The sequence below is a fragment of the Saccopteryx leptura genome, chromosome 3, assembly GCF_036850995.1.
Source record: "Saccopteryx leptura isolate mSacLep1 chromosome 3, mSacLep1_pri_phased_curated, whole genome shotgun sequence".
Taxonomy (NCBI): Eukaryota; Metazoa; Chordata; class Mammalia; order Chiroptera; family Emballonuridae; genus Saccopteryx; species Saccopteryx leptura.
In genome coordinates this window covers 46,102,884-46,174,972 of record NC_089505.1, presented here as the reverse complement: position 1 = coordinate 46,174,972, position 72,089 = coordinate 46,102,884, and the positions used below count along the sequence as shown (strand labels likewise).

At 39.8% G+C, this 72,089-nt stretch overlaps 3 protein-coding genes across 3 annotated transcripts; 2 read left to right on the top strand and 1 right to left on the bottom strand.

Annotated features, from left to right (window-relative positions):
- Window positions 1–14,406: 14,406 nt before the first annotated feature.
- Window positions 14,407–61,655, bottom strand: TRAPPC3L (trafficking protein particle complex subunit 3L). The gene is made up of 5 exons (XM_066371807.1): window positions 61,614–61,655; window positions 58,145–58,242; window positions 55,354–55,453; window positions 18,448–18,633; window positions 14,407–14,526 (listed from the first exon to the last, which is right to left on the bottom strand). The coding sequence occupies exons 1-5, from the start codon at window positions 61,653–61,655 to the stop codon at window positions 14,407–14,409; spliced, it is 546 nt and encodes a 181-aa protein (XP_066227904.1).
- CALHM5 (calcium homeostasis modulator family member 5) lies at window positions 21,455–27,494 on the top strand. The gene is made up of 2 exons (XM_066371804.1): window positions 21,455–22,071; window positions 25,996–27,494. The coding sequence occupies exons 1-2, from the start codon at window positions 21,532–21,534 to the stop codon at window positions 26,383–26,385; spliced, it is 930 nt and encodes a 309-aa protein (XP_066227901.1). The 5' UTR covers window positions 21,455–21,531; the 3' UTR covers window positions 26,386–27,494.
- Window positions 61,656–66,678: 5,023 nt separating the features above from the next.
- On the top strand, window positions 66,679–71,730 carry CALHM4 (calcium homeostasis modulator family member 4). Its single transcript, XM_066371806.1, has 2 exons — window positions 66,679–67,236; window positions 71,344–71,730. Exons 1-2 carry the CDS (start codon window positions 66,679–66,681, stop codon window positions 71,728–71,730), a joined length of 945 nt encoding a protein of 314 aa, XP_066227903.1.
- The last annotated feature ends 359 nt before the right edge of the window (window positions 71,731–72,089 follow it).

Below are 72,089 nucleotides of genomic sequence, written 5' to 3'. Positions count from 1 at the left end.
TATTACTTTGTTTCTCAACACTATTATTATCAGTGGTTTCAGAAACCACAGGACATTTTTTAGTAAAGAAATCAAGATAAACTCATTTTCTTCTCTTTTTTTTAGTGCATGCATGCACGAGTTAGAAGAGAGAGATAGACAGGAAGGGAGAGAGATGAGAAGCATCAACTCGTATTTGCAGCAATTTAGTTTTTCATTGATTGCTTTCTCATACACACCTGGACTGGTGGGCCCCTTGTCCAAGCAGCAACCTTAGGCTCAAGCCAGCGACCTTAGGCTTTAAGTCAGTGCTCAAACCTGCTACCATGGGGTCGTGTCTATGATCCTAGCCTCAAGCTAGCAACCTCGGGGTTTCAAACCAGGGTGCTCAGAGTCCCTGGTTGATGCTCTACCCACTGTTCCACCACCTGGTTATTCTAGAGCAGAAACTCTTGAAAGAAAATACACATTCACATAGTTTCTTGCAGTCATCTTTAAGGGAGATGATTCTCAAATAGCATTCTCTGTAGCTTTCTTGAGAGCTCAGAATAATGATCTGGCACTGGTTAGAATACACGTGCTAGATTCTAGCAAAGTGTCAATATTGTCCCCTAGAGTCCCCTAGATAAGTAAAATCAAATGAAGGTTTGTATTTTTTAAGTATTTACCATGTGCAAGACAGAGCTTTATATGCCAAATTTAACAAATAAATTTAGAAAGTGTAACACTTTTAATCTTAAAGAATACTGTTCTGTGTGTTATAATTTGTAGATATATTGCTTAAGCTATATACTTGGGGGCCTCGGGTTACAACACAGATCTGTTCCTATGACAGTGACATAACCCAATTTTGGTGTAAGTAGAAACATACCCTACCCTATGTCACTTTCCTATCATAACACAGTTGTAAAATCATAATCTAGAACATAAAAACACAAATAAGGCACAGAAAAAGGAAAAAGACATAAAGATACTGGACTGTAATAAAAAAATGACAAAAAATGAGTGTAAAAAAATTCCTTATTTTTATTCCTCTGGTTGGCTTGCCCACTGGAAGGAACTAACTCCCTCACTCATATGCTATGTTACTATGTATTCTTCCACCACACACAACCAAACTACTTTGCCCGCATGGTCCAATTAAGTACAATGCTAATGGTGTAAGCTGAAATACTCACGTCTCAATATTTTTAAGTTTTTATGGGAGTGAGTGTTGTAAATTGGATACGTTGTATGTTGAGACTGTCATAACCGGAGGACCTCCTGTAATATATTTAGAAATATGGAAAATATTATTATCAATATATTAAGATTTTGGAATGTTTGTAAAAGCTTCTCTTATGGAGGCATAAACAGAAAGAAAGATCAGACCTTCACCTTGGCACAGAAGTGTCATTTGTTAAATGGCTATTCCATGACAATTCAAATGCCAACCTTGTGACAAACAATAGCTAAGTCTATCTAGAGAGAAACAAGGCAACACCCGGGAGATGATAGAGCCATGGAACTGGTTTCAGGCACAGCTGAAGGGCCACTTGGACACCCACTGCTACCCCTTTCATCAGAGTCACCAAGCCAAAGAGAGGGGGTGGCAGAGCTGTTGGCCTTGGTGGAGCAGGGACTCTCCTACAACCCCCTCCTGCCCTCCTTCCTGGCTGGCTCAGCCTGTTTACACAGCAGATGTCTGATATGGGATGCTCACCCTCCCCACTACATTTCCCATTTCTTCATTATCTTCCCATACCCGCACGTAACTGTATTACTAAAGGGAGAGGGATGTTTATTTAAGCTGTAAACAGCAACCAAAGGAAAATAATTGTTTTTCTATATTTTATTACATTTTTAAAAGAGGTTTCACTTTCTTTCTTAGAAGTAATGAACCAAATCTGAATAGGTTTTGTTGACACTGCGTCTCAGAGCTTCACTATCTGTGACTCATCTTTGGCGTTTGACCTCCTACAGTAGTGACAGGCATCTACAGTACTTACCTTATTAAATTAATTTAAATTGGCTATTAATGACACTCTCTGACTCTCTGCCTAACTCAATAACTATTCATCTAAGGCTTTTTCCCAGGCTTCTCTTCCTTCCAACCATTAATATTGATACTCACTAGAGTCCAATCCTTTCCATATACATGTCCTCTTGGAATCACTGCTGACCAGATATGTGACCTCGAGCATGCTAATTGGCCTTTCAGTGCCCCAATTCTCTCATACATAAAGTGAAAATATTATTACCGGCTTCATTAGGTTTTTGTGAGGATTAAATGAGTTGATACATATAACATTTTTAGAATAGTGCTTTAGCTCATAATAAATACTCAAAAAGTATTGTCCATTATCGTCATTCTTTCCTCCCATAACTTTGACAACCAACTGTGTGTCACCATTTCCAAATCTTCATCTCTAGCTCCTCCCTGTGCTAAGTTCTATAGACATTTCTGATAGCCTAGCTGCTATTTTCGCTTGTGTGTCCAGCAGTGACCTCAAACACAAAATTGAATTCATTGCCCCTTACAATGTATTTCTGCTCCAGAACTTTTAAGTCAGTAAGGATCTCAGTCTTTTAAACTAGAAAACTCAGGATCGCCTGTGGGTGCTGTTCTATTCTGTCTCAGACTGTCTTCTAGATGGAACCTCTCTCCCCACCCTCACTAAAAGTGGACTTGACTCAGTGGTGAGATTCAGCTGGTTTGCACCGGTTCAGCAGAACCAATACCTAATTTTTTGTTGAGTTCAGTGAACTGGTTGTTAAAATGGCACTTGTAATCTGTGTTCTCTGTAAGGTGGGTGCCTGGGCAGCCACCCAATGTGGAAATCGCACAGCCAACGATGCTCAGATAAAAGTAAAGAAAATTGCAAGTGAGGATGCCAATCAAGAGGCAATATGGAAATATCTTAAATAACAGTTTTATTGTTTTTTGTCAGGCATTATTTAATATTTTTCATTAATATTTTAAAACTCATAACATTTTCTAGTTTTGTGTACTTCTTTTATTGTTCTTATTTAAGTAATGAATGCATAAAATAATAAACAACTTTTGGTACATCTTTTTTTATACTTAAAATGGTCATTAGTGCAGAGAACCAGTTGTTAAATCATTTGAATCCCACCATTGACCAGACCCTTAGTACTTCACCCCTCTCTGCTATGCCACACAGTCTTATCACATTCAACTTCCATAAAAAGGAGTTTGAATATGTTCACAAATTGTTAGGCATGTGCGAACAGGATACAGAATACAAAAGTTCATAGCAATATTGTTTGCATTAGGCAAGAACTGATTTTTTTTTTTAAATCAAAGAACAAATATCCAATAAGAGCAAACAAAATAAACTGAAATATTTAAACTAGAGAATACAACAATGAAAATAAATAAATGCTGCTACAGCAATAAGCAATACATGAATGAGTCTTAAAAAGAAGGTTGAGTGATAGATATCTAACACAAGTATACATATATTCAATATGATTCTATTTGTAGGAAAGTCAGAAATAGTCTATACTTTATTTTCTGAGGATGTATACAAAAGTAATAAAACCACAAAGGAAAACAAAATAGTGATTAAGAATAACAAAGATGGTGGACTTGAATAGGATTATGATTGGGGTGGGGGGAGTAGTGGCTTGTTCAGTGTTATATTTTTATACAAGGGTAAGGGTAAGATTTATAGCTATGCTTTCTATGGTATATTTGTTTTAGTAGTTTTCTGCCTATATGTCATATTTCTCAACTTAAAAGTCTAGAAAACAAAGCTATCTAATTGCATTATTTTCCATTTGGAAACACTAAAGGCTCCTAATTGTCAAGAGGACAAGTTCCATACTCCCTTTGTTGGCACAGAAGTTCGTCCTAGTCTTGTTCCATTCATGCATCTCAGTTTCCAATATCACCGACCCCCTAACTGTACCTGAACTTACATATCATGGTCTTCCTCACTTCTATACCTTCTCACTCGCTCTTATTACTCACTGCCTTGAATGACATTTCTCTGTTCTTCACCTGGAAAACTACTTTTCCTTTAATACTTAGTCCTGTCATCTCTCCATTAAAGGCACTTTCCTTCAAAAACTCCAGGCAGCCTGACGAGGTGGTGGTGCAGTGGATAGAACTTTGGGCTGGGATGCGGAGGACCCTGGTTTGAAATCCCAAGGTCACCAGCTTGAGCGTGGGCTCATCTGGTTTGAGCAAGGCTCACCAGCTTGAGCTCAGGGTCGTTGGCTTAAGCAAGGGTCACTCGCTCTGCCGTAGCCCCCTCCCCCATAAAGGCACGTGTGAGAAAGCAATCAATGAACAACTGAGGTGCTATAACAAAGAATTGATGCTTCTCGTCTCTTTCCCTTCCTGTCTATCCCTATCTGTCCTTCTCTCTGTCTCTTTGACTCGGTCACAAGAACAAACAAACAAAGAAAAGAAACTCCAGGCAGAGTTAGTGTTCTGTTTTGTTGCTCCCACACCACTAAAGAAATAATAATGCTACAATAAGTTCTTAATGTGTTTATTGCCACATTCTTTTCCAGAGTTCTGTTTACCCTGCTAATCTGAGAGCTCCCAAAGAGCCAGGACTTCTTATCATTGCATTCCTCAATAAAGTCAGTCTCTCCCTGTCACAACTCTCTTCTCACACCTGAAGCAGTCCTCACCACATTGCATATGAGTTTTATCTCCTTAAAAAATTGTTTCAACAAGTGTCATACAATTTTTGTGAGAATTAAAGTGAGATAGTATTTAGAACCCAGCACAGTATTTCGAACATTTTCGTTTCAGTTACGTTTTTCTTTTTAAACCGCAGTGACCCAGACATGTGCTAGAGGGCGCTAATGCACCACCACACTATGCTATTGTGTTTGTGAACTGTTAACCCCTTGACTTGCTCACTCATCCAACCAGAAACCAAAGAAAGAATCAGATGTTTAGTAAACAAAATTATTCATCCATCTTTGTTCAATGAAATAAATTAATATTATTCAAACATTTAAATCTATAAGTTACTAGAAAATATTTTGGTAAAGAACAATCTAACAGCCAGATTGATGGCAACATGAACTTATTTTCATCCCTGTTTGTTTATTCCCCAACCTAGGGCTGGTCCAACTAGAAGTGGAAAAGTCAAACAAAGCGGGCCATGTTGATTTAGGTGATACCCTCTCCTGTCCTAAAGTGAATAAATGCCAAGCAAGGTGTTTCCTCAAATGTAAACGGGAGGGGTGCACTTAAGATGACCAACTATTATATTTTACAATGAAAAGGAGGACAAAAATAAATTGAAGAAAACAATATCATAAATAAAATAAACATTTTATTTATTGCAACAATAATACACTATAATGATAAATGCATAATAAAAACATTCATAGTATTTTATATTGTAATTATGCTTACATGCCTAGTAATTTTTAATAATAATTGTAAGAAAAAAGTACTCATTTAGATACAAATACATCACATCACATGCAATGGATCAACTCTGCATTGATCAAATATGGACATTTACAGATTAGTCTTCCAATATCAAAAAGGAGGACATGTAGGAGGACACTTTTCAAGGGAGGACAGAACTTACAGAATAAGGACTGTCCTCCCCAAAGGAGGACAATTGGTCTCCTTAGTACACTAGATCATCTTTGGGGTCCCTTTTACATCTATTATATACAATTCTAGTTCTACGAAAAAAAAGGCATGATCTCAAAAAATAGAGAGGTGTTGGGTACTAGAGCATGCCTGTGTCTCTATAAGAATAAGCAAATCCAGCCAGGCCAGGCAGTGGCGCAGTGGATAGAGCATCAGACTGGGACGCAGAGGACCCAGGTTCCAAACCCTGAGGTTGCTGGCTTGCACGTGAGCTCATCCGGCTTGAGAGGAGCCTCACCAGCTTGAGGGCAGAGTCACTGGCTTGAGCATAGGATCATAGACATGACCCCATGGTTGCTGTCTTGAGCCCAAAGTTTGCTGGTTTGAAGCCCAAGGTTGCTGACTTAAGCAAGGGATCACTTGCTCTGCTGTAGTCCCCTTCCCAAGGCATATATAAGAAAACAATCAATGCACAACTAAGGAGAATAAGGAACTGCAACAAAGAATTGATGCTTCTTATCTCCCTCCCTTCCTGCTTATCTGTCCCTCTCTCTCTGTCTCTGTAATAATAATAAAAAAAATCATTCCATATATTAATAATTATTTAATCAATTTTCTCTTCACTGGAGTCTTCCACATGACATCATTATTAACTTTTCCATTCTCAGTAACTTCATTAATTTACAAAGTAGGATACTTTAGATAAATTCCAAGACCAATTTTTGTCCTAAATGTTTATCTTTATAGCTTTTTCTACAGTCTGTCATCACAGAACTGGATAGGACTTTCAGAGTTTTTGCATGGTCTTCAAGACAAATTCAACAGAAATATTTCTACCTCTAAAAGAATTAACAGGCATATCACTGAGAATTTGTTCAGTTGCATTTAATTTAGAGAACAAATCTTTCCCAAGAGACAGCAGGCTGGTCTCTGCATAGAAATATCATGTTAATCAACTATTGGGTTGGAGTAGACGTTGAATTTTGGCAAAGACTTGCCCATTGAGCTGTCTAAATTTGATACTAAGTTTGGGGCTCCTTTCACCCCATGCATTTATTTTTATTTGACATCCTCATGAGGGGCTCCACCCACCAGGTGTTCAGAAAAGTTTAAAGGGTGATTTTTCAACTCTCAGGAGGGATGAAACGTACCCTCTTTAGACCTGGATCTCTTCCAGATTGTGTGAACTATCCTAGACAGCTACAGATACTCATAGATAACAGGTTTTAGGGACTGCTGACAGTGAGGCAGGAATTTTTCTATTTCTGTCAGTTTTTAAGTGTCTCTACAGAAATAAAAATTATGTCTGTGAACACGTTTACGGACTGAGACCACCTTTTGTGCTGCTTTTGCTGGGGTGGTTTTTCAAGAGTGAAATTTACTAGCTTTTCACAGGATTCTGTAAACTCTTGGAAAACCTTGCCCAATGGCGTGTAAAGCCATTTTATTTACATTTGGGGGGAAGTCTTAGCAATCCATTTTCTCAGTGGTCATTTCTATTGGTATCCCAGGAGCAGCTTCCAGATGCAGTAGTAGTTAGGGCAACTTGGTAGCCACAAACTTGCTCCATGCATGAGGAGCTCCATAGGATCTGCAACCAAATTTCCCTATTTCCCTTGGAGACTGTCGAAGTCCTACTTACCTCAATGTGGTCTCAGGTAAGTGCTCTGAGTCAGGATGTCATCCTGCTTGTGCTGGTTTGTTGAAGCACAGGGAAACTAAAGGTTATCTGTATTTTCTCCCCAGGCTTGTATATGAACTGTTTAACTTGAAAGCTGGGGTCTTTTCTATTTCCAGGGGAGCCGGCTGAGAGTATGAGCTGTGGGCCACAGTAGAAGGATCTCATCTACCCACCTCTATCTCCACCTATACCTTGAATCTTGCTTCACAGGGAAGATTGAGCCAACAGTCATGAGCTCTAGCAAGGCCTTCCCTAAACCTTTAATCCCATCCCTATCTGTGCCATTCTCCCCTTCATGGCTCTTGCCTTAGGGCAGTGGTTCTCAAAGTGTGTGCCAGGGTGCACTGGTGTGCCCTAAAAGATTTCCAGGTGCACTCTATGGTATTCCAGAGAAATATGTGCCTGTTGGGGACCAAAAAACCAACAGGGTTTTTGGAGTTTAGATTTGGGGGGACAGAGGTGTGGGGAATTGGCTGTAAGCTGACAGTCTGCCCAAACCCCCACCTGACTTGCCTGAATAGGCTGCAAAAGGCTGTTAGTCTGTGGTGCTGGATTGTTTACACTACCTCCCACATTCCCCAAAAAGACTGGAGGCAAGTTTCTTCTATCCTTTGTTTGGTGTAAAGTTAAGATGATATGTATGGTGGGGGTTTTCTGCACTCAACACAATTAAGAGTAAAAAGAGAGGAATTCTTCAAGGAAATGAGAGTTTGCCTTTCAAATATATGCCCAAACATTGAAGAAATTGCAAGGACACATCAGGCTCATGTTTCTCATAAACACAAGAATGAAAACACTTAACACATTTGTGCCGGAACCTGCCAAATTTACTAAATCTTACTAAGAATGTATATATAGCCTGACCAGGTGGTGGCGTCGGACTGGGATGCAGAAGACCCTGAGGTCACCAGCTTGAGCGTGGGTTCATCAGTTTGAGCAAAGCTCACCAGTTTGGACCCAAGGTCGCTGGCTTGAGCAAGGGGTTACTTGGTCTGCTGTAGCCCCCTGGTCAAGGCATATATAAGAAAGCAATCAATGAACTAAGGTGTCGCAATGAAAAACTGATGATTGATGCTTCTCATCTCTTTCCGTTCCTGTCTGTCTATCCCTATCTATCCCTCTCTCTGACTCTGTCTCTGTAAAAAAAAAAAAAAAAAAAAAAAAAAAAAGAAAGAAAGAAAGAAAGAAAGAAAGAATGTATACATATCCTTATATGTATACAAACTTTTTTGTCCTTTTTTATTTTTTAACCCCTCTTTTTTATGAATTCTAAAAAGCACAACTCCAAAAATATAGCATAAAAATGTTTTTTAATGTCAGAATAAATTTAATTTTGTCATATTTATTTCATTTAATTACCATAAAAGCATGCTTGGATTTTATACTTTTTACTTTAATATTTGACTTAATTATTATAATATATTTCTCAAAATTTGTATATAGTGAGCCTACCATTATTTGTAGGATTTTAAATGCGCCTCAACTTCAGAAAGTTTGAGAACCACTGCCTTAGGGGAGGGGAAGTCTTGATGCAGTTCGGAGCCAACTCTTTCTCTTCTGATCTGGATCCTCCCACCCACCTCCTCACGACCTTACTTCATCAGTCATTCCGTCTCTCCTGTATTTTCAAATGCCTGCATTCTTAAAAAGTAAAATGAGTCTAACTTTCCACTGAGTATCTTATGTCTGTTTCCTTTTATAGTCAAGTTCCAAAATTCATCTATACACAGAATCTCACTTCCTATTGACACTTCAGTCCATCACAGTGAGGCCTCTGCCTCCCTCTTGCCCTGAAATTGCTCTGGAGCCAAGACTTCCTGATCAAGTGACACATCCCCTTCTTGGCTTTTCTGTGTCTTGAACACCCCCAACCACTCTATTCTTTTGAAGCTCTCTTGGCTTCAGTGTCAGCAGTTTCTCCTGTCTATGTCTTTAACTGTAAGTTTAGCTTTACTTGTGCTCTTCTTTCTTTGCTGCCTTTTTAGTGGTAGGTTTTTTTCTAGATTCTATTGTTTGCTACTTATATTTTCTCAAGTCCATTTTCCCCCCAGGTGTTGCCTTCTACACCCACTGCCTTTACTGTCAGCCACATACTGATAACCTCTCTTCTGAGGTCCTGGTGCTGTTTAGATGTTTCAAAGCCACCTCAGTCCCCAAATATTCCAAACCTAGTAGTCTCTTTCCTACACTGGCTCTGTCTCCTGGGGGCCCTCACCCCACCACCCAAGGTGGACACTCAGGGACCGCTGCCAACTCCCTTTACTCACCAGCCCCCCATCATAATGCACTTAAAATACTAGCAAATTTAGCTCCTTTGTAATTTCCCATTCTAATGCCTCTTTCTTTGTTATCTAGAGCCTCACAGGTTGTAGTGAAAATTAAGTAACATACCACAAAATTAATGTGCCTAGTACCTGGTAAAAATCTCAGTTGAATTCAAAACCAAGAAAGCAGCATTTCCAGGTGCTTATATTGTTCAGAGTGTATAGAACATTGGGAATTAGAATTTCATCTTTTAGGTAATTGAAGTCTAGTGATTCACACACGACACTGAAATAGCAAGTCACTAAATGCAATCTGCAGCCTGGAAGATTCAGGCACTGGCTGGCTCTAGAAATCAGAGGACTGCATTGTCTTTGGAACCCTCAAGTGACTATTGTTTTTCTCAGGTGACTCTTAATGTAGTTTAAGTTTTCGTTGGAAATAGTTGAAGCAAGAACCTGAAATGCATGAAGTTCTTTTTGTTTTTTGTTTGTTTGTTTGTTTGTTTGTTTGTTTTTAACGGCCTTCCAGTGCACTGATATAAAATGCCTTCTCACTACGTAATCGCCCTTTTCCAGGACTTGTGTGCTGAGCAGATGCAAACTATAACTGCAACTGTCCATTTCCTCCCTTCTGAACCCTTTCCTCCCTGCGAGGAGAGGAGCCCTTGTAAACCCAAATTTTATTCTGTTGACTATAAAACTAGGTGAAAGTGTAGTAATGAAAGTTCTCTTTGATACTCTTTGATATGCTGCAAAATTATCTATCACATATTTATAATGCAATGAACTTTGTTGCATTACTCTAGCAGAAACCCAACTCTACCCTCTCAAAGACTACAGTAAATGTATTGGTTCCTGTAACAGCAGGCCTTTCTTTTCTTCAGCCCAGTTGTCCTTGTCCTTGTCCTTGTCCTTGTCCTCCCCACCCCCATGTCAGCAGCAATGATTGTGGTCTGGGGAATGCCATGACCTCACTGGCTTATATCCAGCTGTCCAGGGGGTAGTTTTAAACTGCAAATGAGCCACTGTGCCTGGGTGATGACTACCCCTGAAGCAGAGAGTTGCTAAATAAAATGGTAGGCACCTGAACAGAAAAGTCACTCTATTAAAAAGATATAGAATGCCAACAAATATCCATTATGCGACTCTGGCCCATTGGCTCAGTGGTAGAGTGTTGGCCCAGCGTGCAGATGTCCCTCGTTCAATTCCCGGTCAGGGCACACAGGAGAAATGATTATCTGCTTTTTCACCCTTCCCCCTCCCCCTTCTCTCTCCCTCTCTGTTTCTCTCAGTGGCTTGGTTGGTTCAAGTGCATCCCCAGGAGCTGAGAATAGCTAAGTGAGCCTGGGCCTCAGGTGCTAAAAATAGCTTTGTTGTAAGCCTGGCCCCAGATGGGCAGAGCATTGGCCCCAGACCAGGGTTACCAGGTGAATCCCAGTGAAGGTGCATGCGGGAGTCTGTCTGTCTCCCCTCCTCTCACTTGGAAAATAAGGGGGGGGGGGGAATCCATTACATAAAGCATAAGTAAAATAAAAGACGTGGAAGCAGGAATAGAGAAGGAAGGAAAGGAGTTGCAGAAAGACACTTGGTCCTTTATAAACAGGGAGAAGAAGGAACTTTCCACTTGTTCATAATAGTCCGTTCCAACTGCTAATGAGATCCAGGCTTCTAATAACTAATAGATGAACCAGGAGATCTGAGAAGAAAATCAATAAGTATACAGGCTGCTAAGGGAAGGGTTTGGGACTCCTGGCAATGTTCCCTCTGTAAAAGGCAGGCCTCCTCAGTGAACAGCTTGGGCAACAATCTGGTGATGCCACTGGAAAGCACTACACTGTCTCTCTACCCTAAACCTTTCCTTCTCTTGAGCTTTTCTAAGATATCAAATATCTCTGCATCAATGAGGTTTCTAGAGTTTACCCCTGGTCTTCTGTGGAACTGGATTGAAGGTGCTCCCATTGATGTCATAGCAGCCCCAGTGACCCTATTTATTCCTCAATACCTACCTCAACATCCCTCTGAAGAGACAGCTGCCTGGGCATGGAACAAACGATTTACCCATATTCTTCCAAAACCCCAAAATGTGGAATTTCAGTGATTACTGATGTCATTTATTCTTTGACATAATTTGGATATTTATCATGTTCTATCCTCTTAGTCAGAAAGAGAGAAACAGAGACAGAGTGGGGTGGAGAGATCATATACCTTAACCAAGATCAGCCACTAGTCAGCACCAGCTGAAGCCACTAGAAGCAGAACTAGGCCTTATTTTGAGACTCCTGAGTCCGGATCCCTCATAGCAGATTTAACCCACGGTACTATACTAATTGTAACTTTTATTTATAATTTGATTTCTCTGCAAATCTAGTAGATTCTGGACTGCCTTTGTATGCTGATGGTCTAGTAAAGATTATTGTTTATTTAATTCAGTACCTTTGGAATTTTAAATACATTCTGATCACCGACAAAATATACTTTGTAAGGTTTGTAGAGGATGAAAATGATAGTAAAAGTTCTAACTGAATAAGCTTTGAGGTAAGAAAGTATTCACAAAAGACATTTATTTACCTTTCATTTTAGTGATTTCCTGGCCTAACATTTCATGAGAAAAGGAAAATATTTGGTAAATGCCAGCTACTGTATTTCCCCATGTATAAGATGCTCCCATGTGTAAGATGCGCCTTAATTTTGGGGCCCGAAATTTTTTTAAAAAATGTATTACATAAAGTTATTGAACTCAAGTTTTATTCACCATAAAATGCAAACAACTCCTCATCACTGTCAAAACTCCCATCCATTAGCTTGTCCTCATCTGTGTCCTCATCACTGTCTTCATATATTGCCTCATCCTCAGTTCCACCTATGGCATTTGAAATGCCACACTTCTTAAATGACTTGACAACAACCTCAATCTTGATATTATCCCAGAATTTTTTCACCTAGCTACAAACATTTCCTACAGTTGGTTTCTTCACTCTTCCTGCTGGTGTCAAATTGTCCCCAGAAGACTTAATCCATGGGTTCCATTTGTCTCTAATGGCAGCTTTGAAGGGTTTGTTAATGCCAATATCAAGTGGTTGGAGCTGGGATGTCAATCCTCCAGGTATAATGGTAAGTTTTTTTTTGTGTGTGTATGTGTTTTTTGTGTTTTCTTTGCTCTGTAGCAATCTTCTTTGTGTTTTTGTTATGTGTGCTCTGAACTGATCAAGCATTAATAGGGCAGTTTTGCATAAGAGCCCACCTGGTCTCCTTCTCCAAACTTCTAAAAGCAGATCTTCATCCCATCCTGATCCATCCAACCCTTGTCATGAATATGCACAGTCATTCCTTGAGGAATGTCTTCTTTCAGCATTGTTCTGCATTTGAAAATCAGCTTGCTTCCGTTGGCACAAGCTAGAACCACTCGTCTTCACAGTTACAGTTTTCACCCCCTTATTATCAACAGTTCTGTTGTTACTTGGGACATCAAATTGAAGGGGGACTTTGTCCATATTTGCAATCTGACACAATTCAAACTGATGTGTCTTCCGACATTGAATGACAAAACGGTGAAATTCAAGGACCTTCTGCTCATAGCATTCCGGCATCTTTTGGGCAGGTCAAGTGCATGTATGCATGCTCAGTCCATTCTGTTTCATGAACCTGAAGCACCAATTGTTTCCTCCTTTGAAATCAGTAACTTCTTTTTCATCAGCAATTTTTCTTGCCTCATGCTGAACCATCTTTGTGGACATAGGAATTCCAATTGCCCTTTGCTCTTCAATCCGTATCTTCAATTCCCTCTCTAAATCAGGCCATTTTGTTGACTTGCCTCTCATGGGCTTCTTATGCTGTGGTGGTTTCAGTAGGGTTTCTTCTTCCCATAACCAGTCTCGGATTGATTTCTCAGTTGGAGTAGGACCAAACTTATGTTCAGCAGCACGATTTCCATTCACTTTTGCAAACTGGATCACTTTTAACTTGAATTCAGCACTGTACGATAATCTTTTCTGAGCCATTTCTGGGCAGAACGTGGCAAAACATAACTTACCATAATATATTGGTAACAATATATTGTGTGAAACAATGAGTGCAAAGACAACAAGCGTGAAAAAATTGGAAATGCAAATAAAAATATCTACAACAATGAGCACAAAAACAAGCACAAAAAAGCAGGAAATGCAAGAAAGAAAAACAAAAAACAAAACTATCACCACTGTATAGGCGCACCAAGTTATTAGACCCCAACTTTTTCTGAAAAAGCATGCGTCTTATACTTGAGGAAATATGGTATCTAAAAATTGAATAAATTAAATGCTATTTTTAAATGTCTCAGAATTAGCATCCAAATAATTAGCTTTGCTTTGTTAATTATAAATCAAGAGTAGCTTCAGGAGCCTGAAACTATAAGACAAACCAATATATGAAAAAAAAATTATATACACAGTTTTTCAAAAATATGAGATTGCTAGAAATGGAACTGCTTCTATAGAGAATGCAATGTACAGTATCTAGAAACTATACATAGTGAACTCTATACTGTATAATTTTATTCTTTTTTTTCAATGAGAAGAGATAAATGTACCAGCTATATTGGTGACATAGTGGTTTTTTCTTTCTGTTACCATAAATTGATGAAACAAATAGATCTCTTAGTCTGGACTATGTAATATGTGCAGTCCATGTTTTCTATCTTAAGAGGAGTTATTTGTATATGAAATCTTGACATGAGGTCAAAAGTGTGTGATTTATAAGCAAAATAAAAAAAACAGCTTTATATCCTAGTGTACTGCATTTCAAATTTCTGGCTGATTTATAATCCTTTTATAGCTCATGCTAGAAGGCGATTCAAAATTTCAATGGCTGTATATGTTTAGCTAATATTAATTCCTCATCTGGTCAGCCTGTGGCATTTGGCCTACTAGTCTTCATTTTTTCCGTCCATATTTTTTCTCATCTAGCTTTTTCAGGAATGTTATTCCTATTTCTGTCACACTGTCGCCTTTTAGTCTGTCTTGCAAGAATGTAACATCAGCAGCCAAATGAACCTAGGAAAGAAAAAAGGGCTTAAATAATTAAGGTTAAAAAAGAAAACTTACTACATTTTTCTGTCTCTTTTTCAGTTCTTTTTTACACTATAAAGACCTGCCTTTCCTTATAGAATGACAAAAAAGCCCTGGCCGGTTGGCTCAGCGGTAGAGCGTCGGCCTAGCGTGCGGAGGACCCGGGTTCGATTCCCGGCCAGGGCACATAGGAGAAGTGCCCATTTGCTTCTCCACCCCTCCGCCGCGCTTTCCTCTCTGTCTCTCTCTTCCCCTCCCGCAGCCAAGGCTCCATTGGAGCAAAGATGGCCCGGGTGCTGGGCATGGCTCTGTGGCCTCTGCCTCAGGCGCTAGAGTGGCTCTGGTCGCAATATGGCGACGCCCAGGATGGGCAGAGCATCGCCCCCTGGGGGGCAGAGCACCGCCCCTGGTGGGCGTGCCGGGTGGATCCCGGTCGGGCGCATGCGGGAGTCTGTCTGACTGTCTCTCCCTGTTTCCAGCTTCAGAAAAATGGAAAAAAAAAAAAAATAGAATGACAAAAAAGAGCCTGCTCTGTGGACAAAGGATCCCTCACTGTGTGTCTGTCCTTCAGAGATGGTCTAGTGCAGTGGTTCTCAACCTGTGGGTCGCGACCCTGGCGGGGTCACCTAAAGCCATCGGAAAATACATAATGCATATCAGGTATTTACATTCCGAATTGTAACTGTAGCAAAATTACAGTTATGAAGTAGCCACCAAAATTATTTTTTGCTTTGGGGTCACCACAACATGAGGAACTGTATTGCGGGGTCACGCATTAGAAAGGTTGAGAGCCACTGGTCTAGTGGTGTGTGAGCTCTGGAGTGTGTCTGCAAAGAGATGGGCGGTCCAGGCCAACCCAACTTGGATGAGTCTGGAGCAAGCCCAGAGACCTGGGCCCGAGCCTAGTTTGGCTCACAGAGGTGAATTATGAATCCATCTCAACAGGAACAGAGATTTCCAACTCAAAGATAGCCTTGACTCAATGTGCCTAGCAAGCAGAACTTCCGAGGAAAAATGAAGTCATAAACCATTCTTCTCCAACCGACTTGCCATAAATCATTCTGTCCTTGCTAAATAGCATAATCACCTATTCAAACAATACTTAGCAATTACTTATGGCTTTGAGAGTTTTGAAAAAATGTAGACTAAATAAGTTATGAGTATAAAATTAAAGGTTGAAATGACAGACATGAATATTTAATGCAGAGGCCTTCCTTTTCTTTCTAAATCATAGCCCATTTCCCAGACATTAAAGTAAGCCTTAGGGGCTAACTTTACTATTCATTAAAACATACTGACTTAAGAGCAGCATGATATTGCTGACCTACTCTCAATAGAATACCATTCAGCTATTTTAAGTCATTGGGATAAAGAAAACAAATAAGTGAAAGTACCTAATAAAAGCAAATAATAAGGGTGAAAGCTGAGGCTTATATTAATTATAACCTTACCTGACTCATCCCTCTCCCACTAAGAATGCTTTGGCCAACCAGCCTGGACTTGTTAAATCATAGACCTTGGTATCTCAAGTTGTTTGGCTCACAGAGGGTGCAAAAACCATGCATTTCTGATACCCACCACCCAAAAGAAGGATATAGATCACATTTTGACATACAGAAGATAAATTCACCTTCACTTTATTCCTTATTAGATCTTTCTTGTCTTTGTAAAAATTTAACAGAAAATCAATTAAAATAAAAAGGAAAATACACTGAGGCTATTTGGATATTTAGGCCACATGTGGTCTGATGCTCCATGAAGGATGGAGACTTCTTTATCCTATTTCCAACGTTGTTTTATGGTTCATCCCATAAACTCCCAGAACTCTTCCTTTCCCATTTCTTGATTTTCTGTTCTTTGATTGTAGGGCAAGTTTTAAAAAATGGTAAGGTAGAAGTGTGGAAGATCCGTGGGACTTCCACGGATCTCTACTGTTTTACTCTTCTGGGTTACATGCCATTATGTCTTTCCTCTAATTATCACAAATAATTAAAAATTATATGCATGCTTCATTACTGGGTAGGTCAGCACATGCCTTGCCTTGGGCTACTGTCTGTTCTCACTATTCTAAATAGCTAAGCTTCTGCAAATATAAGACTGTTGCTTATTACCTCTGCTTAAGTTGCCCTTGGCTCATCAGCCTCTGACAAATTGTCTTCTTCTCCCTCCACTTTCCCAAAGCAGCTTTTACCAAAGTCCTTCCTGACCTTTTGGTCCCTGAATGCTGTGACTATTTTTCAGGTCTTATTTTTCTTAGCCTCTCCTGTACTTGGTCTTGCTAATCGCTCCTTTTCCTGAGATATCCTCCTCCTTTGGTTGCTCCCTCTTGTTTTCCTTTACAGCCTTTGTATTCTCTGTTTAACTTACTTGTTATGTTTTGTTGTTTCCTAGGGTTCCATCTGTGACCCATTTTTTTTATTCTGTGCTCCCTCTACACACTGCTTGAGAGTCCCAGTGCCTCTTCGGTCATTTTGCTGTGACTTCCAGAGAGGTGTAACAACTGCTTAGCGATACCACTTGTATGTATAGACACCTCAATCCCAGCTGCTGCGTAAGTAACCCCCTCCCTTTTCTCTCCCATCCCCAAATGTACATCTCCTGCTTTTGCTCTCTTGGTTAGTAGCACAACTATCCCTATAGGTTTCTCACAAACCTAAAAATAATTCCTGAGTCTTTTTCTAAACCTTGTCCCTTTAGTCAACTAATTACCTAATCTTCAATCTGTTCTACCTCGGTAACGTTGTTGAAATTGGTCTTCTCTGCATTCCTATCATCAGGGCTTACCTGGTTTTTCTTGAGGCTACCTCGATCAACCTCCTAACTACGCTGTCCTCCTTCCAACATCGTCCTCGCCTATACACTTCCAGTTTGTTGACAAAGGAATGAAATTCCTAAAACACCAATTTCAAACTCTCATCCCTCTGTTTATAAACCTATAATGTGTCTCTGCTTTTTCAATACAAAAATCATATTCCTAACATGTCATATGAATCCCTTTTCTAAAATCAGGCCTCTCCTAATTTAAATAAAAAATTTAAATCTCTTGTCTCATGATAATCTCTCTTTCGATCTACACGTCAGTCATAGTAAATGAATTAAATTCCTTCTTCCTTGAACAAAACATTCTTTTTGTGCCCTAGGACATGCTGTTTCTCCCACCTGGAGCACTACTTCCCCTCCCCTCCTCTCCAAGGCCTTCACCTCCCCTAGTTCCTGTTTATTCTGCAAATGCCAGATCCAAGTTTTCTAGGAAGTCTTCCCTGACCTTCCATCCACCCCAGCCCAGGTCCTCCCATAGGCTCTAGTCACACATCTTCACACACCTGATTTCTCTACAGGGCAGAAGATTCTTGAAAGGCAGCAACTGTTTCATGGACCTATTATATTAGTAAGTCAGTGCCTGCCTCTTAGCAGATGCAAGTAATTGTCTTAGTTAAATCACTAAATAATTCAGATGTGGAAACCAGCCTCCCAAATGGCCTGCAATCATCCCTGCCTCCTGCTACTCACACCCTCAGGTAGTTAGTCCCTTCCCACTTTGCACAGGGTTGGCAGCACCTGTTGCGATTAGATCTACAGAGCGGTCTATTTGGCCAGGAACTTCGTGAAGCCTCTAGCCAACGGCCAGCAAGGCACCGAGGCCATGGGAGCGGGCTTCAGGGCAGAGCCTCTAGCCGCAGTCAAGGCTTCAGACACCATCGCCTTGACCAATAGCTTGACTGCAGCTGCAGTAAGCTGTGGAAGCTCTGAGCCACACACACCCTGCTAAACTGCTCCCAGACTTCTGACCTTAGAAACCGTGTCAGATGATAAACATTATTATTTTCAGCTGCTATGTTCTGGCGTAATTTGTTACCCAGCCCTAGATAACAAATGTGCCTGGAAAAAATGAAGCACAAGCTTTACCATTTCCAGGGCGCCTCTGATAATGCCGCAGAGTAAATTGCAGTAGCACAGGGACGACCGCCCCGCAGGGAGCTCCTCCACAAACTCCACCAGAGGATTCTTGTCCAGAATCAGGGAGAATTCATTTCTGCTTGAATTGTTACAGGTCACACTGGGTGTAATTCCCAAGTACATCTTGAAGGCAACCTAACAAAGAAGGGAAAAAATTACTAAACTTTGGTCTAGGACAAATGTTCATGAATAAGACAGCCAAATGCCCTGTCCAGGAGGGCTGTGGAATGGCGAAGCACGTGGAGTTTGCAGTCAGGAAGTCTGGGCTCACACTTAGCTTTGAAATGTACTGACCCTGTGACTACTGCAAGTCCATATCCTTTTGTTTTAGTGGAACATCTTAAGGAACTAGATCTCTGTGGAAACAACATGACTTTGTGAAAGAGTTAAGCATTATTTTCAAAATGGTTTTTTAAAAATAAATATCCTTGCCCTGAATGGACAGCTCATTTGGTTAGATCAGGGGTAGTCAACATTTTTATACCTACCGCCCACTTTTGTATCTCTGTTAGTAGTAAAATTTTCTAACCGCCCACCAGTTCTACAGTAATGGTGATTTATAAAGTAGGGAAGTCATTTTACTTTATAAAATTTATAAAGCAGAGTAACAGCAAGTTAAAGCATATAATAATAATTACTTACCAAGTACTTTATGTTGGATTTTCGCTGTTTGGCAGAATAAATCTTTATGAAACAACTCACTATAGTTAAATCTATCTTTTTATTTATACTTTAGTTGCTCCGCTAACGCCCACCATGAAAGCTGGAACGTCCACTAGTGGGCGGTAGGGATCAGGTTGACTAGCACTAGGTTAGAGCATCCTTCCGATGTGCAGAGGTTGTGGGTTCCGCCCTGGTCAGGGCACATACAAGAGCAGGAGGAGTTTTCTGTCTCCTCTTCTCTTCCTTCTTCTCTGTTTAAAATCAATAAATACTTCTGTTTTAATCAAAGATAAATATTTTTTAGGAAGGTGGATAATTAAAATATGACTAATCACCAACATACCAGTGTGATAATTGTCACACTCAGCCTAGTGAAAGATAAGAGCCCGAACTGGAAGGAGCATAGCTGCCATCTGGGAATGTGACGGAGCAAAGGACGCTACAGGAAGATTAGATTCAACAGTCTGTTTTGGGCCTGACCTCTGGTGGCACAGTGCATAAGGCATCAGCCTAGATTTTTGAGGCTGTTCAAGAAATAAAATCTTTTAAAAAAAATTTTTTAAAGAGAGTGTGTTTCGGGAAACAGGGAGTCATATCACTAAGGATGACCATCTCTGACAAGAAGCAAAGAAAGGCATGTAAATGAGTCATAAAGTCACTTCTCACAAAAGCCTCCTGTTTTCCAAGGTTTAAACATTTTTACATGATGGTAATGGAGAAAAACATGAAGATGATTTCTGTTTCATTCTCATTTTCACCATGACTGAACTGAGACTCAGAGAAGTGAAGTGCTCTGGCCAAGGCTGTACTATACCTTAGTTCTATAGATCCTAGTTCAAGGCCCTTTCTTTCCACAAAACAGACAGTCCTGGAATTTGCGGGTTATCCATGGGAAATGTGTCAGTTTGGTATGTTACTTTCAAGTGCCTTAATAAATTTAATTTTTAAATTAACACCAGTATAGAAAAGACATGGAAATAGTTTTCTCAAAGTCTCTCTAATTAAAAGTACTTCTCATTAAGGGTCCTTTATTCAATGAGCACAGCCTGTCTAGTACAGTGCCTGACACAGGGTGGAGTTCAGGAACTCTTTGAAAAACAAATTATTGATTGAGCATCTATCTGTTCTGTGTTTGACACCATGTTTAGACCCAGAACACGAGTTAATAAAATATAGTTCCTGTTTTATAAGAGCTGATAGTCAAAAAAGGGCTATAGATATTAACCAAATAACTGTAACAGTTTCATAAGTCCTGCAAGTATACATACATTATTCTATACACAGTGGGGCAAAGTAGCTTTACAGTTGTGACTACATAAAACAGAGAGTTTATTCTTGTATTAGCATTTATTAATGATTATATTATTTTCTATATGAATAACTATAAACCTACTTTTGCCCCAACCTGTGTTAGGAAACAATCCTGGAAATAATCACAGAAATAACTGCTACCTGGTCATGAATACTGAGTGACAGTCTGCCTGGTGAAAAAAGCATGTGTGGGGGGTGTGGGCTGGTGCTTTTCAGGTAGAAAGAACATATCATGGGCACAAAATACCATGATAAGGCTTGTGGGAAGCTGGCATTTATCAACTTGTGGACCGTGGGGAGGCCCAAAGCCACGAGTAAGCTAAAGCAGAATTAAATATCTGTTTTAGAGGGATCTCCTTTGTGTCAGTGTGGAGGGTGGATTTAGGAAGGATGGGTGGGGCATGCGGTCACAGGCAGACATAACAATCAAGAGATGACTATAATAGCCTAGGAGAGAAACGATGAGGGCTTTTCTCACTCTTTTATTTGAAACCCAAAGGCTCCCTAAACTTTTCCATATAAATTTCAAACAGCCCAATTCCTGACATTTGCTTCAAGTCTCAGACACCAGCCAGCTTAAAAGACTATAAAGGGAATCTTCCCGCTCTTACGTCAAGTAGCAAGAGAAAAAAAACCCAGCAGGAAATGTCAGGCTTGGGGACTGATTTGGCTCCTAACCAACTGGCTAAAATCCATTTCTGGTAATGTTGATGTCTCTGGATGGAAAATTTCTAGTCTATTATTTATATGAGTGAGAATTTCTTTCAGATTCTCAGTACATGAAAATAACAGAAACGCAAACTTCACACTTCCAACTGAAATCCTCAGTGTTTTGGCTCTACATTCAGGGCCCAATACCCGCCAGTAGGAGGCATTGTCTAAACACGATTGGGAAATATTCATTCCTCGGGAATGACATTGTTTCCTTAGCTGGCCAGCGCAGTTTGAGGAGGAGGACTGTTGTTTCCAAGGAAGGAAGAGCTCCAGCCTGGGCCACGGCCACAGCTGCTCTGCCAATAAATAAGGGCAAAGCATCTCCCCTCTTTATCTGTCTCCAAAATGGATGCTTTCAATGGGATTTTAAAATTCGTCCTTCACCAGAAAACGGTCATAGGCTACAGCTTCATGGCTCTGCTGACGCTGGGGAGTGAGCGCCTCTTCTCCCTCGTGGCGTTCAAGTGCCCCTGCAGCACTGAGAACGTGGTGTATGGGCTGGTTTTCCTTTTTGCTCCTGCCTGGGTTTTGCTGATCCTGGGATTCTTTCTAAACAACAGGTCGTGGAAACTCTTCACAGGCTGCTGCGTGAATCCCAGGAAAATTTTCCCCAGAGGCAACAGCTGCCACTTCTTCTATGTCCTGGGGCAGATCACTCTGAGCGCATTGGTGGCTCCCATAATGTGGCTGTCTGTGGCGTTGCTCAATGGGACGTTTTATGAATGTGCCATGAGCGGGACAAAGAGCTCAAGACTCCTGGGACTGATTTGCAAGGACAAGCCCAAAGAGTGTTGGGGAGAGCTTCACAAAGTATCATGTGGCAAAACCAGCATGACAGCCACCGACAGCGAAGAACTGAAGCTGTCCCTGCAAGCCCAGTCTCAGGTAAAAAGAAAAAAAGACAAACTTGCCTTTTTCTCCCAGCGTGACATAGTCTCTCAGTTCTCCTTCCAGCCGGGGCTGAGTCTGAATCCTATTAGAACGTTTCGCTACAAAATGGAAATTGGAACCTGATGCAGTGTTAAGAGAATCTCAGGAAAAGCTTTTTAGAGTTTGGATGGCTTGGTAAAATAGCTGATTGCATTGTCTTTTATATTTCCGAAAAGAGAATAGCCTCTGCTTCCGGTATGTAAATACTTCAGTACTTTACAACAATCTCTCTGGGTATGAGTTTATAAATAATGCGTTGATACGAACTCATAATTGAGTGTTAAGGCCAGAGCTGTAATTAGAAACTACTTCCTTCTATCAATTATTTATTTTCAAACTGGTTTCTCTGAAAGAAAAGAAATAATAATAACCACACACAAAGATGCATCTATTTAAAAATAGCTGAACCAAATGAGCTAATACTTTGCAAAGTTGCATATAAAATAATTACTATCGAGATCCCCTTGAATGATTTCTGGCAACTTCTATCTCTCTGTATAAATATCGTCAGGACTGAGAAGAGTTTCTCATATTGTAGCAAGAAATGGCACGCAAACAGGGTATAATAGGCACCCAGACAACTTAACAGAGGGAGAATTTATTAGTAGCCAATGGAGCACGTGAGACTAGTAGCACCAAAGCACGAGCTCCCCGAAGTTAGATTTCTTACATCTTATGTACCTTTCACAGTGTCCATGCAAGGGGCGCGCTACCTTTGTGTCAGGTCTTACGTGCACCTCGTGGCTCAAGGTGGTGTGCGGCAGTTTCAGCAGGGCAGAGGAAGGGGTTTCCAGACCCTGGCCCTTTCTATTTACACATCTTGTTTCTCTTGTAAGTATTGTAAGAGTCTCTAGATCAGTTAAAGATCTTTTGTGAGAGTTAAAGGTGTGGATAATCTTTAACTGGCTGAGCCAGTCATTCCTGCAGGTTCCTTCTCCTGCATTCTTCTGGTTTCTCCCCTCTAACATAACGTAGGAACTGGCAGTCTTCCGTGAAAAGCAATCAGAATCTCCAGGGAGCTGGCGTCCGAGGCTCTTCATGCTGTATAGCTCAGGAAGCCTTATGTTACTTTGGCAGCTCAAGATTTGGGGCATTGTTTTATTTAACAGAAGGAAATCATAGCTTTACCTAACTGACGTGGGGAAGTAGCTTGTCATCCTTCCAGACACATGAGCGCAAATCCAGATGGGAAGCGCTGTCTCGGCCTCAGGAAAAGACTGAACTCCTCTACTTGTGAGTGGAAGGAACCAAAACAAGCAGTAGGAGTAGACAAACTGATCCACAGCTGCTCAGCAATGCTACTCGTTTCAGAATAAATGCGCTGAAAATAGCATAATGTTCCCTTTTCATTGAGGACTTAGCTTACAACAACACATCAAGGCAAAGTCTGTTTTTAAAATCATGCATTCCAAAGCTGGTTGGTGGTACTGTCACATAGTTTTCATAAACTGATAAGCCCAAACATATCCCAAAGTCTTTTGTGTAATGCATAAAGCACATCTTAGATGAAAACATGCCAGGATCCCAGACACCTACCTTCTTTTGTTGAAGGAAGGTGCTAATTATGAATATGATGACACAGTGAGTGATTTATGATTTGTGTCCCCAGGCACCAGGTTCCATTCAGTTAGTGCCAGATCCAAACACTTAATCACTGTGTGAACCTTTCTTCTCCAAACAATAACACAAGGAAATCATGCGCATACTGCTTAGCCTGGGCCCACTGACCTGTTTACTTTCCAGCGGAATGAAAAGGACCTGGGGCTGATTCCTAGGGGAGGATGCATGAGGGGTGTGCACTAGTAGAACTTATCAACAGCAGGTGTTCACAGTAGTTTAGATAGGCAGGAGCAGCAAACAGTCCAGACTAATAGTTGGGCATGTGGGTGAGGGTGAGAAAAGTGTCCCCTCCATGGGTGGGGCAGAGAAATAAAAAATCCAGCTGGATGGTGCTCTTTTCTTAAGGAAGGTAGAGTGTAGTGGTAGAAAAAACTTGGCCTTGGAGTTGGCTAATCTTGGGTTTGAGTCCTGACTCTACCAGTTAGCAGCTATGTGACCTAGAGCTAGTGACCTGACCTCTCTGAGCCTGAGTCCTCTAGTGAGGGAATAACACCTACCTTGGAGGGCAGCTGGAAGGTATAGAGATAAGGGACATGAGTGGGCATAAAGCTGCTGGCACAGGGTAATCATTCTAAATTGATGAGGAAACTGCCAAGGATTGAGGGAGGAGACCCATGCAGAAGGGGACCCTATTGAAGACTGGGATGAAATCATTCCCCATGTCCAGGTTGATTCTGGATACCATGAATTGGGGAAGAACAAAAGGGCTCAGTGCTCAGTACTCAGGTGAGAGCAAGGCAATGCTAAGGGCATTTCCAGGGGGTGGGGGAGGAGAGGGGTAGTCTGAAACACTTTGAATAGTTTAAAACTCAAGCAGAATTGGCTCAGATATGGAGTTGAGATGGCTTACTGGCCCACAGGAGGCCTAGCTTTGGGGAAAGAGGAAGGTAGAGGATGAAGAAAAAAGGAAGTTCTGAAGTAGCCCACCACAAGTTATTAAAGGTGAATAGAACTTTCACACAATGATAGGCGGGTCTCATTCATTAGTCATAATGACAGAAAGATACCATGAGTTCAGTAATGCTTTTACATACAACATATGCATTTGAAAAATAAAAGCATGTGGTAATAGCTAACACTTACTGAATGCATTCGTATGTCTACATCATCTCATTTTAATTCCCAAAATTACCCTCTGAGGTAGGTAACCCCCATTATACGATTGAGAAAACTGAGGCAGAGAGAGGACAGCCACAGCAAGGGGAATGCTGAGATTTAAACCTAACTAAATCCATAGTTGGCATTCACATGGAATCTGAGTCCTTCACAATGACTCTATGGTCTAAGCCAGGATGTGAGAAGCTCTGATTTAAAGCATTGCAGTGTATTTGTAATTCTGTTATGGTCTGAATGGGTTCACTTGCAGATTTTTGTTTCTATTTTCAAACAGGCCCGTTCACTGAGAATTACTGAGAGTCATTTCATTGAAAGGTCAAGAGAAAATTTAAAAGAGCTCTGTTAGTTGTCAAACTATGAAATTAATTCCCATTCCAAAAAATATAATTAGAACACCAAAAAAAGTTTAGTAGACAAGTTGAACTTTTTAGAGTTCTGCTTTTAATATTCAGGGAGGAAAAACCCCCCAACTGAACCAGTCTGTATTCAGAGTGGGATTGGTTCTCTCGGATCATCAAAATTCAGAAATTCAGAACCACTAGTCCTGAAGGTTTCCAATGACTGCATTTTTTCTCTCAGCTTTTATGCAGACTTTCAATTCTTGCAGTTTCATTTTACTTATTGTATTATATCTGATCAGTTCATCATTGGATAATGCATAATGATATTTCTCTCAGAAAGGGTTGCTGCTCCCTGTAAGCAATAGAACATGGGAAAATCAGTCACTAGCCACATATATGCATTTATCAGTGCTGGTAAACATGTGGGTAAGAAACTGGTCATGTGGTCAGATGACCATATTTACCCATGCACAGAATTTCCCCCTCTGATAGCTAACACTATTTGAGGGCTTGGTTTACCTCATTCTTGAATAATCTATACCTTTTGCTTTTTTCTATTTGCCTGCCTTCTGGTTATTTCTTTGCAGACCAGCAATGGGTACGAAAGGTTGGATAGGATGGAGAATAATTAAATAAACTCAAACTTCAGTTTTACTGTTAAAAAATTATGATGAAGAATTTCAACTAAGCTGTGGCGCTGACTATGGTTTTAATTTAGCCATACACTTCCCAATAATATCACCCTAGCTCCCTGAGAAGTGGCTTTGCTTTTACATGTCTTCAACAATTTTTTCTTTCTAAGATTCTAGGTTGGTGCCTGATTTGTTCAGCATCTTTTTTCTCTCTGCTCACCACTTGTTATACTCGCTGCCGATCTAAAGTTAGCCACCTTCAGCTGAGTTTTTGGAAGACATATGCACAAAAGGAGAAGGAGCAGTTGGAAAATACATTCCTGGACTACGCCAACAGGCTGAGTGAAAGAAATCTGAAATGCTTCTTTGAAAACAGGAGGCCAGAGGTCTTCCCCATGCCTACTTTTGCTGCCTGGGAGGCTGCTTCAGCACTGCATTCTTTCCACCAAAGCCAGCAACACTACAGCACCCTCCACAAGGTGGTGGAGGATGGTCTGGAGTTTAGCCCTGACGAAGATGAGACCACAATGGTCCTTGTGGGTACTGCCCACAAAATGTAGCTCATCGGCCATCGCTGACTCATGATGTCCAAGGGTTCACATTTTTCTGACATTGTCTTATGGCATCAAAAGCAACCTGGGGATATCTGTGTTTTCTCACATTTCATGTTTCTCTATAAGGCAGTAATACTAAGGGAAGCAGCTTTGCAGCTCCCAAGTGCAGACAGTGTCAGGATGTGCTCAAACTGCTGAGTGACTTGTCAAGGAGGGAAACAAAGGTGCTCTTGCATTGGTTAGGGGTTGGGCTCAATGGCCCCAAGTTCCAAGGTGTTATGATTCAACAGCAAGCCTCACGTGAGTGGGTCAGCCACTTTATGTAAATATTGGTCATGGCATCTGGTGGTAGAAGTGGTGACTCATGACTAAGCCAGGTATTCTTAATGAATGACTGTACACAGTGGGATCTGCAGTAGTCAGCAGAAAACCTGTCCTATAAATCTATCCTACTGCTTTTCAAGGATGTACGAAATTCTACCATTTGAAATTTATTTCCTTATAATATGGAAACATTAGTTCTCAAAAATAACAGCAAAAGAATATAACGCCTAAAATTCAGACCTTTTCACATGTTTCCAACATACAATGAAAGTATTCTCCTGTAGGCAGGGCTGTGTTATGACTTTTGTGGACTCTAGGTACTTTTGTCTTCATGGATTCATTTCTACATTTAAAAAAATACACACACACACATTCATGACTATATTGATATAAAAACAAATATATGTATATTATGTATTAAAATATTTTTTAACCTAAAATTTCATTTATTTTCTTCAGATTTTAAAAGAAATTTAAAACAATTTTGTGGGCCCCTACAAGTATCATGGGCCCTAAGCACAGTGCCTACTGTGCTGAATGGGTCAGTCAGCCCTGACAGGAGATCTGGGGAAAATGCCCAAAGCAATGCTCATGGGAAAATTTTTTCAAGTTGCACTATCAGAGATAGTGCAAATTTTGCATTCTACAACATAATAAATCCACATTTTAAATCGGAACTCTGTAACCGAGTTCGTAAATCAGTCAACTAGTATATCAAACTGCTGATACTGGACCCATGCTCCAACACGCCAACTAGCGGCAGCTTCCCAAATCATGACTCATATCTCATAATTTCGCTCAGATCTTGAACAAAAATACAGACCGGGTCACAGCTTGTATCTTAAAAAAAATAATAATAATAAAAATAAATAAATAAAAATAAATAAATAAATTGTATGTTGGTCTGTTCGTATCTCAAGGTACCACTGTATGTATGTGTATATATATATACATATATATATTTGAAGTATTATTTGAGTTTCAAACAGTGGTATGATAAATGTTTAACAACAGCATTACAAAAAAAAAGCCTTGAGTTAAAGTGTTTACGTTTTTATAGTGTAATTTCAAGATACCAAGGCGGGGTCACTGAGTGCAGTATTTGAAAGTGATGCTACCATGGGCTCTCGTGAGCCAGTATGAACTTTCTAAGAAGGTTTTACTGCTAGCATTTTTTGCATTTACATTAACTCTACTCTAACCATCTTCTGTGTATCTTTGGTACATGTGGGTTATATTTTAATAAAACCTAACCATGGTGAACTAAATATAGATCAAGGACTCCAACTGAGAAATGGAGTCTTATTTTCCTGCCCTTGAATCTGGCCTCAACAAACCAATAGAATGTAGCAGAAGTGAAGCCAAACTGTAAAAGTGTTATAGCTTATGCCTTGGTCTCTTGCAATGCTCAGCCTGGTGGGAGCAAGCCACCATGTAAGAATTCCAATTACTCTAAGACCCCCTGCCAGCTCTGAAAGAGAGAGAGAGAGAGAGAGAGAGAGAGAAAGAGAGAGGAGTGAGGTTTGGCCCACCCAATCTGCTCCAGTCACCCTAGCTTAAAGTGCCAGACATGTGAGTGAAGAGCCATTTGGGACATTCCAGTAGACATGAAATGGAGAAGAACCAGGAAATCTAACTGACAGCCAGAACAAAGACCCCAGAACTCTGTTCCTAGTGAAGCCATTCCAGGCATCTAGACTTTGAGTTGCTCCATCCGGGGCTGCAGACATTACACAGCATTTCCCAAGTTCTCACTATGTCCTGTCTAAATCCTTGACCCAGGAAACAATGAGCTTTACTTTTGAGGCTCTATGAAGCAATAGACAGACTGAACAGTAACACATTAAAATGAGAATGTATTAAAAGAGAGCAATTTCTCTTTTTTAATAAATTGAATTTATATGTGGATTTATATAAAGATTCTCCTTATTCATAGGCTTTTTCTTAATATTTTTCCCCCTCTAGGTTCCAGTTAGCACTATATCCTCTGTGGTGGGATTCAAATAATTAAACAACCAGTTCTCTGCCCTAATGACCGTTTTAAGTATACAAAAATGATATACCGAAAGGTTCTTTATTATTTCATGAATTTAATATTTAAATAAGAACAATAAAGTAGTTACACAAAACTAGATTATGTTATAAGAAAGAGTTTTAAAATATTAATGAAAGGACATTAAATATTACCTGACAAAAGAACAATACAAGTTGTTACCCCTGGTTGTTTGGCACTTTTTCTCTTTACATGTTATATATTTTTTTACTCAAGTAAGAAACGTGAGGGAATAAAAATGTAGTATTTCATCAAAGGTATAATGAGTTTTATGAAATGAATAAATTAATATTACAAGCATAGTTTCATCAAATTTTTTTCAACTATGGACGGAATGAACGTTACTACAGGCACTTAGAATGCGCTGTTGCACAGATGAACGTTAAAGAAGAGTAAGGAATGTCAATTTGTGGTTTCCACATTGGGCGGCTGCCCAGGCGCCCACCTTAGAGAGAACCCTGATCACAAGTGGCAGTTTAACAACCAGGTCATCCAACTCAACAAAAACTTAGGTATCAGTTCTGCCAAACCAGTGCGAACCGGCTGGATCCCACCACAGCTTCTATGGCATGATTTGATAGATGCTGAAAAGGTACCTCTCTAAGACAGCTCCACCAAAGCCCAAGATTCATTTTAATTACTTCTGGTTAAAGTTGGTTTGAAATAAACACATTTCTGTGGGTTAAATTCTGTTTTAAATGAAACAACTGAGAGGAGTGACATTTTTTGTTATTAAAACCTAAGACAAAATGATAATAGAGGACATGGGATAGAGTGGCCTTCAGTAAGCTAGAAACAGATCGGTCATCTAGTGTTGCTCCTCAAAGTGTTGTCTTCAGGCCATCAGTATTAGCAACACAACGGAGCTAGTTAGAAATGCGGAATCAGACCCTATTCCTGACCTGGTGATTCAAGTCTGCAGTTTGACAAGATGTTAGGTGATTCCCATGCAACTTAAATTTGAGAAGCACCAGAGCAGTGATTCTCTAACTTTAGGTCAAGTCAAAATCATCTGGAGGGCTTGTTTAACACATAGTGCTGAGCCCCACCACTAGTGTGTCCTTTTTGGTAGGGCTGGGGTGTGGCAAGCAATTTGCATTTCTAACAAGTTCTCAGGTAATGGTGTTGCGCTGGCCCAGGGATCACATCTTGAGAACAACTGCTCTAAAGCAGAAAGTAGGTTATGCTGGGGAAGCAGGCCTGAAGAGAGTCGGAATATTGGGCTCCACCTTAGACCTACTGAATCAGACATCCACCTATCTAAGGACATGAGATGCTTTCCTCTTTATTTTCCCATTTATTCAAGGTAACTTTTGTCCTTTAGGAATATTTTAAAGTTCTTATCATGAAAGTTATGCAACTTCCATGTATTTTTTAAGTATTATTTACTGCTATTGTAAAAGGTTTATTTTTTTTCCATTATGGTTTCTAAGTGATGTTGAGTACATGAAAATACTAATGCTTTATGCATATCTTTACACCTTTCTACTTTACTGATTCTTACATTTTTTTTATTGTTTGTAGAGCTTTTCAGAATTAGAAAATAACCATGCAACCCCCAATGACATAATGGGTCTAGACAATAAATAGTGAGTTCTAAACTATTAGGTGAAAACAAGATGGGATGAGAACTGTGCAACTTGGAGCCACTCATCGATCTTGGCATCTCTAAAAATAAGACAACTGGAAATCATGTGTGTCCCAATGTGACGCAATGCCAGAGTAAGTCCACAGTACCACCTGTGCAATAGTTTTCTAAAAATAAAAAAAAAAAAAATTAAATAAGACTCTAATCAAGTATTTAGGCCTAACTACTAGTTTACAAGAAACATGGGCAAAAGAAAATAAGCTAATTCACACAATAAAGATGCAACCAAGTAAATCTAGAATATAGGACATTCTATTTGACATATGACTCAGTTTTCCACAGACTAATGACATTATAAAAAAGGAGAATAAAAGAGACATAAAAGGCAACAATCAAAAGCAACCTGTGGGCCTAATTTGTGTCTTGTTTCAAACCACCAACTGTAACAAGGTATCTTTGAGATATTTAGGAAAATATGAATGGGTATTAAATAGGTTTTAGATGATTTTAAGGAATTATTCATTTTGTTATATATGATAGTAGCATAATGGTTTATATTTTTTAACAAAGTCTTAACCAGATAGGCATGCATATTGAAATATTTATATGTGAATTGACATAATATAGAATTGTCTTAAAATGTGTCAGCACAAAAGAAAGGGTGAAAGCTGATAGATGAAACAAGGTAGGCAAAATAATGATACTCAGTGAAACTGAATAGTACAGGGGTCGGGAACCTATGGCTCCCAAGCCAGATGTGGCTCTTTTGATGGCTGCATCTGGCTCACAGACAAATCTTTAATAAAAAAAATAACGTTAAAAATATAAAATATTCTCATGTATTACAATCCATTCATTTTCTACCACTCATGTTCATGATTGTGGGTGGCTGGAGCCAATCACAGCTGTCCTCTGGGACAACACCAAATTTTTATTGGATAATGCGTAATGTACATGGGTTGTTGTATGGCTCTCACGGAATTACATTTTAAAATATGTGGCATTCATGGCTCTCTCAGCCAAAAAGTTCCCGACCCCTGAAATAGTAGTAGGTACATGGAATTTATTACATATTCTTTTTATATTTGTGTATGCTTGAAATTTTTTGTAATAGTTATGCAATAAAATAAAGTATACAATTGCTTCAGTTATTTTGCTAAGGTTTGGCAATCAGCTCCTGCTTGCCTGAAAATTATCCTCCAGTATCATTCTCAGTAAAGGTTCTCAAACTACTATTCCCACCTGACCTGTGGTGGCACAGTGGATAAAGCGTTGACCTAGAATTGCCTTGTCAAGGCGTATGGGAGTTGATGCTTCCTGCTCCTCCCCCCTTCTCTCTCTCTTTCTCTCTCTCTCTCTGTGTTTCTCTCTCCTCTTTCTAAAAATGAATAAATAAAATCTAAAAGGAAATAAAAAGTGAAAAAAAAATGAATGCTATTCCCTGAATTCTTACATATTCCAATTCTTGGCTTGTTCTATATTTGTAGGACAGCTTAGTTGTTTCATACTTTCTCTACTTGAATATATTTTAAGGGTTCCTCTAGTGTCTCTTTCAATTGAAAGTTGCTAAGGAAAAACTGAATGCCAATGCCATCCTGATTTATTACTAACACAATGTTTTTGCCTATATTCTCACAGGATTCTTTATCTTTAAATTACAAACATTTTCTTTTGCTTCAAGAAAAGAGAGTTTGTTAATTTCTCCTTTTTTGTTGTTGTTGCTCTGTATGATTTTCTTTCTTTTCTTTCTTTCTTTCTTCCTTCCTTCCTTCCTTCCTTCCTTCCTTCCTTCCTTTCTCTCTCTCTCTCTTTCCCTTCCTTTCTTTTTCTTTCTTTCTTTCTTTCTTTCTTTCTTTCTTTCTTTCTTTCTTTCTTTCTTTCTTTCTTTCTTTCTTCTTTCTTTCTTCTAATTCAATGAGAGAAGAGAAGGCAGAGAGCCAGACTCACTACCTGTGCCCAGACCAGGATCCATGGGGCAAGCCCTAGGGGGTGATGCTTTGTCCATGTGGGGCCATTGCTCCATTGCTCAGCAGTGGAGCCATTTTTTTTAGCACCTGAGGCAAAGGTTACAGAGCCATCCTTGGCGCCCAAGTCCAACTCACTGGAACCAATTGAGCCATAGCTGTAGGAGGGGAAGAGAGAGAGAGGAGGGAGTGGGACAAAGAAGCAGATGGTCACTTCTCCTGTGTGCCCTGACTGGGAATTGAACCCAGGACATCCACACTCCTGGCCAACACTCTACCACTGAGCCAACTGGCCAGGGCTGATGTATGACTTTCAAGAATCCTCACAGTTTTGGATTCAGAACTAAGCCACTGCTATCTTCCTATTGGAACCTCGCTAATAATAATTTTTAAAAACTCAGTTAATTTTGTGGTAATTCTTGTTCCACCTATTCCTACACTCTCCTTTCCTTTTTCTCTCCAATGCAACCAAAACAGAGTCAGTTAATCCCTGATTTTTTTATATTTGCAGCCTCTCAGCCATGAGAGAAGTAATGAGGAGCAGTAGGTCTGTATATGCACCTCGCATGCGAAAGCTGCAAGAATAACGATTGTTCCCTTTGTGTGGTTGCTGCCTTGATGGGTATATATTCAAGGCAATTCCATCATTGCCCAGCATTCCCATGGGAGCCAGGCTGCCTTGAGAAGCCAACAGCAGGCATTTCTAGCAGTGGCTTCTGGCTAAGCCTTAGCAAACCCCAAAATGTGTCCTGAACCATAATGAAATTTTAGGAGAAGCGAAAGGGCAAGCTGAGCTGCTGAGGCTGAGCTTAAGCACTGAGAGTAACCCGAGAAGGAGGCCACATTACTGGTAAGTGAGGCAAGTGCCAGTGGCTTTGGAGTTATTCCTTTAGGAGTAGGATTTGGGGTGTGTTTTGTTTTTTTGTTTTTTGTTTTTTGTACTTTTCTGAAGTTAGAAGCAGGGAGGCAGCCAGACAGACTCCTGCATGCTTCCAATGGGAATCCACCAGGCATGCCCACCAAGAGGCGTCGCTCTGTTGCCACGGGAGCCATTCTAGTGCCTGAGGCAGAGGCCACAGAGCCATCCTCAGCGCCCGGGCCAACTTTTGCTCCAATGGAGCCTTGGCTGCGGGAGGGGAAGAGAGAGATAGAGAGAAAGGAGAGGGGGAGGGGTGGAGAAGCAGATGGGCACTTCTTCTGTATGCCCTGACTGGGAATCAAACCTGGGACTTCCACACACCCGGCCGACACTATACCACTGAGCAAACTGGCCAGGACCAGGAGTAGGGTTTTGTTTTTTTTTAATATTTTATTTATTCATTTCAGAGAGGGGAGAGAGAGGAAGGGGGGAGGAGCAGGAAGTCTCGACTCCCATATGTACCTTGACCAGGCAAGTCCATGGTTTTGAACCAGTGACCTCAGCATTCCAAGTCAACACTTTATCCACTGTGCCACCACAGGTCAGGCAGGAGTAGGGTTTTGATTGAAAGCATTAGGTTAGTTTAATCCATTTTGTGGGTTGGAACATACTTAATACAAATATAAAATGTCATATTTGAAACTGGAAGGAAATCTGCTTAATGTTTATTTATTTGTTAAAATTGAGCTATGAAAAAAAAACACTTGTCTAGCTGTAGAAGAGATCATATTCTAAATTTTACTTTTCCCCTGAAGAAAAGAAGAATTAATGTTTATGACAATCTATTACATGCTTGATACTTTACATCTGACTTATATTTAAAACTCACAAGTATACTGGAAAGGAGATATTACTCTTTTTTATTTTTATAAATAACACTAAAGTTCAAAAAGGTTAAGGTTGCCTGTCCAGGTGGTGGCACAGTGGATAGAAGTCAGACTGGGATGCGGAGGACCCAGGTTCGAAACCCCAAGTTTGCCTTGCTTGAGCATGGGCTCATCCAGCTTGACCATGGGATCATAGACATGACCTCGTGGTCGCTGGCTTGAGCCAAAAGGTTGCTGGCTTGAAGCCCAAGGTTGCTGGCTTGAGCAAGGGGTCACTTGCTTTGCTGTAGCCCCTGCTCTTGGTCAAGACACTTTTGAAGAAGCAATCAATGAACAACTAAGAAGCTGCAATGAAGATGTGATGCTTCTCATCTCTCTCCCTTCCTGTCTGTCCTCTATCTGTCCTTTCTCTATCTCTCTCTCTGATTCTGTCACACACACAAAAAAAAAAAAAGGAAAAAAAAAGGTTAAGGTTAAGCCACAGGTAAAAGATAGTGACTAAATTTGCACCTGAATTTATCTGATTCAATTTCTACCACATAAAATGTTGCATGATGTTGGTGTATTCTCAAATATTCACTTAACCATAAAAAAACATGTTTTCTCATTTTTAAAATCAGCGTGGTGAATTAGTACATCTCAGAGATTTCTTCAACTGTTGTCCTGAATCTTATAGCAAATAGCACATGAATTATCAGTCAACTGGCTTCCTGCTGTACTTCTGGGAAGCGATGTCTGTCTCCAACCAAGTTCCCGGGCCTCTGTCTGGGCCCCTGAGCTCTTTCCCGTCCCACACAGCTTTTTCACCTTGGATTTCTAGATTTTGGGGACAGTTATGCTCAAAGTATACTTCTAGTTCATTAATCAATTTTATTTCTTTATTTTATTTATTTATTTTTGTTTGTTTGTATTTTTCTGAAGTTGGAAATGGGGAGGCAGACAGACTCCCGCACGCGCCCGACTGGGATCCACCTGGCATGCCCACCAGGGGGCGATACTCTGCCCAACTGGGGCATTGCTCTGTTGAGACCAGGACCATTCTAGTGCCTGAGGCAGAGGCCATGGAGCCATCCTCAGCGCCTGGGCCAACTTTGCTCCAATGGAGCCTTGGCTGCGGGAGGGGAAGAGAGAGACAGAGAGGAAGGAGAGGCGGAGGGGTGGAGAAGCAGACGGGTGCTTCTCCTGTGTGTCCTGGCCGGGAATTGAACCCAAGACTCCTGCGTGCCAGGCCGATGCTCTACCACTGAGCCAACCAGCCAGGGCCTTATTTTATTTTTTATTATTTTATTTCCTGAGATAAAAATGATAGTGATGAAGAAGGAATTTTCAGCAATAGAAAGTTTATCAACTATTTATACTAGCCCCCAAACTTTAATTTTTGTATCTTTCAGTGCCCACATTTTCATCTGTCCATATGACTAGCTATCATTCCTAATTTCAGATGCCCTAATCCTGCAGCCACACCAATGCTCAAGAAAAATCTTTAAAACTTTTAAATTGTAGTGAAAACTGAGATTAAAATGAATTAATTAATTTACCCAATCACATTCTCTGGATCATTCCAAGGGATAGAATAAGAAAAGTCTAAATGCAGGTGACATTAAGTAATTATGTTTAAGAACAATACTTCAAAATATATGCATCCTTTGGTAGAATACCTAACCTATAAAATAGTTATTAACTGCATTGTGACAACATGGAACTCCTACTCGGAATGGACTTCTATAATAACGATGGTTGCTGATGGAATCAGCACGAGATTATTTCTCCCTGGGGTTTTGTTGGTACTGTATTCGTGTCATGGAGGGAATATGAGGGATAGTAATAAACATCTTTAAAAGGTTTGTTTCCTTAAATAATTGGCTAACTGTGGGTGGATCTCACTGACCCTGGATATGAAGTCAAGCAGTTCAAGACATACGCAGTTACTAACGAGTGTTTAATCAGTATTTATCTTCTTTGGAGAGAATGTTCTGGCAGACAAGCACAGCTTCGCTCCCTACCCCTGCTCCAGAGCTGAGCTCATCATCCCAGCCGCTGGTGGGGTAGGCTCAGTTTCAATCAAGACTATTCTTTACTATATCTCTCTAGTGTTTTCTACTTTTTTTCAATGACATTTTATTTTCCTGGAGACACTGGAAAGAGGTAAAATGAGCGGTAACTCTGGGGAGCCTGGACTGAGGCCTGGAGGAGTGGCGGCCCTCGCGTGCCGCATGACCTCCACAGTGATCATCCCGCAGCGCCAGGGAGTGCAGTTTGAAGCCCTCTGCTGTAGAACAATGGCTACCCATTAAGACCACTTGGGGAGCATTTGGAAAGTTCTTGCGGTGGACCTTATCCTCAGAGACCGTGATTTAATTGGTTAAAAGTAGGATCTGGGCACCAGGACTTTGTGGGGGAAACCTTCAGGTTATTGTATGGCACAGAATTAATAACCATTATCCCAGACAGTGACTATGAGGTCAGGGAAAGTCTGGACAAATCTCACTTCTGACACAAACTGAGAATGAGGATGACCCACAAGCAGGATGACCCAGAGTTTGGCTGGCCTTTCCAAGGTGTCTCTGAACCCTTAGGCCCAGACAGATTTTGCTTCTGAATCCTTTGGGGTTTTATTTCCCAGAATATTTCCTCAATAGTTTTCATCTCCTCGTAAGAAATTTATTATAAAAAGTTACAGTAGCCTGACCTGTGGTGGCGCAGTGGATCAAGCATTGACCTGGAACGCTGAGGTCACCAGTTCAAAACCCTGGGCCTGCCTGGTCAAGGCACATATGGGAATGATGCTTCCTGCTCCTCCCCCCCTTCTCTCTCTCTCTCTCTCTGTCTCTCTTCTCTAAAATGAATAAATAAATAAAATAATTTTTAAAAAATAAGCAATTAAACAACCACAAAAAATATTTTAAAAAGTTACAGTAATAAAATGCTCCCAGAGTTATTGCTATTTTAAATCTATAAATGAAAAGGGGGTTATATAATAAAACTGCCATGGGGGCCACATGGCAGGCCTGACAAGCTCAATGGCAGAAAGAAAGTACACAAGTTGTTCTGAAGACAAACTCCTAACAGGGCAGGCCACACGGTCGTCCCATCCAGGCCTGTAGCTTCCATAGCACAGGTCAGTCTTGACTTTACGTGAGCTCTCACCACTGATCTTATGCATCTAGGGTAAGGTGCCTTTGAAATGTCAGTCATTTTCTTTTCCCACAACGGCAGGCCCCAGAGCTCGAGAACACAGAACCTCTCATTGTTATCTTGTTCCCACATACCATCTCCATGTGCTGACAATGTTAATCATTAACTATCCTGTACCCACCAATGTAAAAAAAGTATGTGTTACTCCATTTTGGTTTTTGTCCAATTCTAGATATTTCCCCAATTTGCTTTCCTCCCATCTTCTTAATTTACCACCAATGAATTCCATGTAACCCTCGTTATGCCTCCTTCTTTGAGTCTAATGTATAAAATCATCTGCAAAACTCCCATCCTCAAAAAAAAAAAAAAAAACAAACAAAAAAACTCCCATCCTCTAGAGCATTTTCTCAGTCTGTTGAGTTTTGCTTCTGGGTGGGCATAGCCTCAAAATTTGGCTCAAATAAACTCTTGTAAGACTTTACTATAGGCTGGACATTCTTTTGTCAACAAATCCACTTAGATTTATTTTTAAGTCAGTATCTCATGAGTTTCTTTCTTTTTTGTATTTTTTTGAAGTTGGAAACGGGGAGGCAGTCAGACAGACTCCCGCATGCACCCAACCGGGATCCACCCGGCATGCCCACCAGGGGGCGACGCTCTGCCCATCTGGGACGTCGCTCTGTTGCAACCAGAGCCATTCCAGCACCTGAGGCAGAGGCCACAGAGCCTTGGCTGCGGGAGGGGAAGAGAAAGACAGAGAGAAAGGAGAGGGGGAGGGGTGGAGAAGCAGATGGGTGCTTCTCCTGTGTTCCCTGGCTGGGAATTGAACCCGGGACTCCTGCACGCCAGGCCAACGCTCTACCACTGAGCCAACCGGCCATGACAAGATGAGTTTCATACAAAAAAGAAATTAAGCAATAGGAACAAAATTTCTCCTGGAACATCATAGTGCCAAGAAGACAAGACACCTCCTTGCCTGACCAAGTGGTGGCGCAGTGGATAGAGCATCAGACTGGGATGTGGAGGACCCAGGTTCGAGACCCCGAGGTCACTGGCATGAGTCAGGCTCATCTCCAAGGCTCACCAGCTTGAGCCCAAGGTCACTGGCTTGAATAAGGGGTCACTCGGTCTGCTGTAGCCCTCAGGTCAAGGCACACATGAGAAAGCAATCAATGAACAACTAAGCTGCCGCAATGAAGAATTGATGCTTCTCATCTCTCTCCCTCCTCTCTCTCTCTCTCTCTCTCTCTCTCACACACACACACACACACACACACACACACACACACACACACACACTGAAAAGACATCTCCTTGAAGTCAGACTTTCTCTAAATCCCAATCATAAGAAGTGCAAAATGAACATAAGGAAAGGTGACTTGAACCTTTGGAGATACTTTTCTGTGGCAAGAGGAACAATGATGTTATACAAATGTAGTCATAATAAAAGTTTAAGGGTAATTTTCCTGCACATGCCTTTTCTTCATAGTGGAACTCTGCCGTAAGTAATTGATGTGACATTCCCAGGCCCTGTGGCTAAGCATACACACTTTTCCACAAAAGAAAACTTCCTACGCTTTCCTCTCTCTGTCCCAGAGGCACCAGGGGGAATGGTTCAAGTGTGTGGGTGTTTATATAAGGCAGTTCTCGCCTGCTCAGAAGAGAGAATTAAACCTAAATGGTTGTTTGTTTAAATGAGTTTCTTATTTTTAATAATCTATCTGGCATAATTTTAGCCCAAATGGTAAGAATTCTCAAAATATTATATAAATTGTTTTTGCTGTTAATAGTCATCATTTCTTAAATATTGAGAATTTTATAAGTATAAAGGATGATTTTTTCCTTTTAATTCTGCCACTCTCTTATTACCCGCTTCAAAAAAACAAATGCTACTAAGTAGGAAACTAGCTTGCCATTCAGCCAGCTGTGAGGCCAACGCCTTGGAATGCTGTGTGGTGTTGTGCTGTGACTTCTGTGGAATTCAATCCCTGCTTACCAAGGGCTCCCACTTATTTTGATATCATATGTTGGGAAACATGGAAACAGTTCAGGAGGCTTCTATCACTAAATTGTGAGTTAACCTTTGGAAAACGCTAATGAATAGCAAAGAGAAATGTTCTATGTTAGGCTTTATCTGATTAGTATCCATTGTTCATTGAGGGATTAAAGGAAGCAGTCATCCTAAGAAGGTGTTGAGAATAAGGCACGGATAGTGCTTTAACCCTGGCATCTACCCCTGCCTCCTTTGTGCTGAGAACTGCTCTCTGTGACCTGGTCCCAGTTGCTATTCTCTTGGTTGTGAATTTGTATTCACAGGTCTGCCGGGACCCTTTGCTATTCTCTTGGTTGTGAATTTGTCCCAGTTGCTGTTCTCTTGGTTGTGAATTTGTATTCACAGATCTGCCGGGACCCTTCAGACGAATGGCTGAGCCTTTTCCTTGGCTTCTTCCCACCCCTTCAGCTCCTTGTGAGAGTCACATGGCTAGGAGTGCCTGGCTCCCAAATCCAACCTAGATTTTGAGGACTCTACCATTTTAGGACCTCAGTTTCCTGCTTTCATCTCTGGGTGAGGGTGGGAAGCATATACAATAATGGCTAAATCCTCAAACATCTATTTGCAAATAATTTTCCTACAAGAGAGTGACAAGATAGGAAATATTTTAGGACTGAGGGATCTTTGTAACTAACCCAGTCACACTATTGACTGACTAGGTGAAGTAAGTGGTGGTCACCCTAACCCCTCTCCCCACTCCCCACCCTGCTCTGTAAGGATTTCCTAGCAGATATCTTGGGTACAGCACTGAGCTGCCTGAGGTGGAGTGATTTGGACTAAGTGGAAGTCGTCCTCCATTAGTATCTGTGGGGGCGCACAGAACCTCCTCTCGGGGTCCCAGAAGGTGAAGGAAGACACATGGTCATCTGCAGGTGCTGACAGCGAGGCTTGGCATGACAAGTTTCCAGCTCTAATGCACTGAAAGCAGCACGAATGAGTCACGTGTTGAGAGGATCTTCAGCAAAAGCCGGTTTTGCACAGTAGAGAGAATTTAACACAGGGCAGAAATTGCCCAGTGGTGAACAGGGTCCAGGTGTCCCTCTATTTTTTGACATTCAGGCTGCATTTCTTAGTCTATCCCTTAAAGTAAGTTGTGTTTCAGAGGGAAGGGTGTGTGTGTGTCTCTGTGTGTGCGTGGAGGAGGGGGGGGGGGAGCAGATGATGGTCAATTTTAAAACTGAGATTTAAATTTTTGTCTGGGAAAAGAAGGATCATTAAATGGACAAAAACAAAACGAAACAAAAAAAAACTGCTCCCGTTTTGTGTATAGAATTATGCTGTCAATATAACCCAAGTGCTGTGCATTGTACTGGGTGCATTACATTTAGGTTAATACTCAAAATTGTGAAATATAATGATTTTTAGGGAAAGTATTTCTTTTTAAAATGTACAGGTTTAGAAAATGAAAAAAGCCAAATATAATTAGAAGAAAAAAAAAGAAATGGGAAGGGGGACAAACTACAGAATTATAAGGAGCAGAACTGTTTGTTTTGTTCTTAAGAGAAAGAGAAAGACCTCAGACAGTCTGGTGTCTCTGACTGGAATGACCTGGGCAGCTTTCCTGTTCACGTGTCAAATCAAGTCCTGGACTGAAAAAGACTTAGAAAAGGAGAAACAAAAGCAAAAGCCTCATAGGATTGGAGGAGCAGAGCAAATTTTTCTGATTGATTTCTTTATAAGAAATTCAAAAGAAAATCTAATACTGTCTACCACGGTACATTTTTCCTAGGAAAATTTGGTTATCTCCTTTCCACCAAAGTGTCTGTCTGAGTTTACTGTTCTGAGAAATGTCTGTCCCACTCTCGCTCATGCTATAAAATATGTGGTTTCCCTTAGAATGCTTCCTATGGGAAACATGTGTTTGAAAGATTTGCTTTCTTGATTATTAGCTGCAAAATGCAAAGAAAATTCTTTCTACTTTAATGCCTTACAGTTAGCATGTAAAATGGATCCTGCTACACTAGTCCATACAGGAATTCTAGCCTCTGGGGTCAAGGAAAACAAATAACCAGCATCAATAAGATGAATACTGTGAGCAGAAGGCTCGTAGGGAAAGTAAGACTCATAAATTACTGTTACTAATTTTCTAGACAGATAGAACAAGGCCTGTAACAATTATTTTGCCCTGTTTTAGAAAATCTCAGAACGTCTGTCATCCCCAAATCTCCTATGTGAAGGGTTTCTTACGATAGTCACGTTCCATGTCTTGTTACCCTGCTGTTCCGGCCACAGCTGATGAACTAGAAGGGGCGCCTGAGAGCCCCGGCAATCAGTCCGTAAGTTGGCTACAGGCCTTGAGCCGGCGTAGCATGAAAACTCTGTCCCATGGAGAGCTACTGATTGACTGGACAGGTTAGACAGAGACTCTCTTTTTGGAAATTTACATATGAGACACAGAGAGCGTCACAGTTTGGATGATGGGACAGAGGACAAAAATACGTGGAGAAAAGAAAGCAAGCAGAAGCCACAAGGCAGAGAAACTGAGGCAGCTGAAGAGCTGAGGTGGAGAAAAGAAAAAGGACAGAAAGGGGAAGGGATTAAGTGTACAAACTGCCAGTGATAAAAACAGTCACCGGGATATAAAGTACAGCACTGAGAATACAGTCAATGATATTCTAATAACTACGAACGGTCTGGTGTCAGATGGTACCAGACTTACTGGGATGATCCCTTCATTAGGTATATCAACGTCTAACCACTATGTTCTTTACCTAAAACGAATATATTATATGTCAACTGTAATTGAACAATTTAAAAAAATTATTAAAGAATATATTAGCAAGTAGTTGCATAAGCAAAATAAGCAGAGAATAGCCAAGTCACCAAAATGATGAAGGATTGAAGTAGGTAGGGGACCGCAAATGCTGCCCCTGAGATGACTAGATACACTGAAGGATTTCCTAATTTCTCTTCTTCCATGAAGCCTTGTGTAAGGCCAGTGGCCACCACCATGGCCACGCAGCTTCTCATTGGATTCAGGCAGATGGTAAAGAACAGTGGAGCCAGAAAACGGTGGGCCATTCTGTTCATTAAAGTCCCTTAATAGTGGACGAGCAAACATGCAGGGAAAACCACTTCCTTCTAGCTCAGGGCTCCCAAGCCCGGACCCCGTCTCCAGTTCCACAACCCAGACTCCCTCTCTAGACTCACCCTTTGGACTGACAGGACCCCCACCAACCTCAGCACTCCCCAGCCAAACAGGCAGGGCCAAAATCTCAGGGCTCCCAAGCCCCTCAGCATTCCTTCTCTCTCTAGACTGTCCCGAAAAACAGGTTGGGGAAAACAACCTTTCTCCAGCGAACACTAGCAGACAACGGCCCCTCCCAAGCAGGAAGGCAACCCGCAACTTGCAATCTGCTACCCTGAGGGCAAGCACCACAGCCTTCTGTAGACCACACACACATGGTGCTGCCCCCACGCCAGTGCAAAATAAAAGTGAGCAAACCTAAACACAGATGTTTACCCAACACCTTGCTTCCAAAAATACCTTTACAATAAACCCCTATGACCTGACATAACCCAAAGACCAGCAGCCTAAAGGAGTTTAGCTAATGTAATTTGGCTTCAGGATAAATTTCATAATATATTTCATATATTAATTATAATAAATGGAAAAGTTTAATTTGATCTCTAATTAACTTCTCTTAATAAAACAGTTATTATAAATGTGTTTGGAAACCATGAAATACAGTTCTGTGTAACTAAAAAAACTTTTTTAGATCTTAGATCAGAAAGAGGTATAATTGTATTTTCTATTCACCCTTGTAATAAACTGGAAGAGATATATGCCTATTAGGTTAAGGGAAATATGATATCTAATAATGTGGTTCCTGTTTAATGCTTATATTTTATAATCACAGTTGACTTCAGTGTAGTAAGAATGAATCTTCCTCCTCTCTTGAGACTTTCTACAATCATATAAATACTGGAAAAAATAGGCCTTGACCAGTTGGCTTAGCAGTAGAGCATCGGTCTGCATGTAGATGTGTGTGTGTCAGGGCACACAGGAGAAGTGAACATCTGCTTCTCCACCCTCTCCCCCTTCTCGCCCACTCTTTTCCTCTCCCACAGCCATGGCTCGAAAAGCTTGAGCAAGTTGGCCCTAGAAACTGAGGATGACTCCATGGCCTCACCTCATACACTAGGATAGCTTGGTTGCTGAGCAACAGAGCTGTGGTCCCAGATGGGTAAAGCATTGCCCTGTAGGGGTCTTGCCAGGTGGATGTAGGTTGGGATACATGTGAGAGTCTGTCTGTCTTCCTACCTCTCATTTAATAAAGAAAGAAAAAAAATAGTGGAAAAATAAAGGGTTTCAATAAAATTATCAAGATGAATTCGCTGTTATTTAATAAGAATCAGATATTTTCCTGTTCAGAGTTCTACTGCAGTCCAACTCTTGTTATTGCGCATTTGTTACTGTGAACAAGTGGACACGTTTGGACGTTTAATGTAGTAAGTACTGCTTGAAATAAGAGTGCTGCAGGTGGTGGGAGTTAAAGTGGGAAGGAAAAAGTAGGAATCTTTAATCTGGAGATGAATGTGGACTACTGTCCTCTTCTGGAAATAATAGGAAAAGCAACAGTGTGTAGATGGATAAATCTTCAAACATTTTCAAAATTCACTTCAATAACATGTAACATATGTCCACAATGTTCTGGTTTGCCATGGCACAGTGAGCCAAACCATAAGAATGCCTGGAATTATTCTCCTTTTGAAAAGTTGACAGATGTGATGGGAAAATAAAATTTCCCAGAAATGAGATACTTTTACTGGATAATACTATAGAGTATTAAATAAAAGTTGTGTGTATTTCCATGGCTCAAAAAAACTATGCATTATTCCCATTATTTGTAAAAAAACAGTTTTGCTCTAGTTAGATGGGGATAGAAATAGATACAGAATTCTTTTAGTATAGTCCAAAGTTGGTCTTACAAGATGACTGTTCTCAAAATTAAGTTGTAATTCACTTTGGTTCTGGGAGGTGGGAGTTGGAATGTCTGCCTACTCTGTGGCCATCTTACATACCTCAACATGATAAATGCCATCTATGACAAACCCACAGCCAACATCATATTCAATGGGCAAAAATTAAAAGCAATCCCCTTAAGATCAGGAACAAGGCAGGGATGACCCCTTTCACCAGTCTTATTAAACATAGTTCTGGAAGTCCTAGCCACAGCAATCAGACAAGAAGAAGAAATAAAAGGCATCCAAATTGGAAAAGAAGAAGTAAAATTATCATTATTTGCTGATGATACGATACTATACATAGAAAACCCTAAAGTCCCAGTCAAAAAACTACTGGACCTGATAAATAAGTTCAGCAAGGTGGCAGGATATAACATTAATATTCAGATATCAGGGGCATTTTTATACATCAACAATGAACTGTCTGAAAGAAAAATTAAGAAAATAATCCCCTTCAGTATTGCAACAAAAAATAAAGTACCTGGGGAGTAAATTTAACCAAGGAGGTTAAAGACTTGTACTTGAAAAATTATAAAACATTGATAAAAAAAATCAAGGAAGATACAAACAAGTGGAAGCATATACAGTGTTCATGGATAGAAAGAATACACATCATTAAAATGTCCATATTACCCAAAGCAATCTATAAATTCAATGCAATTCTTATTAAAATACCAATGGCATACTTCAAAGATATAGAACAAATATTCCAAAAATATATGTGGAACCAAAAAAGAACATGAATAGCCTCAGCAATCTTGAAAAAGAAGAATAAAGTGGGTGGTATCACACTTCCTGATATCAAGTTATACCACAAGGCCATTGTAGTCAAAACAGCTTGGTACTGGCATAAGAACAGGCAATAGATCAATGAAACAGAACAGAGAACCCAGAAATAAACCCACACCTTTATGGACTATTAATATTTGACAAAGGAGGTAAGAGCATACAATGGAGTAAAGACAGTCTCTTTCACAAATGGTGTTGGGAAAATTGGACAGCTACCTGCAAAAAAATGAAACTAGACCACCAACTTACACCATTCACAAAAATAAACTCACAATGGCTAAAAGACTTAAATGTAAGCTGTGAAACCATAAGTATCTTAGAAGAAAACATAGTCAGTAAGCTCTCCGACATCTCTCACAGCAATATATTTGCTGATTTATCTCCATGCGTGAGGGAAATAAAGGACAGAATAAACAAATGGGACTATATCAAACTAATAAGGTTTTGCACAGCTAAAGACAATATGAACAAAATAAAAGGACATACCACACAATGGGAGAACATATTCAACAATACATCTGATAAGGGATTAATAACCAAAATATATAAAATATAAAGAACTTGTAAAACTCAACACTAGCAAGATAAACAATCCAATCAAAAATGGGCAAAAGAAATGAATTGACACTTCTCCAAAGAGGACATATGATGGCCAATAGGCAGGTAAAAAAGTGTTCAATCATTAGAGAAATGCAAATTAAAACCACAATGAGATATCACGTCACACCAGTCAGAATAGCACTCATGAACAAAACAGCACATAATAAGTGCTGGAGAGGGTGCGGAGAAAAGGGAACCCTCCTGCACTGCTGGTGGGAATGCAGACTGGTGCAGCCACTGTGGAAAACAGTATGGAGATTCCTCAAAAAGTTAAAAATGGAACTGCCTTCTGACCCACCATCCCACTTTTAGGAATATATCCTAAGAAGACCAAATCACTGATTTAAAAGAAGAAATGCACCCCCATGTTTATTGCAGCATTGTTCACAATAGCCAAGATCTGGAAACAGCCCAAGTGTCCGTCAGTGGACAAGTGGATTAAAAAGCAGTGGTTCATATACACAATGGAATAGTATGTGGCCATGAAAAAGAAGGAAATCTTACCTTTTGCAACAACATGGATGGACCTGGAAACTATCAGGCTAAGTGAAATAAGCCAGGCAGAGAAAGAAAAATATCATATGACCTCACTCATTTGAAGAATCTAATGAACAATGTGAACTGAGGAACAGAATAGAGGCAGAGGTGGGATCAAAGGGACCAGAGGGAAAGTGGATGAGAGGATGGGATCAGAGAAGGGAAAGAGATTGGTGAAATTATATATACATAACACAGCGTTATAGAGAGCAGGAAAGCAAATCCTGGAGGGAAGGGGGGAGGGCGTTGTGGGGAGTGGAGCAAGGGGGATGTTGAGGGAAACACAGGGGTCGGGGTGGTGTATTCGGCGGGACACTTGAATCTATGTAAACACAATAAATTAAAATCAATTAAAAAAATTATTACCAAAAAAAGAAATAGATACAGAAAAAGATGGTCACCAGCAAATTTTTGGAAGATCAATAGGCACAAAGCATAATAAAATTGTATTTTACAGACTGATTAAAACATTAACACCAGGTAGGATTCAAATACTGTACTTTTAACAACTGATTCTCTGCCCTAATGATCGTTTTAAGTATAAAAAAATGACATAGGAAAAAGTAGTTTATTATTTCATGCATTTAATACTTAAATAAGAACAATAAAAGAGGTACACAAAACTAGATTGTTATAAGAAAGTTTTAAAATATTAATGAAAAAATATTAAATAGTACCTGACAAAAAACAATAAAACTGTTATTTAAGATATTTTTATATTGCTTCTTGATTGGTGTCCTCACTGGCAATTTTTTTCACCTATGGACAGAATGACCATTAGTACGGGTATTTAGAATACGCTGTTGGGCAGATGAACTTTAAAAAAGAGTAAGGAAGGTAAATTTGTAATTTCCACATTCGGCAGCTGCCCAGGCACCCACCTTAGAGAGAACTCAGATTACAAGTGTCATTTAAACAACCAGTTCACCAAACTCAACAAAAATTAGGTATCGGGCCTGACCAGGCGGCGGTGCAGTGGATAGAGCGTCGGACTGCGATGCAGAGGACCCGGGTTCAGGACCCTGAGGTCACCAGCTTGAGTGCGGGCTCATCTGGTTTGAGGGAAAAACCCACCAGCTTGAACCCAGGGTCGATGGCTCCAGCAAGGGGTTACTCAGTTTGCTGAAGGCCTGCGGTCAAGGCACATGTGAGAGAGCAATCAATGAACAACTAAGGTGTTGCAACGCGCAATGAAAAACTAATGATTGATGCTTCTCATCTCTCTCCGTTCCTGTTTGTCCCTGTCTATCCCTCTCTCTGACTAACTCTCTGTCTCTGTAAAAAATAAATAAATAAATAAAAATTTAAAAAAAAAAGAGGTATCGGTTCTGCTGAACTGATGCGAACTAGCCAAATCCCGTCACTGCATTAAAACCTAAAATGCAGTCTAAGGTTGGTCTATCATCATAATAAAGATTTTCTCCCATCCAGGTACTAACCAGGCCTGACCCTGCTTAGCTTCTGAGATCAGACGAGATCGGGCGTGTTCAGGGTAGTATGGCTGTAGACAATAAAGATTTTCTAAGGAAGGTTAATCGTGAGCTCCCTTACCTTTCCAAGGTTGTCCTTTCATGTTCACTTGGGCATCTCGACACTGAAATTTCTGTCTCTTACAATGCAAACTAAGTTTCACATTAAGACCGATGAACATTTCAGAAAGTGGACCTCATCAGTGTAAAACCTGTAAGACCACTGCACAGGCTATAAGACTGAGCTCAGGCTCTCAGTTCACCTTTCACTGGGCGGTAGCTTAAGTGCCAATGTGCAGTTTGCCTTGCACCTCACTTCCTTGGAATTCTAAATTGCACTTAGAGGTGAGATTAGTTCCTGTGTAGGCAAGCAGTTTAGATAGGGTCAAACACAAGGCCACCAAAATACAAAACGGCCATAGAAATGTACAAAAATCAGGACAGCTCAGGCCTCTGAGTTGATTGGTGGGTTATTGCCTATCAGCTCCAAACTCCAAACATTGCCTTGCTTCGAACACTGAAGCTAGATCTTGCAAATGTTTCTCCCTTGCCGTTAGAAGTCTCCATAGAGCTAGAGCAGAAGGAAGGTGCTTCTTTTCCTGGCTCTAGAGCGACTTTTCTTGATTTACTCCTGCTGGAAATGGCTGGCAGTGCATAGGATACCCCGTGGAACTTACTGCTCAGCTGGCCAGCTCCAATCCATGGTTCCCTCTCCGCCAGCCTCAGCCACGTACACTCAGAGGCGGATTTAACCGCGGGCGAACCAGATGGGCGCACTGGACCTGCGCCCTGGGCCCCGACTTCTGAAGGGCACCACAAAACCTCGACCTGACACTTTTTTCTAATAACACCTAGTTTGGTCTCATATGTGCAGTTTTAATATTAATAGTATCTAATATTTTTTATGTATTTAAAAATATGGTTAACATGTATTTTTCTTTTTCCCTATCTCTCTCTTTTTTTTAAGGGGCCCAATATTGTTGTGTGTCCGGGGCCTCAACCGACCTTAATCTGCCTCTGCTTACACTCTAGTGAGGGTTTCCTGCTTATTCGTTTTGATCCATAATTCCCTGCCCGTCAGTCTTAGTCTGGGAACCAAGAGGCCTTTTCCACCTTCCGCAGGCTACAAGCATACCTTCTTCAGAGACATTAGAACACCAGCATTGGATAAGGAACCCTGCAAAATGTGTTCCTTCTTTGGGTACTGTCTCTCGGCACTAGGGTATTCTTTAAACACTTTTTTCTTTCTTAGTAGCTAATCCCCCATAATTTTTTGATATTAAACCTTGCTTGTTAAAATGATTGTGTGGTTTCTGTCTTCTGACCGGACGCTCACTGATTCTCAAAGGAGGCAGCACACCCCTCTGAAAATGTCTCATAAAATCAGATTGGAATGACCAGGGTGAGGCATTAAAACAGCACTTCTGAGTACGAACCTGTATGGAGCTTGCAAGTCTATGGCCATGGAGCTGCCAATCCTTTAAAGTGGCTTGGGGGTTTTAGGCTTCAATATATTTGAATCACTTCTATTAAATTCAGCTATGGCAGTTTTGTACATTCAGATTAGAATTAGGACAAAAGAAATATGACCAGTATAATTTGCTGGAATCCTTCTTTATATGTGGGAGAAGGGCTGTGGGCTGGCAAAGTCATTATAGCCTAAGGCTTAGTTTTAACACTAAGCCTTTCCCACCCTTTTAATACTAAGATCTTTTCAACACTAAGCTTTTCTCCACACCCTTGACTGTTGCATGATGTAGGGTGGTGCACTCTTAGGAGGAATCCAATTTATGCCTCAGATAAGTGGCTTTGTATTCAGAGACTTCCCTATTTGTATATTGGATTAAAGGTTTTAATTGTTTATGCTATACAGTGGTACCTTGAGATACGAATTTAATTCGTTCTGTAACTGAGCTTGTAAGTCAGTCAACTCGTATATCAAACTGCCGATACTGGACCAGTGCGCCAATGCACCAACTAGCCACAGCTTCCCGAATCACAACTTGTATCTTGGAATTTTGCTCGGATCTTGAACAAAAATACGGACTAAGTCGCAGCTCGTATCTTAAAAAAATTCATATGTTGGTCTGTTCATATCTCAAGGTACCACTGTATAATAAAGCAAAGACCAGGGGCTCACTCTCTCTGATATTGCCATCAGCACTGAAGAGACAATCCTCTTTTCTCCATGAGTCTATTTTCTCAATTCCGCACCGTTCTCCCTCAGGACCCAGAATTACTAGCCGCGCTGGTCCGTGGCATTTATAGACTTAACTCTGATCTTAAATGGAGCACTTTATAAATAAGAATGATTCCCCCAGTTTTAAGAAATTCCTCTGTCACTTAGATTCCTCCCTGGATTATATCCCTCAGTCCTTTGCTCCAGAGTCCACGCTTACAACATTCACCATTTAGGTTTCCTTTCCTGCTTTAAGCGTTTTCACTTCTTTGCCTTTTTTAAACATTTCCTTTGAATTATTTTATTGATTTTATATCACTCACCAAAATAGGCATTGATTGTAGTATCAATTAAGCTAAAGTTTTAATTTATACTGTCAAAAAAAATCTCATTTTTGCTTTCCAGAATTTCCAATATGTACAATATATTGTTTTCCAACTGGTTAACCTAAAGAACAAAATTTCAAGTTTTAAAAGTACTTTTATATTTTAAATATACTTTATATGATATTTTTCTCTATCTTAAAATTTCATTCTACTGTAAAAATACCAATGATGTGATGTTTATACTGAAATATTATAAAGCCCTCAATACCACTCCGAACAACCGTCATAATGACATCGGCCTGCCTAGAAGGAGCTTTCCCAGCTTTGATGAAGAGTCCGTGTTCGGCTGACCAGTTGTTAACACTGTCAGTAACTGGAACGTCTGAAAGTTTTGAACAAGACTTTGGAAGCTACAACCAGGTGACTCAACTATTTATAATTATAGTTCAGTGTCCAGAGTTGAGCAATAAAAAGCAATACCTGAAATTCAGGAGAACTTCAGCAGAAAGAGGTGTCATCTGACAAATATGGAAAGTGAGATTCAGTCAGGTTCAATGACTTTTTCAAGGTCACACAGGGGGAATGTGGCTGAGCAGGAAGGATGTAGACTGTTATCTTTTCATCTCTACCACATTGAATTTGGTTAGACTACTGCTCTGAAGCTGATGAGGATCAGAGTTCCTTGTGATAAAATTACTTTTAAAAGGCAACATTTTAAAGGTCCTCGTCAAACCTAAACTTTATGATCATTTTGATTATTTTATTATTTATTTATTTTTTAGTTAGCAAGAAAGAAACAGGAATGGAGAGAGATGAAAAGCATCAACTCATAGTTGCGTCACTTTAGCTGTTCATTGATTGCTTCTCATATGTGCCCTGACCATGGGGGGGGGGCTCCAGCTGAGCCAGTGAACCCTTGCTCAAGCCAGTGACCATAGGGTCATGTCTATGATCCCACGCTCAAGCTGGTGACTCTACTGCAAATTCTACATTTACATTTCTCTCAAAACAATGACCATTATAGAAGAAAATCTTCAAAAGTATATTTTAAATAATAATTATTATTATTATATATTTTTAAAAAGCACTGGAATCATGTCAGAAGAAAAAAATCTAAGCTTGCTTTTCTAATGTTTCTATGGTGATGTCATCAAAGTCTCAATTATATCATCAGTAAAAGCCACCTAATAAAATACGGTCTTTTGTGAAGAAAAAAGAGATAATATGTGGGAATTACTTTGAGCTTTTCTTCAGAAAATCACTATAGTACTAACATTTTTTTTTTTTTGTACTTTTCTGAAGCTGGAAACTGGGAGAGACAGACAGACTCCCACATGTGCCCGACTGGGATCCACCCGGCACGCCCACCAGGGGCGACGCTCTGCCCACCAGGGGGCGAAGCTCTGCCCCTCCAGGGCGTCGCTCTGCCGTGACCAGAGCCACTCTAGCGCCTGGGGCAGAGGCCAAGGAGCCATCCCCAGCGCCCGGGCCATCTTTGCTCCAATGGAGCCTTGGCTGCAGGAGGGGAAGAGAGAGACAGAGAGGAAGGAGGGGCGGGGGTGGAGAAGCAAATGGGTGCTTCTCCTATGTGCCCTGGCTGGGAATCGAACCCGGGTCCCCCACACGCCAGGCCGACGCTCTACCGCTGAGCCAACCGGCCAGGGCAGTACTAAGATTTTTAATATGTCATAGTGCTAGCAATTTAAGTTATATGTCTTATTTAAAATTTGTTATGTTTTGAGGTAATCACCACAAAAAGTAGACTTGTATATGATAAAAATCACAATTTAGTAATAAATACCTTTTTGCCAGGTGGGTACTTGAAATATTGGGGGCACTTTGTAAAGTATATGATTATCTAACCACTATGTTGTATACCTGAAACTAAAAGAAAATAATATTAAATGTAAACGGTAATTCAAAAATAAAATAAATTAAAAATGGATACTTTTTCATGTTGCAGGAATATGACTTTAGAATTAGCTTATCATCTCTTTTTTGTATAAAACGTTGTTTTTTTGACGAATGATTTGGCCTTTGTCATGGAATTTATTTTCAAACCACTAGATGGCGCAATTTGAGGTCTAAAGCCAGTGGGGAAAAATGGTCAGCGGCTTGGTGACAGAGTTACCTTCTCTTTAGCAAAAAGAAAATTGAGGGAAAACATGAGAGGCGAATGTTATTACAATACTATGTGAATTTACAGAATGTCCTCCTCCAGAGGCAGAGGAGTGGAGAGCAGAGTATGAGGTCAGGAGACATTCCTAGGTGCAGTCCTTCACTAACTAGCTCTTAGACAACTCACTTCACTCATCCGAACATGGGTTTCTTCTTCTTACTCTAATTCCTCCCTCTCTTCCCTTCTCTGGAACCAGGACAGAGATCATGGTTCTGTGGAAGCCACAGGATATAGATACGAAGCACTCAAGAAGGAAGATGATAGTGTTCAGTGTAAGTGCTTGGTCTGAGAGGGCTGCCAGTCAACAGTCACAAACATTAATTACTATTCCTGACTCTGCTATGTTCCACAGCAGGATGTGACCACAGTAAACTTCCTCTGCCCGTGGCCCCTTCTCTATGAAATCGACTCTTAAAATTTGACACCTGCCTCCTCTACAGGATTAATGAGCTAATGCTGCCAAAGGCCAGATCTTTTCATGAAAGCTGCTAATTACAAGCTAAGCATCAGTGGGTGAAGGCATAACTAAAGCCTGCCCTTTTATCTGTATTAAAATCCTGTGTTGGGTGATATCATTGCCACATGTTAAAGAACATTTTTCTGGAGAAGTGAAAATTATTAAGAGGGAGGAAATTAGGCTTTTGAAGGAAAGTGTAAAACCAGGAGACAACCCCCCTGCACAGAGAAGGGTGAGGCTGACAGAATAGCCTCTTCCTTGATAAGAAGAAAAATTGTGTAAGAGTGGAAGTTTTGGATCCATTTTGAGTTGATTTTTGTGTATATTGTAATATAAAAAATGTTTCAATTCCATTCTTTTATTTGTGGGTGTCCAGTTTCCCCAGATCCATTTGTTAAAGAGACCGTCCTTTCTCCAATGCTATATTCAATGCTGAAAAAACGGAAAGCTTCACTCCTCACTACAGTGCTGGGAGTGCTAGCCAGATCACCTAGGCAGGAAAAGGAAACAAAAGGTGCCCATACCAGAAAGAAAGATGTAAAATTATATCTTTTGGCAGATGATATCATCTTAGATGTAGAAAACCCTAAAGACTACACACACACACACACACACACACACACACACACACACACACACTGTTAAAACTAAGAAACGATTTCAGAAAAGTTGTAGGATACAAAATCAAGAAACAAAAATCAGTTGTGCCCTACACACTAACAAAAAACTATCCCAAAAAAATTTTTTTAAAGGAAACAACATAAAATACCTAGGAATAAATTTAAGGAAGTAAAAGATTTGTACACTGAAAATTATGAAACACTGATGGAAGAAATTAGACACAAACGGGATATCCTGAGTTCATGGATTTAGTAACAATATTTTTAAAATTTCCACATTACCAAAAACAATCTATAGAGATTCAACACAATCCTCATCAAAATCTGAATGGCGTTTTTTACAGAAATAGGACACAGCCATCTACATTTATATTTTTTAATATTTACTTTCCATTAAAATAGTGAATACTCTTATAGAATTACCCATAGGATAGATTCAGTGAAAAACTATTTCATTTTTCAAATTATTGCTTCAAGATCTTAGTTATAGTCTGAAAATACGAAAAGAGAAAAAAATTTTAACTTGTTTAGTAGTGTGGTAAACTCACTACATTACGACTAGAAAACCTAGATCTTATTTCAAACCACATGATTCACTAGCCATGAAATAATAAAAGTAAGAATAACAATAAGTAAGAAAATCTTTCATTTGGATTTTTTTTTTTTTTTTACAGAGACAGAGAGTGAGAGAGAGGGACAGACAGACAGACAGACAGGAACAGAGAGAGATGAGAAGCGTCAATCATTAGTTTTTCATTGCGCGTTGCAACACCTTAGTTGTTCATTGATTGCTTTCTCATATGTGCCTTGACTGCGGGCCTTCAGCAGACCGAGTAACCCCCTGCTGGGGGCCAGCGACCCTGGGCTCAAGCTGGTGAGCTTTTTGCTCAAAACAGATGAGCCCGCACTCAAGCTGGTGACCTCGGGGTCTCGAACCTGGGTCCTCTGCATCCCAGTCTGATGTTCTATCCACTGCGCCACCGCCTGGTCAGGCTGGATTTTTTTAATGTACAATTTTCCCACATCTACTAGTATTTATTTTTATCATATTCTTTCTGGAAGTCAGTTTTCTTATCTAGAAAATGGGGATAAGAACCCCAACTTCAGCATCTGCACAGGAATACTGTAAAGATGGAACAAAAAACATGTAAACCTGCATTTAAAATCACAAACTGCTATGTAGAACTATTATTGCTACTAATGCGAAGAACCAGTATGGCAATGTATAACAGCATTAAGGGTCACTAGAAGAAAGAAGACTGAGTCTAACTAAATCGGTCGGCTGTGAGAACCTGGAGGCAGCATACCTGGACCTCATAAATATCTCATACTCTCGCATACCTCCTACGTCTCTCACAAATGAACAACACTTAGTTAACAACCATAGGCCTGCGGATGAAAGGAATTCTGGCTAAAGATGCATTTTCCAGTCTCATCTTATATCAGAAATTTGAGCTAGTCCCAGATGATGATTCCAAGTTGTCTCTTGGATATTTGGGCTGTGAGAGTTCTTAGAGTACATACATTTATAAGAATTTTTCTATTGGGAAACCTTTGCTCCTGAAATGAAATGGCTACAACAACAATATTCTCTTAGACAGCCAAAGATTATCTTCTTCCATGTGCTAAAAATGAGTTACATTAAGTAATTGTTTGGGGGCATGTATGTTACAAGGTTGCCCTACTATATATACTTCCCTTCTGTTTACCTTCTCAAAACAATTTTCCCCAGTGTGGGACATACACTCCACACATACCATCTGGTCAGAAAAATCAATAGATGCTTAAATGCCTGGAAGCATTTCTCTCTGTTCACAATAGCTTTATTATCTCTGTGTTGAAATAAAATGCTTTTTTGATCAGAATCCTCTTTCTTAGCACGTAACAATAGATAGATGGAAGCTTTTCGATCAGAGCAGAAAACCACCACACTCAGGATGAATCAAAGATTTACGAAACACATTGACAGAGCTAAAAATGTCCTTACCTGGGCAATTATGTCTGTAATTTCCGAATAACTGCGGCATCGTCTCACACAAGATCGAGCCAAAAAGTCTTCCACCAGCCGTGTCCCAATGCCATATCCCCTGTGGGCGAAGAAAAGAGTGTGGTCTGGAAATAACATTTAAACAACAACATATCCAGGGAATAGTAACTAGTCTACAAACAAAGGAATTGGAGGAGTCAAGGCTGAGCCAAACTTGATAGTGCACACTAAATGTAAAGAAGTTTGGTTGGTGTTTGTGACCCAATAATTCTCATTAGCAAGAAACTTCCTCATTATTAGCTGTTGACAGAAACAGAATGAGGATGTAGCTAACTTGTCTGCTACAGGTGTCTGGATGCTCCTTTTCTCTTAGCAGAGTTACCATGGTAGGAGGGCAGGCACATCTGGGATGGTCTCCAGGAGGAGAGGATGAGGGGAATAGAGAAATCATTTTTTGTTGCCAGTGTAGATGCTAATAGTTAGAACTCTGAATTTTAGTGAAAAGAAAAAAGAGCCAAATTTAGAAAATTCACTTTTCATTTCAGGGAAACTGAATCTATGGGACTTGGGAGAAAGCATCTGTATCAGCTCTACCTTACAACAAATAGTGTGAGTAGTACTTGAAGCATAACTGTGAAAACACTTTATTGAGATGTGACCTGAGTCTGTGGCTAAGATGGCTGAGCGAACACCCTCAACAAGATCAACCGAAGAACTTTCAATCTAGTTGAGAAAGTATGAACTTAATGGTGGAAATAAAAAAGAATAAGCCTGGCCCTGGTCGGTTGGCTCAGCAGTAGAGCGTCGGCCAGGCGTGCGGGGGGACCCAGGTTCGATTCCCGGCTAGGGCACATAGGAGAAGCACCCATTTGCTTCTCCACCCCCCACTCCTTTCTCTCTGTCTCTCTCTTCCCCTCCTGCAGCCAAGGCTCCATTGGAGCAAAGATGGCCCAGGCGCTGGGGATGGCTCCTTGGCCTCTGCCCCAGGCGCTAGAGTGGCTCTGGTCGCGGCAGAGCAACACCCTGGAGGGGCAGAGCGTCGCCCCCTGGTGGGCGTGCCAGGTGGATCCCGGTCTGGTGCATGCAGGAGTCTGTCTGACTGTCTCTCCCCGTTTCCAGCTTCAGAAAAAATACAAAAATAAAAATAAAAATAAAAATAAAAAGAATAAGCCTGCCTTTGCCAGACCGCTAACACTAAATTGGTCTTTTCATTTCACAGCAACATGTAAGTAGACAAGTGAAACAATTTGAATGGAACAACAGATGACCCAACAAGATAAACACACCACAGTTTGTAGAGGCAATGTTTACTCCACAGGGTCTAAAAGCTTGGGGGAGGGGGTAATTTGGAGACTGGGAGGTTGTGGGGAGACAAATTTGATGTTGGAGTGCTCATTTACTCATTAAGCAGTGAGATATTCTACTTATACTTCTGAGTGGATAGTAACATTCAATTTAGCTTACTTGTCTTTCAGGAAAAATGTTTTGTGATTCTAAACAGAAAGTTCACACAGAATGGACTTAAAAAAATAAATACATACTTTACAGAAATAGTTATACCAGCATTAAAAAAACATTTTCTTGTGTTTTCTAATTTTTATACATATACACAGGCTTGGCCACTGGGAACAGTGATGGGAAGCCAGAATATTATGGTCAGTGTTTTGCTCAAATATATATTGCTTTGGTCAAAGGGTATGCTCCTGCAAAGTAGATATTTTGTTTATTTATATATCAAATTAAAAATGTAAGATGCTCTCAACAGAAGCTATTAAAGATAGCCAAATGTGAATTATTGTTTTTCTTAAGGCAAGTCATTTCGGCAGCCTCTCAAATTTTATTCTTTAACTAATATTTCATTTATATTTGTTAAAATGTGTGCTCAAATAGTAGCTAAGCAGAAGTATTTTTTTTAGTCAAATGAGTGAATTACTTCATTTTGTACAGATGTTCTAGAGTGCAAATTTAACATAAGCTAAATAAAATGGTGTAACTTCTGGAAATGCTAAAGACATGTTTAAGTATGACCTAAGTGTAAAATAGTTTAAGCAGCTCTTACTTTTACAGACAATTTAGCTGAGGATGTGCCCCTGACTAATAAGAAGAAATAAAGGAAATAAAAAACAAATAAACATGGATCAAAATAAATACAGGACAATTAAAAAGAACTTTCTAATAGAAGAATAAACAGGTAGACAGGGAGAAAACCAAGGGTTAAAAAAACACACAACAACTTTAGGCCCTGCCTGGTGGCTCAGTGGATAGAGCGTTGGCCCAGGGTATGAATGTCCCAAGTTCAATTCCAGGTCAGGGCAGACAGGAGAAGTGACCATCTGCTTCTCTCCCCCTCCCTCTTCTCCTGCAGCAGCCAGTGGCTCGATTGGTTCGAGCATGGGTCCGGGTGCTGAGGTTAGCTCAGTTGGTCTGAGCACGTTAGCCTTAGGCACTGAAAATAGCTCGGTACTTCAGCATCGGTCCCTGATGGGTTGTTGGGTGAATCCTGGTCAGGGTGCATGTGAAAGTCTGCCTCACTATCTCCCCCCATCACCTAAAAAACAAAATTTTAATATTTATTTTATGTTTCTTTCTGCATTCCAAATGAAAATACAATGAACCCTTTTAAAAAGCTCTAAAATGCTCAACTCAGAAATTATGTCTTTTCTTTAAGATGTTATTTATTAAAATAGAAGTACTGGTGAAATGGAGCAAGAGAAATCATTAGAGGTGGACAATGTACAAAGGATGTTAAGAAACAATTCTCATTCCACAGGAATGAAAGACTTCTACTTACATTTTATCCAAATATGTATTCACATCTTCATCTTTTTCATAATCCTTACACAGTTGGGCAACCAGAGCTCCATAGGTGAGGACAAAGAGATCTTTATTCTGGACAAAAAATGGATAGATCACGTTATAGGCAGTTACAAACAATAGACTACTCTATCTTTTAGTCGGATGCAGCTTTCCAGATCACGTGTTACTTTTCCACCCTCCATTGAACTCACATTTGAATACCTTACTGGAAGGGTGGGGAAGAGCTATGAAATCTAATTTCTTAACACGAGAACCTCTTTCTATGCATTCATTTGTGTTATATAACTTCCAGCATATTTTCATGGAGGAAGTTTCTAAAGAAATATTAATTGCTAATATAAATTCTTATTGTTCTGGAGTGGCCTTTGGTATATGCTGCCCATGCTTTCAGTTGGAAGAAACGGCTGGTGAGACTTCTCATGAGTCTGCATACTCCCTAACGGGTTCCAGATCTGCCAGGAGGACCATTGGGATAAATCCAACTGTAGCAGCAGATTTATGATTTTTTTCTTTATATTTAGAAAAAAAAACAACAGAAGAACTTGCACTTTCCTTACAGAGATCCAAAATATGTCTTGTTTTCAGAGTAAATTAAAAATTAAAACTAAAACTGAGGATAATTAAGAGTTGGCTTCACATAAATATGTATGTTGAACTATAGGAAACAGAAAACACAAAGTGCAATCAATCCATTTTAAAAAGTCTCTGTTTTGCATCTATCATTGAATACTATCTAAGAAAGGACCGGAGACATTAGAGATAATTTATCCCAATGTTCTCAGTCTTGCAGAAGAGGAAATGGGGCCTCAGGAGGAAGGAGTGAGTTGCCCAGCGAGCCAGCAGGTGGAAGAGCCTGGGACTGTAGGTTCCCCTTAGACAGCAGTCACCGCTGAGTGCACAGAAGAAGGCACGTTTGCAGTAGAGGTGGGTCGGACAGGGAGGTAGGAAGGATTGTCACTGTTGAAAATTATCTTATTCTATGCATAATCTTGTATTTTTATGGAAAGTCAAATGTGGATTCCAGGTTAGAAGGGGTGCCCTTACCTCTATGCTTAGGTATCTTGGATAGCCTGACATATACAGAAAAACAAAGCCTGATGATATGTACTTAATATCTTTTTTTTTTTTTTTTTGGTATTTTTCTGAAGCTGGAAACCGGGAGAGACAGTCAGACAGACTCCCGCATGCGCCCGACCGGGATCCACCCAGCACGCCCACCAGGGGCGAAGCTCTGCCCACCAGGGGGTGATGCTCTGCCCTTCCGGGGTGTTGCTCTGTCCCGACCAGAGCCACTCTACCGCCTGGGGCAGAGGCCAAGGAGCCATTCCCAACGCCCAGGCCATCTTTGCTCCAATGGAGCCTCGGCTGCGGGAGGGGAAGAGAGAGACAGAGAAGGAGAGGGGCAGGGGTGGAGAAGCTTCTCCTGTGTGCCCTGGCCAGGAATCGAACCCGGGACTTCTGCACACCAGGCCGACGCTCTACCACTGAGCCAACCGGCCAGGTCCAATATCTTTTTTTAATCATGAGCAGAAAGGGTCAACAAACCAATAAAATTATTTATTATTTATTTAACAAAGGGACATTTATAAAATGTTATATAATTTTGATCCAAATACTTCCAAAATTGGTCTAATACCACCAGAGTCCTCGCTATTATGTATGGGTCTATAGCATGACAATTTTTTAATCAAATAGAATATTTATGTATATTATCACTAAATAAGTTTTAAATGAATAGATTCTAAATATTATATAACACATATAGACATAATCTATGTTGAAAAATATAAATCAAAATGTCATAAATGTATATAGAATATACATCATATGTATTAATTGATATTACATTAAGGACACTATTATATATAATTCAGTTATAAGAAAGTAACAAATGCATTAGTATTTCTACCAGGAAACGAAGAGTCTAAAGGAAGTGATTTAAATAAAAATATTGTTAAACAAATCATGGAAGGGTCATCATGTGTTGAATTTTAGTTTTGTTCTTATTTCAGTTTTCCAAGAACTTAATCATAAATATATGAATGCCTATATATGAAATATCTGCCTAATATATAAGGAGCCACAGCAGAAAATAAATTACTGCTACGTGCCAATACCACAACATAGAAATAAGCAAAGGTGAAGGAGAGAGAGAGAGAGAGAGGTGATGATGATAACACGGTGTTATCACTAGCAATAAAACAAAAGAATTTAAAAGGAGATAAAATTATATGCTATCTATATGCCACAGCCCCAGCACTACGTCCATATATAATTAAGGTCCAGCTGAAATGATGGAATTTTCTTTTCTCTCTCTCTCTCATTTTGATGGGTTAATACTAACTATATTTCACTTCCAGGTGACTTTTTAGTTCAATATACCCATAAAGGCCAATTTTTTCCATTCTGCTTCATGGCCAAAGGATGTACCTTGAACTACTGGTCCAGTAAGGACTCAAGTTCATACAACTTATTACAAGAAAGGTCAAAATAACTTTATCAATTTTTAAAACAAGTATTTTCATGTATGAAAAACAAAACACCATTAACTAGTTCAGGAGTTTTTGGCTATATCAAGATAAATATGCATTTTTATCAAGTGACTTAGATATAATATAAACTATGTACAGTTTTTATTTTTAGCATTTGAGAGACCTGCTTAAAAATAAATCAAGATCCTAGCATGCCAGAGGGGCATCTGTAGGCATATCCAACTGGAGTGTGAATGGGTTAGTCATACAACTTTTAGTACCCACGGCTGAAATTACTAAATTTTATGCAAGGCTTATTAGTCTTCTGAAATAATTAACAGAGCTTTAAACTTAATAATGAGCTTTTACATATGTATCTTCTGAAAGCCTAAAACTATAATAAGAGAGGATTAAAGAAGAATATCCCAATCTAATCTGTAAATAATTGAGTTTATTTAAACAAATAACTCTGTACTGTAAATATATAGAAAATATAATAGCACATACCAAATTACAATAATAACCCCTTACACTTAAGACTAAGGAATATATTTTTGAGGCAATCTTTTAATACTGAGTTTTGTATGATATATTTCTATTTACTTTAATATATAATCAACTATTTTCTATGCTTTTCATTTTCCATTTCATGAAGTATGAAATGCAACAAATTACATGTGGAAAATACAAAGAATTGCTTAATCTTTTCATATTTTCTGTCCGAGACAAGAAAAATTTGACACTTCTGTAGCTATAACCAGTCAGCAAAGAAGACCGTGGAATATGGATAAAGAAATGATTATTCTGTTATAGTGAGTAAGAGGTTGTAACTATTCCCAGAGGTGTCATTTAGGATTCATTTCACTAAGCACTCCCTTGAGCCACTGAAAAACTCTACTTACAGCATTACCTTTCAAAATAAATCAGGAATCACTTAAAACACTTGAGAACATGTTTATAAAAAGATCTTACTATTTTCTGGTATTCTGGTCTTCTGTGTGCAGGGCGAGACATAGTGCTTGATAGAAGAATGAAATTTTCGCTTTCTTTCCCTTGGCTTTGTTTTGTGTTTGCAAGCTTTGAGACACCAGTGCAACTTGTGCACTCCACTGCTTTTGCTCTTTGCTAAACTGAAGAGGACAGTCAGAACCAGGACTGTGCTGTAGCCACGTACCTCGCGCCGCAGAGCAAGTAAGTACTGCTTTCTTTATGAAGATGAGCTGTAATCTAGAGGCATAAAAGCTGAGAGTGGGAAGTCAGACGGAAGCACCATCTACTGAAAATTCTTTAGCCCAAGGGAGTACAAGAGTGGTGTTTTGCTCTCCTGCCAAGGCATTGTTTTAAAATCACAAACAGAAAGCTTCATAATCCAAGATAGATCTAAATGTTAGCATTATTCAGTCTTTGTATTGATTGTTATATGAACTCAAGACAGGATCAGCAATCTCTAGGCACAAAATCCTGGGTACAGACCACATCAACTCTAATGGGAATCACATTATCCCCCCCAAAATTGACATCATAGACGCCATCTTGTGTGATTAAAAAATTCAACTATATCTGGTAACATTTTATTTAGAACCAGCAGTTTGAAGGAGTGCTAGAATTTTGGTTGCTGATATTTTCTTATAAAATTACTGCTCAAAATGGGTATTCTATAGTTTAATAATGTATGATGATTCTGGCTGATAGAGAAAGCCCTTAGCTTTCTTTTGATAGTCTCTGAGATGTTGGCTATTGAAAGCTCTCTTTATACAGAAGTATAGATATTTAAAGTTGAAACAAGAATCCCTCTCATCTTGACAACTGCAGGGTGTGGAGGATCAAAATGTTTCCAAGAATAGTAGCATAAAACTTAATTAAAGAAAGTCGTTTCCTACTTCTTACAGTTTGAGTCAATTATCCCTATGTGTTCTGGAAAATTCTTGCTATAAAGTGACAGACTACTGACGACGTTGAAGAAGAATGTGGTGTAGTTGAAAGACCTAGGAGGATTTGGGAGGCTTATGCTAAGCGGCAGCTCTACCGATTACTGGCTGTGTGACTTGGGAAAGCCATTTTATTGCTCTCTGGCTCAGTTTCCACATCTGCAAAATGGTAATAATAATACCCACCTCACAGAATAATTGTGAATATCAAAGAGATAATATATGCTATGAAGCATACTATAATGCACTATATAAACAATAATTACTATAGATTATTTTTGAAGTTGAATCTATTGAATAGGATTCTACAATATTTAAGGTTCTGTGTTCTATGACCTCATTCTCAGGAAAATTGGTTTTGCTGGGTTGTAGCATGTGGGGGGTTTTGCAGAAGCAGTTTAATAGCACCTTATATTTATATAAACTTTACAGTTTTACAGTTTACAACATGGTTTTCTTTTTCTGATTTTAATTCAACTAGTCAGTAAAAGGAGTCAGTACTATAATCATTACCATGTTTTAGGACAGAATCTAAACGTCAGAGAGGTTAAGAATTTTTTTTCAATGTTAGCTAGATAATAGACAACAAAGAGGGATTTGGGCTCAATTTAGTGACTCCAAATAAAAAAAAATATTTTTTTACTGCACACACTTTAATTATGTTACAAAAAATATTTTAGGGTTTAGATTCACAAAAGCTAGTAGGGCATGGTAACAACATATTGCTGGGCCCAGTTTGGGGGCAATTCTGAGTTTTGCATTGGAGATTCCTAAAAAAAAACATAGAAAAATACTGTGTATTTGACAGGAGGAGAGAGATAGTACAGGAATCAATTTTTACGAAACTCTAAAGACTGTGGTATGATGACATCAGGGCCACCAGGAGAATTCAGAGCATCATGGGTACATTAGAGGAAGTCAGTTCTACCTTCAGAATGATGACAGGGCCCTGCCACGACTACTTAATGCACAAAGCACCATTGGCACAAGCATAGCCGTAGGCATGGCTCTGGGACATCCAGTTGCCTTCAGCAGCTCTTGGGACCAAAGTGAACCTTGAGTCCCCCAAGCTTCTTTTTATGTGAAGCCACCCTTCACTTAAATAGAAGAACACACAGAGGTTGTTTCAAACACATAGATAATCTATAATGTCTTCCCTGGCAGCACACTAGAAAGAAGAGCCATTTTAAAATAACACAGAAAGAAGTTTTTCCTCTTTTATTAAGAGTTCTTTTGGCATCCTAAGACTGAATTCGCAGCTGGGGTTGGAAATATAATGCATTGTTTAGTCTGGTCATATCTGCACTGCCTTGTCAATCAACCCAAGTAAATGGTAAACGGGGACACTTGCCTGTACTCGTCCTTTGGGAGGTACCGGGCAGCTGAGTAGAGACTTGAGGAGACGGTAAAAGAGGAGGACATCTACTAACCTGTTGGCCGGAAGATCACCATCTGAGATCGTACACAAACTCTCAGCTGCCACAACATTGGCCTAGGAGCTTATTGGTTTGTGATTTTTTTTTTCTATTTAAGGCTGCTTTTGGTGTTTATTTTACCCAAATTTCTTTACATAAAACGTGTTGATTTGCTTGGCACCCTCACCCCCCCTGAGACAGAGCTGGCTCTCAGACCTGACTTCCCTCACCCATGTGCCAGCATGCTCTCAGTGAATGAGCTGGTGGGTACCTGTTGAACAGACATTTTATATGTTGGCTAGACAGGTGACAGCAAGCTATCTTTAACATGAAGACCATTTGTCTATAAAACCCAATAGAAAATTGATCACTTATAGATGTAATCATTCACAATCATTGGCAAGTTATACACTTGTACTGCCCATGAAGTCCTTATTTCTTCCAATGGTAAACAACAATAAGAAATTGAGAATTTGTCATCAACACACTCTTTTACAGCAGGACTTTGACACCCAACAGTGACTTCTACTCAATCAGTGCTCCAACCTTTCTTACCTAGTTCTTCAAAAGAATGATCCAGTTTCCTTCTCTACTTCCTTACTCCCCATATACTCTATTACCCTGATTTTTTAAATATAAAATTATAAATGTAAGGAAGATATGGTACTTACTACCAAGCTCTACTGAATATGTTGCTCTGTACACTTCAGGCTTTGTTTTATGAAATAAAGTAATACTGACAGAGTTGAAATATCCTGCACCCTCCTTAATCCTGTTCTTTCCTCCTCAGTGGTCACCACTACCCAGAATTATATTTATCATTCTTATGCATGCTTTTAAATTTTATGTTTTTAACCATAAGAATATGTAATATTATTTTATCTTAAACCTTTACAGTGTATCATACTGCACATTTCCTACAGCTTGAATTTTTCCTTCAAAGTTATTTGTCAAGATTTATACATAGCCATAGCTGCCAGTCTAATTAGTTTGTTTTCATAGCTCTATAGCAGAGCTATGAAGACTTGAAGTAAGGGCTGGATAGTCAATATTTTAGGCTTTATGGCCATACAAACTCTGTCACAACGACTCAACTCTCTGGCTATGATGGGAAAGTAGACATCACAGCAATAGACACAGCTGTGTCTATATGTGAATTTATCTTGTGTGTGTGTGTGTGTGTGACAAAGACAGAGAGAGACAGAGAGAGGGACAGATAGGGGCAGACAGATAGGAAGGGAGAAAGATAAGAAGCATCAATCATCAGTTTTTTGTTGTGACACCTTAGTTGTTCACTGACTGCTTTCTCATATGTGCCTTGACCAGGGGGCTTCAGCAGAGCTAGTGACCCCTTGCTCAAGCCAGTGACCTTTGGGCTCAAGCCAGTGACCATAGGGTTATGTCTGTGATCCTTTGCTCAAGCCAGTGACCCCATGCTCAATCTGGTGAGCTTGCACTCAAGCCGGTGACCTCAGGGTTTCAAACCTGGGTCTTTTGCATCCCAGTTCTACCCGATGTGCTATCCACTGCGCCACCACCTGGTCAGGCTATGTGGATTCATCTTTACACTGTTCATAACATCTAACACTTTTCTGATGTGGGAACATTCTTTGATTCTACAAAATTCTGTTATTCCTCTTCAAATATTGCTTCTCTGTCTATTTCTTCATTTTTTCTTCTGGAACTTCTATTAAACAGAACCTTAATTTGTCCTCTATTTTCTTTAATTGGTTTTTAAAATATTATATTTCTCTGTCTTTTGGTATTGCATTTTCTGAGAATTTCTCAGCATTATGTTTTGAGTCACTAATTATGAATTTAAACATGCCCAGTTTAGAATTTCTTTGAAAACAGAAATGTATATCTTATTCACCTTTTATAAGCCCAACCAAGCCTAGTCCAGTGGCTTTTATATAGAAGGTATACAAAAAATATTTGCTGATTAAAAAATAAAAAACATCTTACATATTTGATCATTTTATTTCTTCTTCATAAATATATCTTTATTAATACCCAAATATCACAATTTCATAGAACAAAAAGATATACAAATTTGCAACTTTATAAAGCAATATATTATTATATTAGATTCTTTCAATACAAATAGATTTTTTTTTTGCAAAGTTGGAATGCTTTTGTTGTGATTTGACTTTAGGGGTATCCAAGCCTCTTTCTTCTCTTTCTGAGAAAGCTTTTGGGGTCTTCTGGCAGAACTCTTGGGTTATAGACACTCCAGACAGCCCTAAATTTAGGATCACCTTAGTTTTTAATAATTCTCATTATTCTTATTCTACAACTTTATGGTCACAAATCTCTGTTTTGCTTCCAATGCTCTATCTACTGGTGCTGAGCATTTTGTGTGACACAAAGCAGCACATGAAATGATGGCAGCAGTTTGCTTTGCAAGCAACCATCTTCTCTCTAGTGGGAAGGTACACTGAAGAAGTTTTCCCTGTCACTCATACCAAATGAACCTCGCTTTCAATTTCTTCCAGCTGTAATCCGAAGTGCATTTATTAGGTCAGGACTCCCAAGGTGCACAAGGAAAGATGCTAGAATCCTTTCAACATGTAAGGATATTGGGTCGGCAGACACAACCAGTTAAACCAGTAAGATCCCATAAAATGGTTATAGCTGGAGGAGTCTAATGATCAGAAAGGGCTATAAGCTGATTTGTGGCAGAGCTTCTGAATGATGGGCCCAGATCTCAACAATATTGTGTCTTCTCTACAGAGAAGTGGAACATTGATCAATTCTTTAATTGCTGCTTTGACTATTGGTGGGCAACAGCTGTTCTCCTCTTTCACATTCAGATGTCCCTGTCAGGTTGGGAAAAATTTCTATTATGGTTCTGCTTTCCTAGTCATTCCTGCCTTGATCCTTCTGGTTGCTGGCTATGCTCTGAGAAGCCAAACATGGACAATGTCCAGTGAATACTGCTGCAGCTGTGCCGGTCCGCGACGCAGAATCGGCCTCCTGGAGCGCAGGCTGGCTTGCCTTCGGCTCCTCAGCATCACCGGGAGGGCACTCGTCGCTCCACTGACCTGGCTGGCGGCGACCCTGATGACAGGCACCTACTACGAATGTGCTGCAAGTGAATTTGTATCCGTGGACCATTACCCCGTGTTTGACAACATCAGTGGCAGCAAACGGGAAGAAATCTTAGCTGGGTTTCCATGTTGCCAATCAGCTACGTCTGACTTGATCCCGGTAAGAGATGAAGTAGCTCTACTGCACAGATACCAGTCACAAGTAAGTGCTTGCTTTTTATTTTAATGTTTCTGTTATCCTCTCCCACGTTAGTTACAGTCACTGGAAACAGACCCCATTTCTGCTGCTTCTCATATTGTCTGATTATAGAACACAAACCAGATGCCATTTATCCAAGTGATTTCTACCGAGCAGCTGTAGAAATACGCTTAGGATATTGGGCTTTGGGATCACAGACCTGGGTTTAAGTCTTGCTTTGCTGGTTACTAACCTGCAAAACCTTAAGTGAGTTATGTAACTTCTCCAAGTTTCACTTTTATCAACTGTAAAATGGGGATATTAATGGGTTCTACCGCAGAGGGCTGCTATGAAGAATAGATGAACTAATAATGTAGCTAAAGTGTTCAGTACTGTGTCCACTATCTGTATCTACAAAACAATAAATTTTAGATATTATTATTTAAATTATTATAACCATATTACTATATTTCATCTTGCTACATATGTATTCCTAAATATGCATTCTTATAAATTAAAATATTATCTAAAATAATGGGAAGCTTAAATATAGTGAAAAATAAACTCCAATGATGGTTTTAAATTTATTGTCCTTAGACAGGTTTGTATGAGGAGTGGGATGAGAGAGGTGAGAGGAAGGCCTGAACCTAATGTGCTTCTGTATTTAATATAAAAAGTGTAAAAATGCAGTTTGGCTTTCATCAAATTTTCCAAGAGAGTCATTGGCTTTCATCAAATTTTCCAAGGGATTTAGGGGAAAAACCCACAAAATTTCAAACCGCTGCAATAGAGTAAAAATATTATTCTTAAACTACTTATTGTAAAGACATTTTTGACCTATCACTTTTCCGTTATCAAAATTTAGAAGTACTAATGATGTTTAGCTGAAAATAAAAAAATTACTATCAACACACAGAATACTGCATAATTGCATATGGTCCAGATTAAGCAAAATAAAAAAACCCATTAAGATAGGCTTTGTCTCAATCTTTTTATACTGCCGCTAAATCTCAGTCAGAGGTGCTTTGTGAATATTAAAATATAGGTGAGCCTGACCAGGCGGTGGCGCAGTGGATAGAGCGTCAAACTAGGACGCAGATGACCCAGGTTGGAAACGTCAAGGTCACCGGCTTGAGTGTAGGCTCATCTGGCTTGAGCACAGGGTCACTGGCTTAAAGCCCAAGGTTGCTGGCTTGAGCAAGGGATCACTTGCTCTGCTGTAGCACCCCCCACCAAAGGCACATATGAGAAAACAATCAATGAACATCTAAAGTGTCACAACAAAGAATTGATGCTTTTCATCTCTCCCTTCTTGTCTGTCTGTCCCTATGTGTCCCTCTCTCTGTCTCTCTCTCTGTCACACACACACCAAAAAAAGGTGAAGTCAAATAATCAATGGTGAATTTTTAACTTTAGAAAATTTTCTTGCCTAAGAAAAACTAAGATGTAATACACAATGGTGGCACTTTCTTTAGTTAAAATAAAATGTTTCATTTAATAATACACTGCTTTCCATGAAAAGATGGTTTTACATTTCTGAGTGCTCTCAGACAGTGGGTTTTTAATTTAGTGACAACGAAACCAATATTTTTTAGATGTTCATCACATACTATATAATTCATATCTTAATTCAAATCCTCATGTCTTAAGAGACAAGTATAATCAACCTAATTTTACAGATGAGGAAACCAAAGCTCAAAGAGTTTATGTAACTTTCATAAGTTCATAGAGCTAATCGATGAGCACTTGAGATATTCAGAGATGATGCTGTTCCCATTTCGCCAGGCCACCTTCTGCAACTATCTTAAACATCAGTCTCATTTGAGAAACATACAATATCTTTCAATTGAACTATTCTGGGTTGACCACAAGATCAAATTCAAGTTCCTTCTCTACCCACACCTCTTTCTAAAATATCTTCCTAACCTTTGTTTCATTCCATTTTAATCCACCTTCTACACACAGGTCAAAATTCATTTTCTGGATGTAATTTCAGATGAGCCTTCCCCTGCATGCCCCACATAATGTCCTTTAATGATATCTTACCAGCCTAAGTACAAATCCAAATTCTTGGCGTGACATACGGGTCCTTCAACATCTGGCCCCTACCACTTTCTCACATGACTCCTCGGATAGTGAGAATCCAAACTTTTTGAGGTTTTCCCACCTTTTTATGCTCTTATTTTTCTGTTTTATTCCCTTACTGGAACTCTCCTCACCTTCCTGCATCTGTTGAACTCCTCTTTAATAATATAAGGTCTACCGGAAAGTTCTGTCCGTTTCTATCACAACAAGTTTCGACACGTAAGCGCATGTTTATTTGGTGCATGTGTGCCTCTCTATTTTTATCACTTAATGTATACATACTGACGTAGCAAATTAACTAGAACAAAATTGATTCACGTTAGTCTTATGTGTGAAGCGATAGTGTACCCATGGCTACTGATAAAGTTCATTTACGCCACTGTAATTTTTACGAATTTCAACAAGGAAGAAATGCTACAGAAGCATGTCTGTCACATCCACCATATTCCCCGGACTTAGCACCCTCCGACTATCACTTGTTTTTGTCCTTACAAAATTTTTTGAAGGGCAAAAAATTCAAAAATGAAGAAGATATCAAACAAGCACTGGTTCAATTTTTCGCATCAAAAGATAAAACATTTTTCAAAAATGGGATATACAAATTGCCCTCACGCTGGCAAGAAATCATTAATAATAATGGCAATTATATTATTTAATAAAGTTTATTGACGGTAAGAAAAATTTGTATTTTGTTTTATTCCAAAAACGGACAGAACTTTCCAGTAGACCTTATACAAGTGTGAGCTACCTCCTCTGAGAAGTATTCCCTGATATTCTTCTTCTTCTTCAAACAAGCTCATTTCTCTTCCATTGTGTTCTCTTAGGTCCTATGTTTACACATATCAAGAATTATTATATTTTACCATATGACTTGCTTTTTTATCTCTCTCTTTAAGGCTTAAAGACTACGGAAAGAATGAATGTGTCTACAATTATGCACATCTGAGTCCCACAACCAAGCACCACACATAGCACATGGTAGAGGTAAACCTGGGGCTCAGTAAATGATAGTTGATTAATTCATGGGCAGCTGAAATGGCCTTTCCTCCCCTGCTAACCTCTATTAAGTTTAATCATGCTGAGAATTACTGTAGGTTTTAGTACAGCAGAGAGCAGCTCTACTCTGTACACCTGCTGGTAACTTCAGGTCTGTTTGTGAATCACAAACCGTGGGAGAGGCCTTCTCCTCCTGACTGTGGCTGCCTACTACTGGCTTCCCTAAGTGTGTGATATTTGTGTCTCTCACTTTACACAACAACCGCTAAATATTGGGGGGGAAAGAATAATTTTAAAAAAAGGATTGTAAGAGTAGAAAACAGCCTTTAATGGTGAAAACTAAATAGTTAGAAATAAAATCAAGTTCATTTTCCTTTCAAAGTATATTTCAAAAACAAGCCATAAAACTAGTCAGCAAATGACTATTTGAAGAGGAAGGAAATGAAAAGAGAAACAAGAAGGTGTTATATGTCTAGGGACGTAAGAATCTGCTCACTGACTTTCTTCGTTGGTCACAAAATTAAAGGAAAGAGCAACTCAGGAAGAAATATCAATAAATACTTGTTGACATATTATTGAAGACACCTTAGGAGGCTATCATTATTGTCTATCATATCATCATTTTCATTACTGTTATTATCAAATACTTATTAAGGCCCCAGAAAATGTATAGGCCTGTACTGATGGTCGAAAAGTAAGGTTGAGCTAAAAGCAAAAAACATACTTTACGCACCTTCATGCAAGGGTAACTGGTGGGTTATAGTGCCTGCTAATCCAAGGATAACACTTAGAATCCATTCCAAGTTAACCGATCAAAATCCTTGGCAATCCAAAAACCAAGTTGAAATGGTTGGGCCCATACCTCCATCACACCCATATCCATATCAAATGATTAATACCTTGTTAATACATTAATAAGTAAAAAAAACCCTCAAATATCTTGCCCACAGTTCAGTTCTCAGTTTTGTAAGAATCCCTCCTATTATGGCTGTTTATTGAATATGCAATGCATTGATGTTTTATGTTTTCCTTTTAAATAACTACGTGAAGATGCTGGGCTGGATTTTGGTCACCTTGGCAACCATCGCTGCTCTAGTCTCCTACAGCTTGGTGAGGTGCTGCTCTCCCCTTACCTCTCTGCAGCACTGCTACTGGACCAACCACCTCTGCAACGAGAGGGAGCTCTTTGAACAAGCTGCAGAGCAACACTCACGCCTCCTCATCATGCAGCGCATAAAGAAACTGTTTGGCTTCATTCCTGGAAATGAAGATGTCAGACACATCCGTATTCCTTCGTGTCAGGACTGGAAAGATATCTCAACACCCAGTCTTCTCTGTATGGGTGAAGACTTGCAAGGTCACTATAGCTTCCTGGGAGACCAGGTGGATGAGGCTAATGAGGAAAGCAAGTCAGGAGGTATTGAATTAAAACCTTGATTATAGCACCTTGCGCAATTCAGGTTGCTTAACACATACTTTATTCTTATGATGATGGAGTGCCAATGTAATTTCGTCATCTTTTTCTTTCTCTTCTATTTGTTTACATTAAGTCCACCCAAAATACTATTTCCAAAATCAATTTGTTTGATAATTGTGTCTATCTCTTTTTTTTTTTTTGAAATTTCATTGATGGTCTAATAATGCCTATACCGGTCTTATTAAAACAATATGAAATCTGGAATTACATCAACATTTGAATCTTGTTCTGTTACTTTAACTACCCAGTAGTTAAAGTAGCTGCCTCACAGAGCTGTTGTGAGGATTAAAAGTGGTAATGTAAGCAAAATGCTCAGCAT

Bases quoted from the DNA above. Each gene is read 5' to 3' on its own strand.
- CALHM5 (XM_066371804.1), top strand. From the start codon at position 21,532: ATGGATGCTTTCAATGGGATTTTAAAATTCGTCCTTCACCAGAAAACG. The intron at 22,072-25,995 runs GTAAAAAGAAAA...TTTCTTTCTAAG, and splicing joins CCCTGCAAGCCCAGTCTCAG to ATTCTAGGTTGGTGCCTGAT.
- TRAPPC3L (XM_066371807.1), bottom strand. From the start codon at position 61,655: ATGTCTCGCCCTGCACACAGAAGACCAGAATACCAGAAAATA. The intron at 55,454-58,144 runs GTAAGTAGAAGT...CTTCGCCCACAG, and splicing joins AATACATATTTGGATAAAAT to GGGATATGGCATTGGGACAC. The intron at 18,634-55,353 runs GTAAGGACATTT...CTTCTTTGTTAG, and splicing joins TTACAGACATAATTGCCCAG to GTTGCCTTCAAGATGTACTT.
- CALHM4 (XM_066371806.1), top strand. From the start codon at position 66,679: ATGGGCCCAGATCTCAACAATATTGTGTCTTCTCTACAGAGAAGTGGA. The intron at 67,237-71,343 runs GTAAGTGCTTGC...AACTACGTGAAG, and splicing joins TGCACAGATACCAGTCACAA to ATGCTGGGCTGGATTTTGGT.